This window comes from Furipterus horrens, unplaced genomic scaffold (assembly GCF_987537825.1).
Source record: "Furipterus horrens unplaced genomic scaffold, mFurHor1.1.pri manual_scaffold_3, whole genome shotgun sequence".
Lineage (NCBI taxonomy): Eukaryota > Metazoa > Chordata > Mammalia > Chiroptera > Furipteridae > Furipterus > Furipterus horrens.
The window spans coordinates 13,468,546-13,534,137 of NW_028327173.1; the positions used below are offsets into that span (position 1 = coordinate 13,468,546).

At 40.0% G+C, this 65,592-nt stretch overlaps 1 protein-coding gene across 3 annotated transcripts; it reads left to right on the top strand.

The window, feature by feature from the left end:
• The first annotated feature begins 2,616 nt into the window (after positions 1 to 2,616).
• On the top strand, positions 2,617 to 42,077 carry CDC42 (cell division cycle 42). Of its 3 annotated transcripts, none has more exons than XM_090268746.1 (6): positions 2,617 to 2,700; positions 26,156 to 26,310; positions 28,625 to 28,697; positions 36,477 to 36,586; positions 36,711 to 36,908; positions 40,256 to 40,443. In XM_090268746.1, the coding sequence occupies exons 2-6, from the start codon at positions 26,206 to 26,208 to the stop codon at positions 40,343 to 40,345; spliced, it is 576 nt and encodes a 191-aa protein (XP_090124872.1). In that variant the 5' UTR covers positions 2,617 to 2,700; positions 26,156 to 26,205; the 3' UTR covers positions 40,346 to 40,443. The 3 variants fall into 3 exon arrangements, with proteins under 3 accessions (XP_090124872.1, XP_090124870.1, XP_090124871.1); XM_090268744.1 differs by lacking the exon at positions 40,256 to 40,443 and adding an exon at positions 41,765 to 42,077 and having other exon boundaries at positions 2,618 to 2,700; XM_090268745.1 differs by lacking the exons at positions 2,617 to 2,700; positions 40,256 to 40,443 and adding exons at positions 25,837 to 25,854; positions 41,765 to 42,077.
• The last annotated feature ends 23,515 nt before the right edge of the window (positions 42,078 to 65,592 follow it).

Genomic DNA, 65,592 nt, shown 5'->3' on the forward strand with positions numbered 1-65,592 from the left:
TTGCTGAAATGCCACAGCAAGAGTGCTCTCTAAAATGCTCTGATTGGCTAAGCCTGGGTCACCAGCAGAAATATCTGCAACTGGGGGCAGAGTCATCTTCTCTAGAGTCACTTGGAGTGAGAATAGGGGGAGGGGTGGCTCCAGGAGAAATGGAAATGCTGTTACCAGAAGAAGGAGGAATGGACACAGGGCTTGTAACCACTGGGGAAGGGGAGCCGGAGACCCATGGGCTACTTCTCCCCTTAATATGAGGCAGCTGTAGCCAGTGGGGCAGTGGGGGGAGGGCACTAGGAGGCTGGTGTATGGATGGGTTAGCAGCAAGGGAAGGGCTAGACTGGGGTCAAGTAGTAATGCTATTGCTTTTTGGGGCTGTCAAAAGTTGGGGGAGGGTCCTTCTGAAAAAAAAAACAACAACACTAAAAACCAACAACACAATGGACAAAGTGCAAAGGGAGTCCTTGTCCTCAGAATAAAGGCAGGAAAAGCTAAGTAGTTGGGTGACACCCCATCAAGATATTGCTGCTGATGGAAAGGGCAGACATTGTCTGGGGACATTCATGGGATTGTGAGAAGGGATGAAGAAAAGGTCACTGCCAACTGGTCCTGCAGAGGGAGAAACAACAACCAGTTGTCCCTCAGGGTTAAGAAACTAAGCTTATGCATTTTTACAATAGTAAAAACTTATAATAGCCAAAAACAACTTAGATTCCAACGGGAGATTGGATAAGTATCATAATGCCCATGCATTAGAATACAGCCTTTGCAAATAATGCTTTGACATGAAAAGATATTCACAATGTAGTTATTTTTTTTTAAAGATCTTATTTACTTACGTTTAGAGGGAGGGGAACGAAAGGAGAAAGAGGGAGAGAAACATCAATGCGTGATTGCCTCTTATGAGTCCCCAGTCAGGGACCTGCATGTGCCCTGACTTGGGAATCGAAACCGCGATCTTTAGGTTCACAGGCTGGCATTCAATCCACTGAGCCACATCAGCCGGGGCTAAAGTAATTTATTTATTTATTTTAAGAGAGGGGGAAGGGAGGAAGAAAGGGAGAGAAATATTGATGTGAGAGAAAGACATTGATTGGTTGCTTCTCACATCTGCTGACTGGGGACCGAACCTGCAACTCAGGTATGTCCCTTGACCAGGAATCAAACCAGTGACTTTCACCTTTGCGGGACAATGCCCAACCAACGAGCCATACCGGTCAGGGCTCAGAATGTAATTGTGAGAGAAAAGCAGATTACACTCTGTTTTTGTGCAACAGGTGTGTGTGTATACATATAGATATTTATTCATAAATACTGAGAAGGTATATACCAAAATATTAGTAGTTGTATATTATAAGAGTCAGGACCACAGCTGAGGCTTATCTTTCTTAATTTTTACTTAAAATTTTAGTTATTTATTGTTAGAGAGAGGGGAAAGGAGGGAGAAAGAGAGCGACAGAAACACCGAACACGCCCAACAGGGGGACCTGGCCTGCAACCCAGGGATCAAACTGGCAACATTTTGGTTTGAGGGACAATGCCCAACCCACTGAGCATTGTCAGGGCAAGCTTATCTTTTGTTTTTCTTTCTTTGCAAGCTTCTTTTGATTTCTCTATAATAAACCTGCTGGGTAGTATGATAGTGTAGTGGTCAACTAGAGCCAATCTCCTGGGTTCAAGTCTCAGCTCTGCCACTGCCTGCCTTGGTGACCTTGGGGAAGTCCCTTAACACCTCTGAGCCTCAGTTCATGTATCAATAAATGGGGGTACTAGCCTTAACTTATAAAATGTTTGTTGAGTATTAAATTAGCTACTATTACACGCAAAGTTGTTAGCACCGTGCCTATAGTAAGCACTCAAAAATGTAGTTATTCTTCTTATGTAGTTAAGAGTCCAAAAGAAAGGCCTATTAAATCAAATCTATTGAAAACAGGTGTCTTACTTGGCCGAATAGGCGTGGTAGTCATCACACCTATTATTAAGATAAACTACTTTTCTCAAACAGTGGGAAACATCTGAGAAAACGACAGAGAAGGTTCCTATTCCCCTGAAGCTTCCACACTAGCAGTGAAGACAGACGATAAAACAGGTGCTGTGAGGACAGGATGATCCGGAAGGGCTGAGAGCCAACCAAAGGGCTGGTGAAGTGGAGCAGGTAGGGGAAAACAGTGAGTGCAATGTGTTGCAATGGAGAGGAAGTCTCTAAACCAAAAGAAGACGCTGTGGCTGGAGCGAGGGAGACTGCGGTGCAGGTAGAGCTGAGAAGTGCGGCTCGCTCTCACGCCATGGCGGACCCACAGAATACTTGGGCTATCCACCTGCAGTGTGTTCTCGGGCAAGTCACTTCCCTCCGAGTAGTCTCCGTCTAATCTGATAATACTGTACTTCACAAGGTTGCAGGATCAAAAGAAATGTTAGTGGAAGCGCTTTGCAAATGACGTTGCCACATATGACCATAAACACAACCATCTAAGAAAGATGTGAAGAGACGAGGCCGCTTAGGCTGGCGCGTGCGCGATAGGCGTCTGAGCCAGGACTAAGGTTGAAGTCAGGCTTCGGATCCGCCTATGCTCGACTCTGGGTCCCTCCCACTTCCGCGGGTGCCCCACAGTGCGTGGCCTGCGTGCTGACGTCAGGCGCGTGCCCCTGTACGGCAGCTGAGGAGACCCCGCACAGTGCTGCCAACGCCCCGGCGGAGAAGCTGAGGTGAGTGCGGGGCCTGAGGCTCCCCGCGGGAGCGGCTTCTCAATGGTTCCGTTCCCAATGCCACCCCCGTCCTCCCCCGGTCCGCGGCGACACCCCGCTTCTGGGTTCCCGGGAAGCCTGGGAGCGCGGGTCTCCGAGTTGGGGGGGCGCCTGGCTACCGCGGCGCCGTCCGCGCTCGCGCGGGTTTTGGTTCTGTAGAGGAACGGAGGGGCGGGGGTCCCGGCGGGAAAGGTGAGGGGCTCCCGTCCCCTCAAGGGGAATGCTGCCGGGGCGCGGGGTCCCGGCCTAAGGGCGCGGGCGGGGCCGGGCTGTCACCGGGCAACGGCGGAAGGAAGGAGTCACACCCATCCCCGCAGTTCGGGCTCCCCTCCCCCTCGGCCGGCTCTGCTGGCCTCGAGGGCGGGCAGCAGGCTGGGGTGCTCTGGGTCTAGGTCTCTGAGCCGCTCGCGGGCGCCGAGGCTGAGCGAGAGTGTCTGTGGCTCGGGCGCCCGGGCTTCAACTTCCTGCTTCGCCGGGCGCCGCCGCGGACATTTTGCGGCGGGCGGGGGGGGAGGGGAGCGGAATTGCTAACCCGGCGGCGAAGTGGTAGTCCCGGAGGGGGCGGCTTGCTGGCTGCTCCGGGCTTTGCCTGCGACCTGCTTCCGTCCGTAGCCTCGCCTCCCGACGCTTGGTCCGGGCGGGGTGGGTCTGGTCGCGGTTTCTCCAGTCTTTATTCCTGCTTTAGGTTGAGTTTCTAACACCATTTCCGCTTGCTTCTCCAACTCTACCGCCCTGCCTGTTCAGCTGAAGCTTCCCTTTCTGGAAGTTACCTAACTCCCTCTCGAAACTGTCGTTATGACGCGTTCTTAATTCCTCATATTAGGGGGAAATTTTCTTTGTTCATTTGCTTTTTCCTCCCCTTTAAGTCCAAGAGAAATGCAGTGTGCAAGATTACGTCATCGCGATATAAGGAGTGAGAGTTTTAACTCCTGCAAGTCAGGGGCTCACCAAATTAAGACAGCGTCCTGCACCCTTAGTTGTATATCCTGCCTACCTCCCAGCGCATCGTATTCAGAGATAATTTTCAAACTCCAATCGTCTCAAATGCACCTAAAAGTCAGGAAGGTTTAAAATCTCAAGATTGGTTGGTGCCAGGAAATAAAGCATAACACAACATCTTCTACAGCCACTTAACGGAGGCAATACCTTTTAAAGATCCCTTTGTACTGGAATGAAGTGCATTTATTTGTAGAAGCATCTCTGGTCCAGAATGAGTTTCCCAGACTGTTTAATGTCTCCCATATGACCTAAGGATGCAGAGTGCATACCTGAGTTGACTCACGTGTGCTTTTTGTGACAAGGGAAAAGAGTCAGTTTATGTTTCCCCGTATCTTTGCTTGCTGGACACTTAGTTTTGTAATTAAAAACCAGTTTCGGATCTTTTTACTAAAAAACTTAACATTTTCAGACCTTTTGGGATCACGGTATTTGTTTCGCTGAATGTTAAGTACATCCTTCATGGACTACAGGGTACAGTAGCACAGAAAAATATTAGCGTTGTAAAGGAAATGAGATCCATCCTGACCCTTGTGACTCAGTTGGTTGGGCTTCTTCCTGCAAAACGATCTCCTGTTGGGGCACATGCCTGGGTGTCGGGAGGTGTAAGAGAAGCAACCCATCAATGCTTCTCTCCATCCATGTTTCTCTTCCTCTCTTTCTCCCTCCCTTCTCTAAAAATAAATAAAACCTTAAAGCAAATGAGATCCAATTGTGTGATACATTGTAAGAGTACTTGTTGGAACAAGTACTTTACTATTGTTTCTCATTTGTATAGAGAGAATAAATTGCTTGTTAAGAAGCACTTTAAAGAAGTGGTAGGTTTAAATTGGCTTTCTGTATTGTGTAGGTGTTGTAAATTAAATGGATAGGTGTGGAGTTTGGATCTTCTGAAATATGTTTGCCATAATTTATCTTGTCTTAATATGAAAATGGAACACTTCTGGGTCTTATTTCTTGAGTCTTGTATATTTAAGAAATTTAAATATACATAAATCAATTTGTATCTTTCCTCTTAAAATATAGCAGTATAGTTTGAGTTTACAGTGTTTAGACTGAGGCAGTGAGATAAAAGATTGGTAATTAACTGAGTAATAAAAATGAGCTCTTTTCCAGTAATTTCTTCAAGACCTAAAAGGTATCACATTCTCTTAAAATGTTTTCACATGATAATGAACAGTTGTACTCAGTTAAGTACAACTTAATATAAGACAGGTGTTATAGCCTAGGGTATTCTTGGGGCTTAAGTCAAGTATCAGTGAGATTCTTAAAGCCCACTGAGACCAAGTCTTGACTGTTTTGTGACTTCAAGATTTCTTTTCTTCGGATAATGTTTAGAAAAAAATTAGATGCTATTAGAAAAGGATTTCTAGTTATTTTTAAAAAAATATTTATTTATTTTTAGAGAGAGGGGAAAGGCGGGAGAAAGAGAGAGAAACACCAGTGTGTGAGAGAAACATCGATAGTCTGTCTCTCTCATGCCCCCAACAAGGGACCTGGCCTGCAACCCAGGCCTGTGCCCTGACTAGGAATTGAACCCGTGACCTTTTGGTCTGCGGGCCAGTGCTCAATCTGCTGAGCTACACCAACCAGGGCTCTAGTTATTTTTAAAATGGTTGCACCAATAAAATATATTAATCCAAGAGCTGTCACATTTAGAAAACTTTGAAGTACAATTTACTGTGCCTATCTGGGAGTAGTCTTTTATAGTTACTGGGAGTAAAGGTCATAATGTACTTCTATTCGTAGATACATTTTAAATGCCTTTCTTCATTGTTTAGGGTCTTTTTTAAAAGTAGAAGAAACATTTAATGAGAAGCATTTCAGCCTACAGGGCCTCTGCAGCAGGAGTAGGAGGGCTTAATATTTTGTTAACTTATTTCCCATAAGTAGATCTATATATTCCACTTTATCAAAGGGCTTCATTCTAGGCTTTCAATATTCAATATTTTCTTCCAAATTGATTAGTATCCCTCATTAGAATTAGGTTCTATGAAGGCAGGGCTTTGACTTTGCATGGTCACCCCTGTATCCCTAGAAATGTTTGTCAAATGAATGAATTTCATGATATTTGAGGGTTAACTTTCTTTCCCTGCATATTCTTTAGACCTGTGTACTACTGTGTTTCTTGAGACGTATTTCGTGCTTGCTGAGCCACATCCATATTTGGGCTCATTGAAATGATTATTACTAATCTATTTTTGTTTGTATCCATCTCTTTAGTCCAGTATCTTTGCAGCTTTATTATCTGGACAATTTACTATTGCTTAGAAAATCTTTTCTGATGATCCATTCTTTTATATTCCTACAAATTATTCAGACTTGAATGTTTGTTTCATTCTTCTATTTCTTTGTTAGCAGATAACAGCTTATTTTTGCCACTTCTCCTTTACTTAACAGTATCAAATTTCTGGTCATGTTATGCTTTGTCCCTTACCAGTTTCTACTTTTAGTTACTCATCCCTTCAGTCCAAAATATTTTTGCTAAAGCAGTTTTCATTACTTGCCATTTCAGCTATGTCTGCACAGCCGCTGTTATAAGTCCTGGATGTCCTAGTTGCCCCTGGGACATTGGTCTCAAACTGCTTAGCTCATGAAGTGAAACCAGGTGTTTTCCACCAAAATGGTGTACCATTAAACAATTTTTTAAGGAAAATACATTTTCTCAAATATTTGTCTATTATGCTGAAGTCCTGAATAGTTTCTAATATAGCAAAAAACTACATATTGTTAAGTCATAGTATTCACCAAGCATCAGTGGCCTGTCACCTGAAGGGAACCTTGTTGCTCCCTCTGCTTTAATACTGCACTTTGACACATACCGTTTTCTCCAAGAGTAAGCCTTTAGGATTTGCCATTTTTATTCTGCTGCTGTGTATTCTTGAGAAACATACTGCTAGTATAGTGATTAAAAGTGTAGACTCTGAAACTGGATTGCCTGGGTTCAAATCATGGCTTTGTCATTTATTAGCTGTGTAAAATAGGGCTAGCAATAGTCCCTACCTCACAGTGTTATGAGAATCAAATCAGGTAGTCTGTATGAAGTAGTTAAAACAATTCTGTAGGTGTTTGCTCTTGTTATTATTAAAACTTCTCTTAGGCCCCCACTTTAGAGATGCTGTACGCATTTTCCCCAAACATCAACATTTTAATAACCATCTCTCTCCCAGGTTAATCTCATGAAACCATTAAAATTATTAAATTAAGTGGAAATTGTTGCCTGCTTTATTTTTTTCTTTTTGTCCATTATTTTAACCAGTGTTATAGAAGCAAAGATGTAAGGTCCCAAGTATGCATTGTATGGACCAAGCAGCATAAGTATTGCTTTGGAGTTCATTAGAAATCTCAGGCTCCATCCCAGCCTGGCTGAATCTGAATCTGCATTTTAACAAGATCCCCATGTGATTTTTATGCACAGTAAAGTTCGGAGCACCTTTTTGAGACTGCTAAAGTGATGTCTTAAGGAATTTCAGGAACAATGTTGCATGTTTCATTCATTCTTTTCTCCCTACTTATATAGGAATAACCTGGTTCCTTTTAGGCAGTGTAGCAGAGTTTATTGCAAAGATCATATCTTAAAGTGAATGTGAAACCTATTTGGTTGTTAAAGGAATTATAGTTTCTTGTCTACTGTATTGTGAAGAATCACCTCATGCCTATACATTATCAGGAACAAGTGTGTTTAGTTATTAAAATGGAATTGCCTACTTAGTAATAATTAGATAATCTTAAACTAATATATCAATTACACATTTGACATTTTATTGGAAACTAATTTTTATGAAGATGGTAATTTATATTTCTATTGGTCATTAAAACGGGAAATACGAAACTGGCATTTGACTGGTAAAATGTAAAAAGTTTTCTGCTTTAAAATAAACCATAGGCCTGGCTGGGTAGTTCAGTTGATTAGAGCACTGTCCAGCTACATCAAGGATGTGGGTTCAATCTTCAGTCAGGGCACATACAAGAATCAGCCAATGAATGCATAAATAAGTGGAACAGCAAGTCAGTGTTTCTCTTTCCCCTTTTCTCTCCCTCTTTAAAATCAATAAATAAAAAATAAAATGAACTATATTCCAGTCTCAAGGGAAGATGTTAGTAGCAAAAATCTAGTCTGTCTGAGCTGCATATTGATAAATTATTTGTTTTTTAAGGACTAGATTAAATTTTTCTCTAATAACTTTTCCCTTTTTCATAAACTATTTGGAATAGGGGAAATTCAGTGCTATCTCTTTGCAATGTATGCTCTAGAGTAATGTTCCCTAACCCTTTTGAAATCAAGGCAGATATGTCTCAGGCACACCTTTGTCCATTCTGTGTCCCAAGTGGCAATATGAAGCCATCTACTGTTGGAAGTTAAACTGCAGCCATTCTTTTCAGCTAAATAGATTATCACTGTTTGCTATTCCTTGTGGAAACAGAAGAGAATGAGGACACATCAAATGAGGAGCAAATGAAACAAGAGGGAGAGATGGAGGTGGAATAAAAGAATACTGTTAATTAGTGTTAAGGAGTATGAGAAGAGGGTACATTTTGTAGAAGAAAGCATAAGCAAGATTTCAGATAAAATCCATTTGCTTTGTTGGTTGGCACTAAGAATGTTTTGTAAATATTCTGGTTTTCTTTTAAATCTGTTTAAAAGCAGATGAAGAAGGTAGGAAATAAAGAATAAAATGTCTTAAAGCATTACTATCTGTAGGTTCAGGGTTTTTCATTATAATACACCTTCACTAGAGCTACTAGTATTTGTTTCACCAAATGAGTGCTATTTGAGAGCTCAACTTTGGACTCTTCCAAAGTGGTGTTAAACTATATTACTTCTTACGTTCCTAGAAAATCATATTTTTATTGTGGAGCTTAAGATTAACAGTAAGGTTTTAAAACAAATGATTAGAATTTAAAATGTAAACTTTCAATTATCTGATTACTAGGAATAATGGATAGTTACTGTGACTATTTAAGTCACCATCTGATATCCTCATTTGTTTCAGAAAGTAGTAATAGTATAAATAGTACAGAATATAAGCTGTGGAAATATTTGAATTATTATTTATTTGTTTTGCTCATCATAGGGGCAAAGGGAATGTTAGATCATTCTAAGAGTTTGTAAACCATAGAGGTGGGGGTAGGGGACAAATTTTAATTTTAAGAATAATGCCTTTGCTATTTCTCTAGTGTTTCAGAATATCTGAAAGTTGTTTTCATGAGGGAGGATATCAGATGAATTAGGAACGATACTTATATCCCCATCTAGGAAATTCATAATTACTATATATGTTTATTAAGGGCTCAGAGGAATTAGATTGTCAGAATTTTTTAAATTTTATTTTTCAATTACAGTTGATATTCAATACTATGTTAGTTTCAGGTGTACAGCACAGTAGTTAGACAATCACAATTTATTGACACAAAGCCAGCCCCCCAATATTTCAACACTCACCTCACACCATATATAGTTATTACAATGTTACTGACTATATTCCCTATAATGTATTTTACATCCCTATGACTGTTTTGTAACTACTAATTTGTACTTCTTAATCCTCAGAGAATCTGTTTAATTCAGTGTTTCTTAGACTTGTTTGATGGAGCTTACCCGTCCTCCCATGGAAGACCCTTAAAGTTTTAAGAAAATGGACTGGGAGATACTGCTGTCAGGCAACTTCTTAATCTCTGTTAGGTTCAAAGGTTGTTGGTGTGGCCAAATAATGTTTGCTATGGGTAGAAAAATGGGAAACATTTTCTCAAGGTCCTGTGGTAGGTGAATGATAGAGACTTCAGCAAAGGCCATGGATCATCTATTCTTGCTGTGGCCTAAGCCCCGTTCAGGAGTTATACAGAAATTGCTAATTTGCAATTTCTTGGGATGAAACTGAGCATTTATATATGCATATTACATATTTGAGATATTTCAATTAAAATTAGGACAGTATTAGAAGGGAGAAGCAGATCGATATTAGGGACTGGGGAAGTGATTGTCCAGTGGCTGCAAGGGAAACTTCTGAAATGGAGGCACCATCTCCATCCAGTTTCCTCTGTTCTTGGGTTAGCGATTCTAGTTTGCATATTTTATTGTTTTCCAGTACTATATTCTGAAAAGCTTACAGTAATTTCAAAGCCAATATTTCAGTGCTCTGAAAGTCATAAAATTCTCAACTGTTTTATCTGTTGTCCAAAAGTTTTTGTTTTGTTTTTTTAAAGATTTTACTTGTTTATTTTTGGGAAGAGGGAAAGGGAGGGAGAAAGAGAGGAAGAGAAAGAGAAACATTGATTGGGGTTGCCTCTCTCAAATCTCCAACTGGGGACCTGGCCCACAACCTAGGCATGTGCCCTGACCCAACGGCTAGCTGGCACTCAAGCCACTGAGTCACACCAGCAGGGAAAAATTTTTTTAAAAATAATTGTTCACATACATAAGGAGGTAAGTTTTTTAGGAGGCTGTGGCAATAATTTATAAATTCTTTGTATTTTATAATTTAACATGCCACACCCCCCCCCACTACACATATTATCCAATTCTCCCCCTCCCTTTCTCTCAAAAACACGCACCGAATGTGCCATCTTTTAGAGTAATTTTTTCCCCCTGGTTGCATATATTACATAGAAATGAAGATATTCTTCTAAAATCTTGCCCTGGCTGGTGTGGCTCCGTAGATTGAGCGCCAGCCTGCAAACGAAGGCTTGCTGGTCTGATTCCCAGTCAGGGCACTTGCCTGGGTTGCGGGCCAGGTCCCAGGTTGGGGGGCATGTGAGAGGCAGCCAATCAATGTTTCTCTTGCACATGGATGTTTCTCCATCTCTCCTGCCCACCCTCTCCCCTCTCTGAAAATAAATAAAATTTTTAACAAGGGGGAAAAAAAGAAAATTAAGAGCAAGCCAGACATTAAAAAAAAAAAAAATCCCCCAGAAATCTAAGAAATCTAAGACAAGCAGCTTTTAAAATAGACCAAATTAATAGCAAAGATTTTTGTGGGGACTAGATTCTGGATATAATTCTTTGGCAATTATGCGATGCTTAAATTCGTTATACACTATTTTAATTGATTTAAATCTTAGTGAATTGTTTTAAAATTGGAGGCATTAAAAAAAAACCCTCACGCAGAGATGTACTTTCCGATTTTAGAAAGAGGGGAAGGAAAGGAGAGATAGGGAGAGAAACATCGATCGATCAATTACATTTCAGATGTGCCTGACCCGGGTACTGAACCTGCAACCCAGGCGTGTGCCCTGACCAGGAATCGAACCTTGAACCCTTAGGTTTACAGGATGATGCTCCGACCTACCGGGCCCCCCTGGCCAGGGCTGAAGGCATATTTTAGTTATAAAATGATTGAGTGTAAGATTGCTTATATTAACTGTTTTACTCTGGTACTGTTGTAAACACTGATACTGCATATACTTTTGGGGGATCCTCCTCTTTCTAGGAGAGTGTTTTATTATTTTTTTTCTAGTGTAAAAGTTGGTAGAATTGTGCAGTCCCAGAACAGAGGAATAGAGTTGTTCACAGTGATACAGAGTATTCCCAAAAGTGATGCTGAGTGGCTTCAAACACTTAGTGTTAACTACTTCAGCTAGTTCAGACTCTGGATTGTCTTAGAAATAGGGTTTTTTTCTTTCAGAAATATCCATATAGTTATAGGAGAGGGTTTAGGAGCCTAAAGGACCCATTTAAAGGTGTATTCTGAGTCCAAAGAACACATTTTTGACTTTCTGCATCTCTAATCCATACTATATTATTAATTTATGAATTCAGCAACCTTCTTGAGTGTGCGCTATATGACAGTCACTGTTCTAGGTATTGGGGATGTAGCAGTGAATAAAATAGACCAAAACAAATCTCTGTCCCCATGAAATTTACATACTAGTCTGTGAGTTGGAGAGAAGTGGAGAAAAATGAAGGGGAGGAGGATGAGAGAAAGGTGGGGTACAGCGGAGTTCTTCAGGATTTGGTAGAACTTGGGCTGTATTTTTTGAAAAATAAGGTAGTCAGCCCTGCCTGTTGCGACTCAGTGAGTTGCTGGTTCAATTCTTCTACAGGACACATGCCTAGGTTGCAGGCCAGGTCCCTGGTTGGGGTTTTGAGGGAGGCAACTGATTGATGTTTCTCTCTCATATCCATGCTTTTCCCTCTATTTCTCCATTCATTTCTCTCTAAAAATAAATAAAATCTTTTTTAAAAAAAGGTAGTCAGTTGTTTTAGTTCCAAAATGACATTTGAGCTAAGATCTATAGGGAATGTACCTGAGCCATTGAGGTGAGACAATTTTAGGTAGAAGGTACAGCTGTAATCACTTTTTATCAATGACAAGTAGTGTTATGCTTGCTTTTTCTTTTTAAAATCCTTACCTGAGGGTGTTCTATTGATTTTTAGAGAGTAAAGGAGGGAGGGAGGGACAGACAGGCAGACATTGATGTGAGAGAGACATCAGTTTGTTGCTTCCTTTATCTCCTTTATCTGCCCCAACTGGGGATCGAGCCTGCAACCTCAGTATGTACCCTGACTTGAGGGGGATTGAGCCCATAACCTCTTAGTGTATGGGACGATAGATAGTCCAACCAACTGACCCATCTGGCCAGGACTGTTATGCTTACTTTTATATAAAATCTTTAAAAATAGGCATTAAGTAAATATTTTATAATGCATCTGGAATACTGTTATAGGTGCTTAGTTTCCCAAAATGTGATGTGAGTAATTTCAATATCAAAACAGTTGATAAGGCAGAAGCTTGTGCTTTGCTGGTGTTGTGCTTTGTTTTAAAGTGTCCTTGGAAAGGCAGATTTGTTGCCCACACGTATTGGTTATTTTTCAGTCTTTGTAACTCTGTCTCTGTTGTTGTTTCTCTCAATCTCTTCCAGTGGATAGAACTATACAGTTACTCACTGCTCTGCAACCAAGCTGAAACATCTGCAGTCATGCCAGCTGTGCTCTATGGACGTAGACTTTGGTGCAACTGTTAAAGCATCTCCTATTATACTTTGTCCAATTACTTACTCAAGTACACAGTTTAATGCTCCTGTATATGTTTATCCCATTAGCAACAAATTCTACATCAAAATTGGTAGACTGCTTTGATTCAGAATTTTGGTAATCTTGTCTTGTTCAATAAAAAATGATCTGTGGTTTATAGAACAGATTGTATGAGAATCTGAATGTAGGGACCTCAGCCTCTTTAGATACAACAAAGAATTTCTGAATGATCATGGTTAATTTTGTGGTTGGCATTTCACCTGGCACGGTGTGTGTTGCCTAGGTAGTATAGTGACTTTTTGTTGTTGTTGCAAATGTATGCTTGTGTGTAGGATTTCTCATACAGGCTGGCACATGATTTCATCCTCGATTAACTTAGGACAGAATTTGTTTACTGATTCTGAAAAGGCTGTTTTCTTACAAGAATACCATAATAAAATAGATTTCTTATAACTTCTCCATTTATCTGTGGTACAAACTTATTCTCTAATATCCTAGACTAAAAAACTTCCTCATAATTTACCACTTCCTTAAACCCACTCTCTACCTCCTAATCAGTCAACTGTTTCTTTTCTTTTTTCATGCTGCTACTCTAATGCAGGTCTTTCAGTTAATTCCTGGATTGTTAAAGTAGTTTCATAGCCGAGTTTCTTTATTTGGTTACCTTTGACAGTGCACCTTGGAATACAGTTGCAAGATTGATACTCCTAAAAAACAAACAAACAAACAAAAATCCCCTGTTGATTATGGATAAGAAAGAAATGATAGCTTCCTGTTCACCACCCAGATTAAATTAAAACTTTTCTGCTTAGCTTTCAGAGTCCTTATTGACTTAGACGCATCCATTTTTTGTTTGTTTGTTTCTTCCTTTTTGCAGGTTGGCAATACTTATGTGTTTCTTATGACACCACATCTAACTAGAGACTAACTAGAGATTTATTTTCACATTCTTCTAGACCACTCTCACATTTATTACTCTTTTGAAAATCTGTGGCACTTGTAGTGTGATTTTTTTAAGAGATCAGACTACTACAATCATTAGCCTTTTCTGCTTTTAACCAGTAAATTATACAAAGTGATATATGTCAAACTTTCTGGCATAGTGTTCACAGAGTAGGCATTCAGTAAATTACTGAAATGTTTTCAAGCCCTTTGAAGGCGGGGTTTCTGTCTTATCCAATGTAGTGTTATAATAGGCATTGAATATCTTACTGACTTTATAGTTAATAGAGTTGTTTCTTAGAAGAACAGAAGCCTATTATAACATGCTTTAGGTCCTAACCAATGTCCTGCATCAGTGAAGCTGGGTAAGACCTGTTAGGCACTTGGCCTTGTTCTTTAACCCACACACATGTGTGCCAGGACAGCTGCTATTAAATTCTTTGCATTTGTTTTTTACACATTAGAACACAAGAGTTTAACAGTTAGTGGTAGTATTTTTGTAATAACACTGTGTTACTGTATTGGTAGTCTTCACAATTGTTTTTAATATGGACAGTATTTCATCCTGTGATATATTGTTACTGACTTACTGAATCATTTTTTTGGTTGTTGTGTTACTCTTTTAATGTTATAGCATTTCATTGTTTCTTGTAAAGTATTGGGTTGGCCAAAACGTCCATTTAGTTTTTCCCATAAAATGAAAAACATTTAAATTTTTCATCAATAACTATTGGTTTGAATATTTTGAGTATGTCGTCTGTCTCTCACTATTGGCTTCTAGTGGGTGGAGGTCGGGGGTGCTGCTAAGCACCTCCAATGCATAAGACAGCCGCACGACAAAGAATTAATTGGCCAAATGTCAGTAGTACCAAGAAACTTTGCAAACCATTTTTGATGCATTTGCTCAGTCACAGCACCTTCTCCATATATTGCACAAATCTTATTTTGCATTTCAGTTGCATTTTTACCTTTCTTGAGGAAATAAATCATAATATGCTGAAAATGTCACTTATTTTCTTCCATTTTCAATATTAAAATGGCTGCACAAAAATTCACCAATTTTGATATTTTTAAAAATGCTCACTGATGTGACAGCTGTCACAATACAGTCTAACAAAGTTTTCTAAATGAATTTAAAGATAACTAAGCACTACTAGAGCCATTGTATGGAAAAAACTAACTGAACTTTTTGGCCAGCCTAGTACCTTAATTACTTCTTAAGGGCCCTATCTCCCAACAACAGTCAAGTCATATTCTGGGGTACTAGGGGGTTAGAACTTCAACACATAAATTTTGGGGGATCACAGTTCAGTCTACAATAGGCACTATAGCACATTCTCTTTATTTTATTTTTAAGTTTTTATTTATTTATTTCCAGAGAGAGGGGAAGTGGGGGAGGAGGAAGAAGGAGACAAACATCCATGTGCAACCCAGGCATGTGCCTTGACTGGGAATCGAACCAGCAACCTTTTGGTTCGCAGGCTGATGCTCAATCCACTGAACCACACGAGCCAGGGCTAGCACATTCTTTTTAATAGTTGCACAATATTCCTTTGCATTATAACCTAGGTTACCAGTCCCCTGTTGGTACACATGTAGGTAGTCTCCTATCTTGCTCCTACAAACAGTGCTGCGGTAAATATCCTTGTGCCTACCTCTTTGCATACATGGAGAAAGTCTTAGAAATGGAATTCCCAGGTCAAGGAATGTACATGGTAAATTTTGGTGGGTATTGGCCTAGACATGGAGGTCTTGTTTATTATTGTTTCTGATATTTTTTTGAAAGTAAAAATTTACCTTGTGTTTAATGTCCTAATATAAGACCCCATTGTTTTCAGGGGTACATGAATGGCTTTCACTTAGCATTTTGATATAGTATAAACACAATCCCCTATATAAGATTGCCTAGATAATCAGATTCTAAATTGACTGCTTATCTGGGTGACTTCACAATGATAAAAAGAGCTCATATTTGAGTGTTAAGTGCTGTACAGAGGAGTAACTCAGGAATTCTTACAAGCTTTGATGTTAATTCTATTCTGTTTTACAGATTGGAGAAATAGTGTTTCTAAAAATTTTCATTTATGTAATTTTTAGAGAGGAAGTGAGGGAGAAGGAGTGGGAGGGAAACATTGGTGTGTGAGAGATATATCTATTGGTTGCCTCTCACATGCCCCCAACTGGGGACCTGGCCTGCAACCTAGGAATGTGCCCTGGCTTGGAATCGAACCGGTGACCTTTCAGTTCTCAAGTTGGTGCCCAGTCCACTGAGCTACACAAGCCAGGGTGAGAAATAGTCTTAAGGAGATTACATAGCTTGCCCAAAGTCACACAGGAAGGAGGATATGAGCTGAGGGCTGCTCTACTTGAAAGCTTCTGTGCTTGACTGTTACTCATATTGTCTTACTTGGGTGTATTAGAGACTTGATAAATATTTGTTGTATGATTAAGTAATGTTATTTTATGTCTTCTTAAAATAGAGGCAGTTTTACAACCCTTTTTATGACATTCCAAATACTCTGGTTACAGATAAGAAGTTTTGTTTATAAACTGTTCCGTGAGATCAGAGCAGGGATTTCAAAAAGGATTGATCAGGGTAGCAAATAACCCTGTCAAGTAGCACAGATTTTTCTGAGTTTCCTCTTAATTATGGTGTCCAAATGCTTTCATTTAACCATAGCAGTTCTTTCTCATAGGGCCATTTTGGTTTTTGCAAGTTTTAATTAGGATAAGAGTAAGGTGCCATATTACTTTGTCCCGGGTGATATAATAGTTGCTTTATATATGTTACCTCATTTCTCCTTACAGCATTTTTTTGAGTTAGATGTTATTGTATAGATGAGAAAATTAAGGTATAGAAGTGAAGTAACTTGCCAGGATCTGCACACTGAAGTGGAGCTACGATTGGAACCCATATATGCTTTACAAATTCAATGCTTTTTATCATGTTATTAGTTTAGTCAACAAAGTTTTTAAAAAATAAAAATTTTATGTTTTCTTGCCCTTAATATATGCTTAGTATTAGGTGCCTTGGGAGGGAGATAAAGAAGTATAAGCCTAGTTTTTCTCTCTGAGGGCCTATAATCTTATTAAATAAGCACAAGCACATGTGAATAAAAGGAGCATGATTAAGGAGTCACTTATGTGATTCATTTATTTGGTGAGTACTTGCTGTGTGTCCAGTATTAAGCTGTTTTCTGGGACTACAGCAGAGTCCCTGCCTTTATAGAGATTTTCTTATTTTTTTATCTGTCTCCTTTTGTGCAATATAAGAAATACACAAGATAATTATAGATTATGACCATACTATAGAGAAAATAAACAGGGTAATATGATAGAAGTAAGGAGGGAGGAAGGGGTTGGGTATTATTTTGAGTAGTATGCTTAGGGAGGATTTTTTTTTTTAACCATTTTTCTTCTTTTTAAAAAAATTGTACTCCTCCCCACCCCATTACCATTTAGTCCCGTTATAGGGAGGATTTTTTGAGGAGGTGATGATTTGAGCTGGAATCTGAAGGATGAAAAGGCAACAGCTTTAAGAGTAGGGGTAAAATCAGGAAGAGCCCAGCATGTTTGAAGAATACATATAAAGAGGTCTGTGTAGCCAGAGCGTGGAGAGTGAAGGGGAGAGGAGCATGAAGTATGAAATCAAAGAGATAAGGACCTTGTCAAGGGAGTTCAGAATTTGGGTGTGTTTTTGTTTTTTTAAGATTTTATTTATTTAATTTGAAAGGGAAGGAGAAAGAGGGAGAGAAAGGAGAGAGGGAGAGAAGCATTGGTATGTGAGAGAAGCATAGATTGCCTCTCACACACCCCCAACCTAGGCATGTGCCCTGACTGGGAATTGAACTGGTGGCCTTTGGCACCAGCAAGGGCGTAGGGCAGTTTTTGATAGCTGGAGTAGTTAGGGAAGGAATCTCAGATAAGGTGGGATTTGGGGATGGAAGGTAGGATACAGATAAGATGAGATGTAAGGCCAGAGATCTGTGGTTTAGAGAGATTATGTGAATAAAGTCATAGACTTTGACATAAGCGCCAAACCTTATTGGATAATTTGAATAGTATCAGACAATTGACAGTCAATTGACAATTGAATAGATGGGCAGAGTAAGACACAAAGAAACTGGTATCTGTATTACTTTGACTTTTTGAATGAATGCCAAAGTTTTTAAGATTATTTCCTGTTTATTGAGGACTCTGGAGACAAATGATAAAGTTTAAAAAGAACTGTCTTTATGTGGTTTGTTCTGTGTTTGCCTGAAGTCTAAAGAGTTGAAAAAGAATGTTTATATACATTAGCGTTAACATTCTTGCTTTGGGACAATTAAGGGATATTTCAAGTCCTAAAAAGATTCTTATTCTCTATTTTGGTTCTTTTAAGTAATATTGGGTAAGCTAATACCATTAGGTTCTTTTGAATTTTGTTAGAAGCTAAACCTGTATTTTAAGGTTTAAAAACGTTCCTTTACAATAATACATCACTTGTCATGGGGAAAAAGGTAACTGTGGTGGAGGTGTAATAGGATTTCTTATGTCTAGCTGGCAGCCAGGAAATAATGATGATAATAAAGAGTTTCATAGCTTCTTTAAATCTATACTCAAGGACCCTGGAAAAATAAAGGGACTTTAGTTCTGAGTTACTCAAAGGGTATTTGGACCCCCACAGCAGTTAAGAACTTAGGAAATAGGAGTTTTAGTGTTGCGGTCTGGTGGAGTGTTAGGTACTGGGAAGGAGTCTAGAAGGTACACCGTATTTGACAATTTATTTTCCTTATGATTGGCAGAATCATTTTTTACACTTTAAGTTGCTCAATCCCAATTCTGTGTTTTGGTACAAATGGATGTTATTAAAGAGGGATAGTGTTTAGTTATTGGTGCAGAATAACTTCTAGCCCCTTTGGTTAGCAAAATGGTGCTAATAGCCTCTTAGCTGCCATAGTGATTTGACACAGGATATAGAAACATGTCTGGCCTAGTTCCTTCCATGTTGTTGAAGCTGGCATTGTATATATTACAAAACCAAAGTCTCTTCCCTGGTTACCTGCTTCCGCTCCATCTGGTGACATTTCAATACATGAAGTTATTAATTAATAATATATGTCAAATGCTTTGCAGAATAGATAATTAATTTGGAACTTGACTCTTGTAACAGTTGCTCTGTGTTTGGCTGTTTTTAGTAAGAGCATTAAGTACTGTAATTATTTTGGAAATAAAAAATGTGCTCTAAGTGTATTGGAATTGTTGATGTTTTAAAACTTAATTGACAAAAGTGCCTTTAATCATTCAAGCAAGATTAATAGGTTTTACTAATCATTTATTATATATCAGGCACTGTTATGAATTCCTTTAAAAAAAAAAGATTTTATTTTTTGGGGGGGGAGGGAGGGAGAAAGAGAGGGAGAGAAGTATCTACGTGAGAGAGAAACATCAATCGGTGGCCTCTCATTCGCGCCCCAAGTGGGGACCAAACCTGCAAACCAAGCTGGTGCCCTGACCGAGCATCTAACTGGCTAGCTTTCGCTTTGTGAGATGACTCCCAATCAACTGAGCCACACCAGTCAGGGCTAAATTCTTTACATGTTTTATCCTAGTCAGCTTATCCTATGAGGAAGGTATTACGATGTTCAATTTTTAGATAAGGGAATACTGAGCCACAGAGAATGTTAAATAACTTGTCAAAGGTTACACAGCTCGAGAGGTAGAACCAGTCTGACTCCTGAACCAGTGCTCTGAACAGGAGACCCACAACCAGTTTCCAACAGATTGCTAAGCTGTCAAGTTAGAGAGCCTGAGAAATGGAAGATTTGTGGGTATATAGAAAGGGGAAGAGCAGACTCTTTCTTACTAGTTCTTCTGTCACCTTTCCCAAATAAAATTCAGTAGTTGTCTGCAGGATGAATAAACGGGAACCGAACTTCTATCTCTTGCTTCCTCTTCTGCCTTCCTCTTTCCAGTGCCGGCAGCTGTCCTGGGTATATATATACTTGCCACTCCATTTGCAGTGATGATGTTTGTTCTTATTAATGTCACTTCTCAGGTGAGGTAATATAGTTTAGTATTTTAGAGCAGGGCCTTGACAGACTGCTTGGGTTTAAATTTCAGTTCTGCCATTTACTGGCTCATTAATCTTGGCCTAGTTCTTCACTGAGCCTCACTTTTCTTACCTGTAAAATGGGGATAATATAGTACATATCTCATAGGGTTGTTGGGAGGATGAAATGTATGAATATGTGTAATATGTTTAGAACAGTGTGTGGCACGTAGTGCTACATAAGTGTTTGCTACTCTCACTATTATTTGAAGACACTTTCGGGTTGAAACACTTCTGAAATATACTAATTGAAATCTTTCAGTATTCCATGTGAGTTTTTTATTACTGAATATGTAAAATATTAGCTGGGTGATACAGCTAATTTATATTGATAATTTGAGTTCTACTTAGAGGAACTTTTAGATGACCTAAAATTCCAGTAATGTTTATCTTAGTTTAGATTCTTATGTTACTGCTATTTCTTATCTTGCTATAATGTAGGAAAGTGGTTCTCAAACTTCATTGTACATTAGAATTACATAGGGATTGTTGAATTCTGATTTATTATATTTGGGATGAAGCCCAGGAATCTGAATTGTTGAAAAACCCAGTTCAAGGTGATTCTGATTCTGGTGATCTGAGGCAATAATTTTGAAATTGCTGGCTAGAAAAGCATAACAGGAAAAAGATTATAAGGGGCAATAACTATCAGATTTTTGTTAGTTTGCAGGTAGGCAGTGATGACTTATAAACTAAAAAAGCATTTAATTTGGTGTTTAAAGATAGTGATAGGGTCTGTTCTCTTACCTAAATCATTATTAATACCTGTTAGATAGCTTGATTTTAGGGACTACTCTGTTGATATAGAAATGACATAGGAAATACAGAAAGAAATAATATAGGAGTCTTCAAGTAAAGAAGTAATATTTGGGGGGATTTCTTGGTTTTTGCATCATTAACTAATTAGCAGTAAATAGGTTTCTTTTAACCTATATTTTTGGTGTACTTGCTGTGTGCAAAGCATGAAAAGTTTGATTAGATAGTCCACCAGAGAGAGGAAGTACAGTAAGTTTTGACCTACTGTACAAAAATTGGATGTGGTAGGATTGATTTAATTGGCGTGGTAGGTAGAGGAATTCATGTATATTACGTGCTACAAGCCAGGTCTTCTTTTAATAGTATTATTTAATCTTCATAACAACTGTGTGAGGTTTTAATATAATTGGTTCTGTGTTACAAATGAGAAAATTGTGGCAAAAAGGGGATTAGGAAACCTGCCCAGGTCCCTATTAAGTGCTAAGCAGCGATTAAAACCAGTTTTCCTGACTTCAAAGTTAGGAGTTATTATTTTTATCTGTTACATTTATGTATTTTGGATCATCTTTCCAGCTTATTAGGCAGGAGGACACACAAGATGGGCCTGATTGTCTTGGCGGCAGTTTTTCCTGCTCTGAAAAGAAAAGATACAGACTTCTAAAAGTTTTCAAAGTAATAATGCTTATCTAATGATCTAGCCAAACCGTATGCAGAGCACATTTCTCTTACACATATTCCATTTACCCATTACCTTCCATGGGAAAGTCTTAAAGACCTCTCTCATAAAATTTGGTACTCAGTTATAATGAATTTGTGCTTAACAATGCAGAAGTATTTTTTCTTGGTTATCAGACTTATTTCAGTTGGTTGGTTATTTAGGTTGACTGTTCTATAATTTAGTTGTAATTCTAGTTTGGAACTGTGAGGAGGTGAGTGTAACTTCCACCTACTTTGCTGCCATCTTGGATCTCCCAAGAGTGTAGAAATATTTTGTAAAAATTATAGTCAAAGGATAAAACTGATGGATGAGCCATTTTGAAATATTGTTAACCATTGTGCCTAAACTCACACGATAGATTTCTTCTAATACAAATTGTGTTGTATCTGTATGCTTTACTCAGTAGTTGGAAGTTTCCTACTGGCCAGAATGATCTCATTTTTAACATTTTCTTTTTATTCCTATTAAAATTAGATTTTATTTTTTGTCTTGTTTTGCAATATGTTTTTTATTGTTCTTTTACAGTTGTCCCAATTTTTTTCCGTTGCTCTCCTGCCCCCGCCCCCAGTCAGTCCTCACGCTGTTGGCCATGTCCTCGAGTCATTTATATGTGTTCCTTGACTAGACTTCTCCTCTTACTTTCCCCCATATGCCCCCTCCCCTCTGGTAACTGTCAGTCTGTTCCTTGTTTCCATGCCTCTGGTTCTATTTTGCTCGTTTGTTTTGTTAATTAGGTTCCTCTTAGAATAGGTGAGATCATTTGGTATTTGTCTTTTGCCTCCTGGCTTATTTCACTTAGCATCATATTCTCCAGTTCCATCTATGCTGTTGGGAAAGGTAGGACTTCTCTTTCTGATAAGAAGTACTCCATTGTGTAAACGTACCACAGTTTTTTGATCCACTCACCCACTGATGGGCACTTTAGACTGTTTCCAGCACTTGGTTATTATAAATAGCGCTGCTATGAACATAGGGGTGCATAGGTGCTTTTGAATTGGTGTTTCAGGAGTCTTAGGATATAATCCCAGCAGTGGAATTGCTGGATCAAAAGGCAGTTCCATTTTTAGTTTTTTGAGGAAATTCCATACTGTTTTCCACAGTGGCTGCACCTGTCTGCATTCCCACCAACAGTGCACTAGGGTTCTCTTTTCTCTGCATCCTCGCCAGCAGTGGCTGTTTGTTGATTTGTTGATGGTGGCCATTCTGACTGGTGTGAGGTGGTATCTCATGATGCTTTTAATTTGCATCTCTCTGATGGCAAGTGATGCTGAGGGTTTTTTCATATGTCTGTGGACCATCTGTATGCCCTCCTTGGAGAAGTGTCTGTTCAGGTCCTTTGCCCACTTTTTAATTGGATTCTTTGTCTTCCTGGTGTTGAGTGGTATGAGTTCTTTATATATTTTGGAGATTAAGCCCTTGTCCGAGGTATCATTGGCAAATATGTTTCCCCATATGGTTGATTCCTTTTTCATTTTGATGATATTTTCTTTAGCTATGGAGAAGCTTTTTAACTTGATGCAGTCCCATTTGTTTATTCTTTCTTTTATTTCCTTGCCCTAGAGGGTGTATTGGCAAATATATTGCTGTGTGGAATATTCTTAGATTTTATTGCTTATGTGTTCTTCTAGGACTTTTATGGTGTCATGGCTTATGTTTAAGTCTTTTATTCATTTGACTTTATTGTGGTGTATGGTGTAAGTTGGTGGTTTAGTTTCATTTTTTTGTAGGTACCATTCCAGTTCTCCTAACACTTTGTTGAAGATGCCACATTTTCTTATTTACTGGTATCAGAGAGAGAGGTACTGCGTTTAAGGTTTTTACTACATAAAGAACCACTACATATTCTAAGACTTTTCTTTGTGATGGTCTGCCGAAGACAGTTTATTTTGATGGAATTTCCTTATTTATCTGTTTGTTATTTATTCTTTAATACAATTATTAATGATAGCTTTCTTTGGAATATTTTAGGAAAGCTTTCTCTCCATCATAGCTTGTAAAAGTTTGTGATGTAGCCATATGGCAGTCATAGTCATTGCTTTAAATAGGGAAACTCTTTGTCTCAATTACTTCTTATCTCCTAGGAAATTTTAATGAAAATTTCAAGAAACAGTAGCTTAACCAAAAAAAAAAAAGTTATAGTTCTTCCTTCACTAGAAGTTTCAAGTTTATAAGCAGCCTGTTGATTTTGTATTTGCTTGTTAGTATGGTTATAAGTTTTAAAAATGAATACCAGCTATAAAATGAAGATAAGGAGCTTTATATTTATGGATGACAATTAATTTGACTTCACCCACAATTAAAACTTAAAAAAAACATTTATCTTAGATAACTTAGGAGACCAAGTCTCAAAAGTAGTCAAGTTCACTACCAAATATTAATACAATTTTATGGATTCTAAGACATTTTCTCCCACATTTAATACCTCTGAATTTAGGATGAATTTTAAAATCATTGTCTTATTAGAGTCTATGAAATATAGTAGTTAGTATTTCAGTCTTGTTTCTGTAAGAGTTCAAAATACCAGGAACTTAATGAGAGAGGTTTCTCTCTTTCCTGTGTAGAAGTCCAAAAGGCAATCCAGAGCTGGCTTCTCCTATTCTATTATTCATTCTTCTTTTTTTTTAAAGTTTTGTTTATTTACTTTTTGGAGTGAGAGAAGGGAGAGAGGAAGAAGGAGAGAAACATCACTGTGTGAGATACACTGATGGGTTGCCTCTCACATGGCCCCAACTGGGGACCTGGCCTGCAGCCCAGGCGTGTGCCCTGACTGGGAACTGAACTGGCAACCTTTTGGTTCCCAGGCTGGCTCTCCCTCCACTGAGTCACACACAGCAGCCACGGCTCATTCTTAACATGTAATTTCTGTCTGTGGTTCAGTATGAATGTTCCAGCCCCCATCATACTGCTTGCTTTCAAGACAAGTGCTGAAAGTTACATCCATCACTCCCACTCCCATCCAGAACTTAGTCACTATGGTCACCTTTAGCTGCAAAAGAATTTAGGAAATACAGTTTTTACTAGGTGCCATATGCATAGGTTAAAAACTCTGTTACTAAAGAAGAGAGAAGGAATTGGTAAACAGCTAGCAATCTCTGCCACAGTGATCAAACATTACTTTCTGTCTAGTGTTTATGATTAAACTCTGTCTTAAAAAATTACCTCAATAATGGTCAGGACAACTAGAAGGTACAAGAAGTGAACCTGAAATAGGTTTGAGGACATCTGGGAAATTCTATGGAAGACTTTTTTTTTAAATGCAGAACATTATCTTGTTTTTCAGAGGTGGAGTGAGGAACCATGAGAAGACAGCTATTCATATTTTCTCATCTTGCCTTTATTATTAAGTAAAAGACATTCTAGAATAATTTTGTAGAATTAATTTATAATAGTATTCGGTGTGCTTGATTATTTAAAGATCAAGATCTTTAACCTTTAATGCTGTACTAGTCTGAGTGCTTCTTTAGTACATTACAGGGGAAAGAGAAGGCAAAGGATAAAAAGAGGTTAAATGAAGAAAATTGTAATCAAGATGGTTTTGATGAGGAACGGGGGAGTGTGCATTTACTGTACGTTATTCACTCCTACTGTATATATAAATGTTAATATTCATTTATAAATTATTATGATTAAGGGTTGTGAAGGGTACTGTAGAAGCATATAGGCATGACATCCAACCCAGAGTTAGATGGGTCTAGCACATTTTTATGTTTATTAAGGTGTCAGCTCTAGCCAATGGGAAATTATAACCCCTTCAGGAGTGAAATAGGACTTTATCTTAAAATATAGATATACAGAGGGTAGTGTTTCTTTTTTATTCTTCCAGAAAAACTGTTAAAAGTAACTCTTAAGATGTCATTTATCCCAATTTTGTAGATACCAAGATGTGGGGAAAAAATAGCTGGTAATGACTGTAAGGAACCTTGAGTAAAGAATAGACATATACTGATTTTAGAGTTGTTTAAAAGTGAAAATAAGCATCTCAGAATTGATGAAATATAATAAGTCTTTGGTGCATTTGTGATCAATAGCTTCATAGACTGGAGAACTACAGTAGGAGAAGCTAAAGTATTATATGTTTATAAGTCAGTATTTGACTTTTTCATTATAAGAATGTAGGTTTTGGCCTCTATGCCATGAATATTGAATTAGTAATGAGGCAACCTGGTGCTTACTGCTGAGAGGAGGGATACTCTGATCTTTGTCCAGTATTCTCATGTTGCTTAACTACTTCAGGGGTGGTGGGGGTGCTCTGCTGCTCGTTGCTTACAGTCCGGGTAACCGTAGCTCTGAAGTTGGATATGTGGACCATTCTTTAAAGCAGTGGCCTTTATATTGCAGTTCAGTGCACATAACATGTATGCACATAATGTGTGTACACATACAACTGAAAGAAAGGTTTCATCAAGTGCTTCACACACTAAATGGTACATCTGAACTAGAAATAGCCTCTTTCATTAAGAAATATGCTGCTATTTACACCACTTCGAACTTCTTAAAAAGATTTTATTTATTTTTAGAGAGAGGGGAAGGGAGAGAGAAAGAGAGGGAAGAGAAACATCGACCAGTTGCTTCTTGTACGCACCCTGACTGGGGACTGGAAATCCGCAGACCAGGCATGTGCCCTGACTGGGGATTGAACTGGCGACCTTTTGCTTTGCAGATGATGCCCAGCCAACTGAGCCACATCAGTCAGGGTGACCATTTTGAACTTAAAAAAAAAAACCAAACATTTAAGTCAAAACAACCAAACATCAGAAACCTGACTCTTACTTATTATTGTGACTTCGAGCAAGTCACTGTCTCTTTAGGTTCTTTCTTCAGTAATGGTAGTTGGGGTGCTTGTTCTGTTTTTGCTATGAATGAGTGAACCTATTGCTAGGTGAAGAAAAAAAATAGATATAACTGCAAAGAAATAAAACAAATATCTTTAATCTTTTTGTAGGTTGTCATCGGATTTGAAATATTTAAGGTGGATAGAAAACTGTTTCAGCGATGCAGACAATTAAGTGTGTTGTTGTGGGCGATGGTGCTGTTGGTAAAACATGTCTCCTGATATCCTACACAACAAACAAATTTCCATCTGAGTATGTACCGACTGTAAGTATTAAGGCTTTCAACTGTTAGTGAAACAATATAATTTGATATCCTTTTGAAAACTCTGTGTGTGTACTGAAATATTTCTGTTGTCTGCCTTTGTTTCCTGTTTTTAAAGATCTTGACTTCTCATGGGTAAATTATAGACACTTTAAAATTAAACAGCTGAAAAATCAGTGGAAAGTCAGAAGGGGTGACACAAGGGTTTGCAAGAAGTGCTGGGAGGCAAACTCCAGTAGATGGTCTCAGTTTGGAGAAGTATGCTCTACATCTTGGAATGAGGTGACTTTTTTTTTTTTTTTTGATATCTTGGCCAATGATTAATCAGTGCTTGGAGGTCTTCTGGGATGTTTTTTGGGGTCTTGAAACTTCAGAGAAAGTAGTATGCCTACACTTAACGCTTTTGAGGGGGAGTAGAAAGGACTCTTATGGAACTGCTATCTAACAGTAATGGAGCTCCAAACTGGTTTTTTTAGGGGTGGAGAAGACCTGCTTTTGTTAACGCCAACAGAAGCCTTTGGGGGTCCTCTTCTACAAATCTTCTTATTAGTTCTTGGAAGAGTAGAGTGAAAATGGAAATAACAAACAAAATAAAGTGAGAGAGAGAGAGAAAGAAAGAATGTGTTTGGGGATCCAGTGTTTGTCCCAGGTTGTGGGACCAGCCTGGGATATAATTATGTTAAACACAGATGTGTATTCAGTGGTGAGAGGGAAGTAGGGTTGGCTCGGCTTGGCCCCATCTGCCTATGTTAAGTGGGCTATTTTAGGGATTATGAAGCACCTATGCAGATTTATATGGGATACATAGTGTTTGTAAATAAAAAGGAAGAAAATATATGTGTATTTCAGGTTAATCTTCAGAAACATGAGCATTGTTAAGAGGGTAAATTGTTAAAAGTCTTGGTTATGTTTAATTGAAATTGATAGTCTACAATGTCCCAAGGCAGGTAAAGCGAATGAAGTAGGCCAAGGCTATAGGAAGAAGATTACATTTCCTGGAGGGGGGAGTTTGAAGGTATAATTAAATATAAAATCATTTTTCTGTTGGCCCATTTTGAGACATTGTAAGTGAAAGAAATTCTGAGGTTAGAAGTGACTTTTTAGAGGACTTTTAGAGCTCTATGGATCTTGTTTCAGAGTGAGGCAATTATCAGAATTTTTGTGTTTCTGTCTCCATTAACATTATTTTCTTGTAAACATTTCTGAGTCTGTTTTATGACTTTGGTTGGTGTTCTGTTCAAGGTGGCTTTGTGGGTGCTTTATATATGTGTTTGTATGTGTATCTCTGGAAAAGGGTTAGTTATGACTTAAGAAAATAACCTGTGTGGCTTGAGAGCTTAACTACGTTAGTTACATTTCCATGTTCTTGTTATCAAGAACTGACTTTTCTTTAACTACCAACTCTCTCATGCCCTTGCTTCTACTCTTATCTACAGTTAAACAAGCTCCTAACCTATTAAAACATCAATCAGAAAATTAGTGTTGGATAACTACAAGGTTAAACAGGGCTTATCTTAAAATGTAATGTCCTTCTTTTAGTTGGAAGGCTTTGCTTTTTAATTGTAAGTTAATTCAGAGGCATCCATTAATTAGTGTTGGGTCTTCTTCCCTGTAGCACCATCATCTCCCATTTTCACAAATAACTTATTACAACCGTATTAGTATAAATTGAGTTTGTCATGCGTCTTACAGTCTATTTACAAATAAAACATGTAGTCAAAGAAAGTATCTTAGGTCATGTGGTTTGTACCCAGTAACATCAGTTTTATTCATGAAATCCCAACAAATAATCTGCCAGCCTTTTATTGGATACTTTCCTTGAGTACGTTCAGGGAACCTTTATTCTCTCTAGTGGGCCTGTTGGCAACAAGGCTCTTCTTATTTTGAACCCTGAAGGGAAAAAGATTATCATGGATTTAGGATATTTTAATTCTAGATTAAAAGGAAATGGTCTATGAAGAAATAATATTTCAGAAATCAGATTGAACATTGAGGTAAATTTTAAACTATTAAAATTTTCAAACTTGAACAGGGTTATTTTGTATAGCTAGAGACTCTGCTCCTGTGACATCTCCAACCCTTCTGTGACTTTTTATCCACTCTGCTGGGGTAGAGCAGACGTTCCAGAACACATCCCGTATCACTTTTCCACAAACCGTTTAGCTCATTCAAGGTTGGTTGGCAAGTTGGTTATATAAGGAAGAGGGGCTAAGAGAGGAATATGTCTTAGGAAGGAAATATTGCCTTTGCTTAAGAATTATTCTGTCTCATTTTGACCATCCCCTTGCACACTAACAGTGTATTTTTGTGTTTTTAGGTTTTTGACAACTATGCAGTCACAGTTATGATTGGTGGAGAGCCATATACTCTTGGACTTTTTGATACTGCAGGTGAAAACTTGATGTCTTTCATTATGTTTTGGTCTATAACTATGACAGTTGCTGGTTTTTGTCTTTTTTCTTTTTCTTTTTGGACATTTTTGGGAAAGCATATTAGCAAACCACTTGCCTCTTTTTCTAAAAAATAATTTAGCAGGATTGAATATCATGATGGTTTTTGCTTGACCAACAGGCAGTCCCAGACCTGGAATAGCAAACAGGAGTTAGGAGTCCCCTGGATGGATGGTGTGGAAAGAGGTAGAGTGAGAGCAGAGTCCATAGACAAACTGTATTATCAGTCCCTGAAATTTGAAGGTTTATTTAGTATGTGTGTTTGTATAATATGTACAGGTAGCTTCTAATAACATACAGATAGGTTGTTATTTTACACTACATTTGAAAATATTTTGAGGGTGATCCAATATCTAGCTTATTAGTATTGATATTTGTGGTCAACTTTTCAAGTTAAAGGAACATATTTTTTTCTTTCATAAGTATACCCAATTCCTCAGTTATTTATTTCTCTTAATAGTGGCTACACATCTTAATTTCTGATTTATCTCAATTTTAAGTTCAGTTAGCCATAGGAAAGTTTCAGACAGTTGTCCTTTTAGTATTGACATGTAGGAATTCTAAATTTTTTTGCGTTACCTTCTCACTGTCTGCCAGCTGACATAATGCTTTTGTGGAGTGTATTACTCGGCCCACTTTAAGGAGCTGTACAGATTCAGTTGGGAGGGTGAAATGGAGAGAAGTAGTAAAGTTTAGAGATCAGTGGATTTCTAATGGTGTCTTAGACCTTAAAATTTTTTATGAATTAAAAATTATGAGTAATGGTATATTAGAGGAAACTTGGAAAATAGAGAAAATAAAATAATGACACACACACACACACACACACACACATACATATATATCTCTCTTATGATAGGTGAGGGATGTTGTTTTATGTGTGCCCTTGGAGGCTATGTATATATGCAGAAGAAAAGACAATGTAAATTAATTTTAAATTTTATTTTCAAATTTCAAAGCTTATTTTTATAAGCCTTTAGCTTTAATCAGTATTTTATATTTTAGCTTTGCTGAAGTATATTACAATAGATTTCACTTGTTTTAAGTGCTCAGTTTGATAATTTTGCTGACTATATAGTTGTATAACCTCCACTGTAATCAAGATATATTATCACCTTAAAAATTCCCTTGTGTGCCTTCCCTTGACATGGTGCCAGGCAACCACAGATCTGCTTTCTGTCACAGTAGTTTTGTTTTTCTAGAATTTTATATGAGTGGAATCATACAATATGTAGTCTTTTATGTTTGATTTCTTTTACTTGGCATAATGTTTTTGAGCTTTATCTGTGCTGTGTGTATCAGCTTGTTTTTATTGTTGAGTAGTATTTCATTCTATGGCTATAGCAAGATTTATCCATTTATGAGTTGATTGATATTTGGGTTTCACTTTTAAGTTGTTATGAATAATGGTGCTATGAACATTTGTATACAAGTCTTTATATAGATATATTTTATTTCTCTTCAGTAAATAGCTTGGAGTGGATAAGCATTTAAGTTTAGTTGCACAAATTATTAAACTTTTTATTACAGTAATCAACTTTAACAAATCATTCTCAGGTGGCCAAAGGTCCTTTGATTAACATTTGTTTATTTTATGTAGGTTCACAAGAGTTTAATCCCAATCAGTCTCATTTTACAACTGTTAAATTTCTTCCCACAATTTAAACTGCATTTATAAATTTAATGTACTATTCAGTTTCCTCCTTTAAGTAATTTAGAGTGCTTGACCTGACAAATGAAACATTCCCAAGTTTTTACATACATATCTAATAAACTTGGTAACTTGTGATTTTCTGTATTTTTAAATTAATCGTAAAAGGATTATTTACAACCTTTATAAAATTCTTAGCATTTTCAACCAAGATATCGCAAGTTTAAGATCAGTTACTCAATTATACATTTTAAATTGGAATCCGAATCATATTCTTTAATATGGCATTTATTTTAAATATTATATGCATGAGTGTTAAATAAGGATAGATTATTCCTAAATTTTCAGAGAAGGAAAACTCTGACTCCAAAAAACCTCCGCTGCCTTGCGGCATACCTCTTCAGGGGAAAGGCTAAGGGAGTAAACCCCGACAGAAAATCCGGAGCCGGAGTCCCTAAGGCGGTTTGACGTTGTAGTCAACACCGGCAACTCCTGCGGCGCACCTGAAGCCAAGCTGTATCGACTCCGTCTTTCCCTTGGACCCTTCAGCTGCGAAGAGAGGGGGGGTCTGCTGCATGGGCAACAGCAGACCCTCCATATCACCCTGCCCAGGCTCTGTAGCTTCAGCTTCACTGGAGAGGACACTCCAGCGTCATCACAAGATGTCGATTCAACACGGGAGGAGACAGATACCGTGTCACTCCCGAGTCGGACTGCACAGCCATTCTCGGCGGTGCAGATAGACTCTTAAGAAGCTACACCATCGTCTCTCGAGACGGACGGCTGCCAACAACATTCCTAAATTTTACTGAAATTAACAATAATAGTATTTGATTTATTTTATCCCTGTATTAGATTCTGAATCTTTCTGGGAGTTAAAAGATACTTGTTAAGTCCTGGCTGGTGTGATTCAGTGGAGTGAGCACTTGCTTGTGAACCAAGGGGTTGCCGGTTCGATTCCCAGTCAGGGCACATGCCTGGGTTGCAGGCCTGGTCCCCTGTTGGGTAAGGCAGCCAATCGATATGTCTCTCACACATTGATGTTTCTCTGCCTCTCTTTCTCCCTCCCTTCCCCTCTCTCTAAAAATAAATAAATAAAACCAAAAAAATAAAAAAGAACCAAGAAATAATTTTACCATCTAAAGCAAGCTGGGGGGTTTCCATCTAACTGGCTGAGGTCACTGTAAACCAGAGATCTTTTTTGACAGGCACTGGAGACCTGGGGCAGAGGTATCCAGCGGGAATCTCCTATCTTTCACACACTTGAAGAGACTCCATTTCCTTTTACAAAGGCCTTAATCTCAGGAGTCCCTGTTTCTTGTTCAAGTCATGTCATTAACTCAGTTTTCTTTCTGCTACAGCTTACCTCCCCACTTAGACGGCCTCTGACTTCCTTTAACTGGTTGCATTTAATCTATCGACTGTCATTTTGTTCAGAATTCTTTTAATAGCCTTCTTATCTTACCTCTAGCTGTAACTCTTACAGTTGTATTTAATATTATTTAAGATCAGAGATAGGCCTCTCCCTCTGTGTTTTGGCTTTATTTCTGCTTCTCTGGCCACAACAGTAAATTCTTGCCAGTGAGTTCCCCACAATTTTGTTATTTTTTTTCCTGAATGTGTTCTACTACTGGGTATATAGTTTTATGTTTAGCTTTTTATTTACTTATTTATTTTTAAGATTTTATCTTTATTTATTTTTAGAGAAAGGGGAAGGGAAGGAGAAAGAGAGAGAGAAATATCAATTGGTTGCCTCTCGTATATATCCCTAACTGGGGACCTGGCCCGGAGCCCAGGCATGTGCCCTGACTGGGAATCGAACTGGTGACCTTTCAGTTTGCAGGTCAGCGCTCAGTCCACTGAGCCACACCAGCCAGGGCTGTGTTTAGCTTTTTTTTATGTGACATGTTTCTCATAGGCTGTTTTCCATGTTGTAGAATCATCACACTACTGCCAGTTCTTCTTTATGTCAAAATTTAAGTGTTATTCTTTATTACAGAGATACAGGTATTACTTATAGGAAAAAAATAAAAGTATAGATAAGCAAAAGGAGAAAATGAAAAAGCATTTACAGTGTCTTTCTCTATATCATGGTTCACTTATCGCGGCCTCACTGTATTGTGGGATTTTAAAAAATATTATATTTATCTATCATGGATTTTTGGCTATATTGCGGGATTTTGTGGTACTGTATATGTATGTTAAAGTTACGTAGGTTTAAGAGTGTAGAATATGTTTAAGAACATAAGTAGTGTTTATAAAAGAGTGGAAAAGGTTAATAAGGGACTGGGAACGGTTTATAAGTGTGTGGGAAGGGTTTATAAAGCCTTAAAATATATATAAATAAAATAAATGTAAGGTTCCTACTTCGCAGATTTTCACCTGTCGTGGTGGGGTCTAGAATGTAGTACCCATGATAAGATACTGTATCCAGAGACAATCATGTCTTAGTGTCAACAGAACTCTTCCTATACATTTAGTGTTTTTATACATAGGAGAAAAAGGATTTTTTTTTCCTCCTCTCTGTACCTGCCTTTTTCTCTTGAAAAGTATGGTGATCTGTCAGTGTTGTACTTGTATGCCATAGTCTTCATGGTTACACGGTAGTCTGTTATGTGGCAGATCACACCACAATTTAAACTTGTTTTGTTAGCATTTGAGCTCCATTTGCAGTTTTCTTTTATATTATAACCTTTCCCTATACAAACATTTTTATATTTTGACACACATTCTTTTTTCAAGAAATATTTTTTCTTTTAGAGAGGGGGGAAGGGAGGGAGAAAGGGAGAGAAACTTTGTGCAAGAGAAAGATCGATTGGCTGCTCCTCGTGTGCCCCCAACTGGGGACCTGACCTGCAACCCAGGCATGTGCCCTGACAGGGAATCGAACTGGCAACCCTTTGGCTCACAGGCCAGTGCTCAGACCACTGAGCCACACTAGCCAGGGCAGAATCAAAATTTTTTTGATCATGTTAATGTACCTTAAAGATGTTAATTGATAGTGCTACCTCTATCTTGAGTGAATAATGGCCATTTTGACATACTTAGTGGATGAATTCTAGCTGGATAAATTATGCTTGGATATTGAAGAGTCTTGCTCATGGTAGGGACTGTATTCATTCTATTTCCTTAAATGTGTCACTTCTAGCAGTAGTAGAGGTAAGGCAGACTCCTTTTGTTTATTGAATGATTTTACTTCTGACTTTTTTTTTTTTTTTTTCTGTTTGAGAAAGGAAAAGAAAGACTTTTATAGCTTTGAGAGCTTATCACAAATAAATGGACTGACCAATACCGCTTTGGATTGAGTATTCCAAAAGAATGGCTTTATTGGTTTTTTTGTCACTAATCCTTCTGAATAGAAGGTTGGTTGCATGTAAAACACTGAACATTCATTTTGATGCGTTTAGTGGTGCTCAGGAATATAGACTTGGACCTGTATTTGATGCTAACTTGCCCTGCTTGTAGGGGCCGAATAACTAAAAATGAAGTCTTTAATAGACTGTCAGGTCTAATATTTTTGAAATGTATTCCATTTGATTAGGGAAAAGGCCAAGAAAAGGTATGTGAACATCATCATATCTTTTTACAAGGCTTTATTAACTGGTTTGTCTTCTTATTTTTGAAGAAAAATTTTTTTTGTTTTATTGGAGCTAGGCATGTGAGGTTTCAAAACTTCAGCTAGTGTTAGAGCTCAGGCAGTTTAGATCGAGAGAATTGTTATTGATTTTGGCTGATTTTATGTTCTCTAGGCCCATTTTTTTCCTTTTTTAATCCCTTCCATGTCTGTAATTCTTCATTATAACTTAAGAAGTGAAAGTTATATATTTAAGTGCACACCTTTGAATTCTTTTACTCTAACGCTAACATATTATAATAAGTATTCAATAAATATTAGAGGTTATTGTCGATTATTTAGTTTTATAACCTTTATTTTGACTTTTTTAACCGTTACTTAAAATTTCGGTATTGTCCTGAAGATACCTTTATTGTCTACTTTGATGTGTTACTTAAAGATTTAAGTGGCAGTAATAAATAGTAACACTTTTGATTATCATTGATAGCTACTCTAAATTCTTGTATTCTTTCTCAGTGGTGGCCAAAAACAAAATACAAAATATTGAATTTGTTTTTTCCCCCTTAAAATTATTTTATTTTGGTAAAATATATATAACATTTACCATTTTAACTTTTTAGGTGCAGAGTTCAGTGGCATTAAATACTTCTTTTTAATACGTAGGATTGCTTTAGCTTAGTTTTGAAATTGAAGTGTTAAGTCATTCCCCTGTGACTCCTCCCCTCCCCTCACAGTTTTGGAAATGTGCATGGCTGTTTTAAAAATCTTTTCATCTGAAAATATTTCAAGCCTACAGTTGCAAGAATAGTACCAGGAACCCCCATATACCTTTTAACCAAATTTACTAATTATTAACATTTTGCCCTATTTGCTTTATTATTGTCTTTAAACACATATGCACATTAATTTTTTAAAAAGTTTACTGATTTTTAGAGCGAGGAAGGTGGGGAGACAGGTAGACAGACATTGGTTTGTTGTTCCACTTATGCATTCATTGGTTGATTCTTGTATGTGTCCTGACTGGGGATCAAACCAACAACCTTGGTGTATCAGGATGATGCTCTAACCGACTGAGCTACCTGGCCAGGGCTTAATTTTTACCCTGAACTATTTGAGAATAAGTTGCATATACTGTAGCTTCTTAGCTTTGAATAAATATGTATTTCCTTAGAACAGAGACATTCTTAATAACTAGAGTCAGGAAATTTAACACTGATACATTACTTTAATGTCTGTATTCCAGTTTTGTCAGTTGATCCAATTCCATTTTTTTCTGCTTTCAATACAATACCATGTATTGCATTTAGTTGTCATTTCTCTTTAGTCTCTTTTATTTGGATCAGTTCTTCAGCCTTTGTCTTTCATGACATTTTTTTTTATGACAGTTTTATTATTTTTTAAAATGCTCACCCGAGGACATTTGTTTTTTCATTGTTTTTGGGGGGAGGGGGGAGACAGAGAGACATTGGTGTGAGAGAGAAACATTGATTGGTTGCCTCTTGTATGTACCCCAATTGGGGATTGAACCTGCAGCCTGGGTATGTGCCCTGACTGGGAATTGAACCTACAACCTTTTGGTCTGTGGGATGATGCTCCAGCCAACTGAGCCACACTGGCCAGGGCCAGGGCATTATTTTTACATAATATAGACCCATCCTCTCTTCCTCCTCCTCTTATAAAATGTTCCTCATTTTGAGTTTGGTCTGTGTTTCTTCCTGATTAGATTTAGGTTATGATATTTATTTGGAATACTACAGTAGTGATGTGTCTTTTTTAGGATATAAATCTGGAGGCACATGATATTCATCTCCCACTTCCTGGTTATGGTTATTTTTTATTCACTCAATCAAGGTGATGTCTGGTTTCTTCACAATGTAGTCATATTTTTTCCCCTGTGGTTTATAAAGATTCTTTTAGACCATACGAATATTCTCCTTTTCACAAGAATTTCTCCCCATGGATTTACCATACACTGAGGCTTGCAGTTATTTTTTTCTAGGCTTTCTTGGTTTCAGATACTGGTTTTATATGCGTATGTTAACTAAACATGTGAACCTGCTTTGGTATTCATGAATGGGCAGTGGATTTTGTTAGCTGGGTTTCACTGAGATTTTTGTTTCCTTAGATCATTTTGGTGTGATCATTTCTTAATTAGATTTGAGTAGGATTAATTTTTAACCATTTCTGTAGCAACAGTTTATAGCGTTTATTATATTATTGTTGGATTGCTAATGGATGCAAAAATGGAAAACTACAAACTGGTAATAAAGCATATAACATATAGCATTCATTGCTATTCTGATAGCTTGAAATATGAAATAGAATAAGGTCAGTGAGAATTTTCTCAAATATTATAAAGCCATACATTTTATTAGTTAAGTTGCTTTCTTGTTAATGATCACTGTGCTGTTAGTATATAATTTGACTTGCAATTTTAATACTGTGAGGACATGAAGACTGAGTTGATGATTTCTCCCCAATTTTTTCTCCCCAGGGCAAGAGGATTATGACAGATTACGACCGCTGAGTTATCCACAAACAGATGTATTTCTAGTCTGTTTTTCAGTGGTCTCTCCATCCTCATTTGAAAATGTGAAAGAAAAGGTCAGTTGGTCAGATAGTCTTGTCCTGAAAAAGGTTTTCACAGAACTTTTATTGACTTGTTATAAATAGCTTTAGAGGCTTGTGACTTAATGAAGATGTATTTTTTAAAATACCTTTTCTCTAGTGGGTGCCTGAGATAACTCACCACTGTCCAAAGACTCCTTTCTTGCTTGTTGGGACCCAAATTGATCTCAGAGATGACCCCTCAACTATTGAGAAACTTGCCAAGAACAAACAGAAGCCTATCACTCCAGAGACCGCTGAAAAGCTGGCCCGTGACCTGAAGGCTGTCAAGTATGTGGAGTGTTCTGCGCTCACACAGGTGAGGACTGTGTGGAACCCTATTTTTATTTACAGCCGAATAGTTTCTTAGAGAATTAGGATTCAGGGGTTATTTCTAACGGTGGTCCGTAGTGCTCAAGAAAGCTACTCAGGAAGACTGACCAGCTTTATAGTGTATATTCTTTTGCTGGAGATCTGTTTTTACAGAGAACATTATTAGTCTCAAGTAAAGCTTTTGTGTTGGTGAGCTTCCATGTTGTCCTGAGTCATTTGTAGTGGTCAGGAATTGTGTTAAAAAATTACAGGAAAGGTTCAGATGAGCACAAATTTACAAGGATATCCCCTCTACCACTTCCTCTCCTTAAATTTTCATCTAAATAGATCTGTTTTTTTTCTTGTCAGTTCTGATCATTGATGCTGTACTGTGTCTGGGCTAGGGAATTAGTCATAGTAGAGACTTTTATGTCAGGAAGAGCTGCTACAGCTGTTTCTTAAGCATGCTTCTGTAGTGTCTCTAAAGTTTTTGGAGGCATTGCTCCCTCATGTGGCCTTCTTTCCTCTGTCTCTTTCTGAATGATGTAATTGGAACTCTTCTCATAGCTTGATGGGAAGCATCAGATTCTTGAGGACAGGGAGCAGTGTGAGAGTATTTAGACTGCGAGTTGTAACTGACCTGTGTCATCCTTTCTTCTTGACCTTCATGGCTATTGCTGACCGATTTTCCCATTTGATTCTCTGCCTGGGGGCAGAGGAAAGAATTATGGAAATAATTAGTACAGAACTCTTTTATTTGCTAGTTATTGGTGCTTTGACTTTTGAACAATGAACAAACATGCCTAAATAAACTAGGGCAGGGTTGAAGCAAGAGGGTCTTTTTAGTTACATTAATCTTGATTATATGTATACTGAGGTAAATGGGATATATAGTTGCATATTATGCATGTATTAGGTATTTAGTATGTGGGGCCTATACATAATTTAATAATCTTCAGTTTAATGTTAGGTTGGCTATGTAAAGGAAATTTTCATGCTTAATCTGGATATGCCACAGAATAATTTCAAGGCTTAATATTCTCCCAAACCCAATTTTCCTTGACTGTTTAGTTCTATTGTAAAAGCAGATATTTAAAACTAAGATATAAAATTTTTTAAATTTTCATTTATTTTTAACTATTGATTTTGGAGAGGGAGGGAGATAGAAAAGAGAGAGAGGAAGAGAGAGAAAGAGAAAAAGAGAGGGAAACATTGATTTGTTGTTCTACTTGTTCATGCATTCATTGGTTGATTCTGTTATGTGTCCTGACCAGGGCTAGAACCTGCAACCATGGCATATCAGGATGATGCTGTACCTGGCTAGGGCTAAAAATAAGATTTTACATCTTCTCACACACAGCACTGATTGAGATTTTTAAAAAATGCCTGATGCTTGTGTTTTGATATCATCCTCAGAAAAGTGTTTGTGTGTCTTTTGGGGAAGGATATCTGTGGAACATGGGTGTCAGATTAGAACTAATATGTGCATCTTTTGTATACGCCTGTCTTCTAAATACGGGTTACTTTTGGGAGAAATGAAGGCAAGTAAGCCATGTGGACCCAATTTTAGGTTACTGGTGAAGCTTATTTTAGAAAATTGGATGGTTCCATATATGGTTTTTTTTATACTATGAACAGATTTATATAGTAAGTCACTTTGCAGTGAATACGAATTTGAAAAGGTCTTAGCAACTATATTATTCATACTAGATTTTGAAGCTGTAGAAGTCAAAAGAGAAGAAAAAAAAAGAAGTCAAAAGAGGAGAAGATAGAAAATGAGGTTTCTGGTTATGTTTGGGAATTAGAACTTTTAGGACTCCAATTCTGTTTGTTGGTTCCTCTAAAAGTGAACTCTGGGTAAAAGCAAAGATTAATTTTGTTTTGTAGGGGATTAGTTGATATTTGTCATTAAGTAAGAAAGGATTTGCTTCTTACTAAGGTATGGATGTCCTAGTTTCTAATAGCTGTCCTCTACTTTTTTTTCTTATAAAATATATTTCCCTTTCCATGCTTCTTTTATATTTGACTACCAAAATTTGCTCATATGTGTAGAAAGAATTTCAGAGGAACTTTTAACTTTTGTTAAGCCGTTTTTACTTTATAAAAGATATGGAAAGAAGGAAACTTTTTAACCTCTTTGCTTCTTTTTAAGTACTTATTGCTGTTCCTGATTTATTTGTACCTAATAGAATGTGTAGGTGCCAGTCTTCTGGGATGCCATGGTGGGGCCATTATGGGAATAGGGAGGGGGTGGGAACACCTGGGGTAGTTTGGGGCTGGCATTTGTTATCGAAGCCGAATTCTGGGACTTCTGTGAAATTTTAATTTGGGATCAAACTGACCTAAAGAAAATGTGAAACTTCTGTGGGTGGTAAACCCATGGCTTCAGATTTAGGTGAGTTTAGGGGAGTCTATAGACCTGGGTCCAAGGTACCAGTACTACTGAGTCTGAGTCACACTGTCACGTTGGAGTTCTGCCTGAGGTGTAAGTGTTTTTATGCATTTTAATTCCTGTAGATCTGAGAATATTCTTTGTTTTCACTCCATGCTTTTATGCTCTGATACCCATGCAGACACCTTAAAGCATTGAACTGCTTGCTAAAACTCATTCTAGGCCCCCATTCTTTGTTTTCCTATAACTTGGGTGGTAGTTACTTGCTCTGATAACATTACTGAATAACTGAAGTGTATGTTGTTTCTAGAGTCTGTTCTTTTAACTTTTCCCAGTTGGTACTGTTGAAAAATTAACACTCTTTCTAAATGTCTGAACCTTTTTGTTTTGGGAAACTGGTTAACTCTGAAATCCTGATTAATCCCATCCAGTTATATCATTGAATCTAGAAACATGTAGCATGCCTGTTAGTCTGCCTTTGTGTCCTTCAGTTATTCAGGGGCTGAATTCACAAAAGCCTGAAATTCAATAGATTTCAAAAGTACGCCATTCTTTTTACAAAAATTTTTTTCTATTGTTTATGCTATTACAGTTGTCCTAGTTTTTCCCATTGTGCCCCCCCCCCCCAGCTCAAATTATACAATATTCATTTTTCTCTCCTGGCATTTTTATTAAAATGTTATAATATTAAATTTCAAAGTGTGATTGTTGTAGAAGTCAGCATATGGCATTTTTATAAAGACTGCTTTCTTGCTCAGTTAACCTTTTTGAAATAATAAGTTTCTCTTCAGTTACATGCTCTCCCAGTAATGTGCTTAAGTTCTACATTCTGGCAGTTATTTTCCTGACGGCTCATTGCTTCTGTGAATTCAGCCCATTTAATCCAGACTGCTATTATATCTGCTCGTCTTTCTAATCCTCTAACCTGGCTGCTGTTCTCTCTCCTCCCCTCTGTCTTGTAGAGAGGTCTGAAGAATGTGTTTGATGAGGCTATCCTAGCTGCCCTCGAGCCTCCGGAAACTCAACCCAAAAGGAAGTGCTGTATATTCTAAATTGTTTTCTCCTTCCCCTCTTTGCTGCTGCTTCCTGTCCCACTACTGTAGAAAGATCACTTAAAAACAAAGGAATAAAACCATCCTGTTTGAAAGCCTCTGCGTCTTTTTACTCACCACCTTAGAGCACCTCTGTATTAGTTTTTGATCAAGAATGCAATATCTTATAGAATATTTTTTTGTGATCAGTAGTCAAGTTGGACTTGTTTACTTTCGGCTGCTTGAGTTGCCTGATGGTCAGAGCTTTTTGGTTTGGATTACTATTGCAAAAGGGAAGTTGATCTGGAATTCAGAATGTCCTCTTGGAGAAAATAAGAGTTTTACCACTTCTAGATATTAGTTCTAGATGGAGAAAATAACACAAACATCATTTTACTCTTATGATCAATTGTTAATTGTAATTGCATGACAAACTTAATGGAAAAAGGGTGACTTGCTAGTAGAGTGTAATGGGGAAGGGACAATTTTTTTCTGGTTCTCCTTTGTGCAGTGAAACATTGTGTTGCTATTGCTTTGGCTGTTTGTGCTGTAGTGGAGTATTTGTCAGTCTGGGGTGGGAAAGATATCCATGTACTATCTGCTATTGCTTTATGAGATTATTTGTTACATTATCTTTTAAGAATAGCATCCATTTTAACAGTTGACTTAAGGTTTGTTAATGTTGAGATGTAAAGCTGCCACCTTTATATTTTCCTGCTTCTGATTTTATTGTTGTGAGGGAAACATACAATTGTGGTTACCTTCAAATTTTGGAATTAAAAATATACAATTGTTTGTATAAATGCCTGATGAAGCTTTATTCCTGTTGCACTGACTGGGCTCTGGTTTTACATATGTATCAGGTACCAACATCTTTGCTTCCTTGAATCCCCTTGGCTCTGTCTAATTGGTGGGATAAAGGGAGTTCAGAGTGACTATCTTTGATGCGGCCGCTGTAACCGCGCTCTCCATCTTTGCCTGCGCCTTCACGTAACAGGGATGCCACTGCCTGGTGCCCATCCTCCCCATTCCGCTTCATATCCAGCTGTTTCACTTGAATGCAGAGTTGCTTCACTTGTTTTTCACTTGTTTGTGAAATATTTCAGCAGCATATTACAAAACTCATATTGAATGAGCAAATGACACATGTGCTTGTTTGCTTCTTGTGACATACATTGGTCTGCAAAAAGCTTTGTCAAAGAAAGGCCCACTGTCTCACTCATGAATATCTGCTCCTCTGCTCCTGAATTACTGGATCCTACCAGGGCCCTGCCTGGACAAAACTTGGTGAAGTGAGGTGATTGTGTTGAGATTCAGGATTGATTTTAATATTTTGTTCTTTACCAACTTTTGGGGGTTTGAATGTTTTTAATGTGAGATTCAACTTTTATTTTTCTGAAAATCAGTTGGCCCATTTTTTTTCTTTCTACCCCTTTTCAGAAAGGCCTAAAGAATGTATTTGATGAAGCAATATTGGCTGCCCTGGAGCCTCCAGAACCGAAGAAGAGCCGCAGGTGTGTGCTGCTATGAACATCTCTCCAGAGCCTTTTCTGCACAGCTGGTGTCGACGTCATACTAAAAGCAATGTTTAAATCAAACTAAGATTAAAAATTAAAATTCGTTTTTGCAATAATGACAAATGCCCTGCACCTACCCATATGCACTCGTGTGAAACAAGGCCCATAGGTATGGTCCCTTTCCCCCTCTCATTACTAGTTAATTTTGAGTAATTGTGTATTGTCAGAAAAGTGATCAGTACTAGTTTTTGTTTTGTTGTTTCAAAAAAAATTTTTTTTTTTTTTTGTTTAAAAGCAAGGCATGCTTGTGATGACTCTGTAACAGACTAATTCGGGTTGTTGAAGCTGCTCCCGGGTTCCACTCTGGAGAGTGGTCTGGGACATCTAGTTTTATTTTATTTTTTTTCTTTCTTTCTTTTTTTTTTTTTTTTTTTTGGTGGGGGAGTGTGTGCGGGGTTTGTTTTTATTTAGTCATTTTTAAAAAATTCATTAACCATTGGACAGCCCTTTATGGGAGGAGGATGGAGTGATTCCACATTCCACTTCCTAGATCTAGTTTAGAAAACATGTTCCCCACCTGGTGCTCTTAGGAAGGAGTATAGTAAATGCCTCATTTAATAACATACTCCTTTTTGAAAGTTGCCTTTTCTCTCCACCCTTTAGTAGGTTCAGTATTTGATGAAACTCATGAAAGTGGGTGGAACCTGTCTTGCCCCTCCTCTTTTCTAAGATGCACTGTATGTGTGACTGACTTTCAAGGAAATCTGTTAGCCATTTGCTGATTTTTTTTTTTTGAAGTTAATTTCTAACTTCTTTCACTGATAAATGAAGAAAAGTATTGCACCTTTTGAAATAATACCAAATGGGTTAAGTACATAATTAAAAAAAAATTTTTTTTTTCCTTGTCAGTCATTGTCTTATATGCTTAGCATAGACGTGCAGCTTAATAGTGTGTGATATGGTGTTCTAGAACACAGCCGAAGACCTGGTATATATGAGGGGTGGTGCTAGAAGACAGATGTCTGTGGAATGATTCACATCCTCTTTCAAGTTACGAGGATGGAGACCTGCTTCATTAAGAAGCTAGGGGTGGGGTGGGGTGGGGAGAACATTTAACAACATGGGGACCAGTCAGGGGAATCCCCTTATTTCTGTTTTGCATGAGGAACCCTAGAGCAGCCAGTTGAGGCTCTCTAGTTTAATAAAAATCATGGAATGAGTCTTATGAAGACTCTTCATAAGTGTTAATAGGGATTTTATCAGCTTATTTTGGTTGCAATTTCCAATTTTTAAAAATGTGTAGGTAATCTTCTCCACCTTCCCCAAATCCTGATTCTTGTAGATTCATTAGTGTTGAACCAGTGCTTTCTCATGTCTCAATTCTTTGTATATGCATTCTTTTCAGATGTATTAAACAAACAGAAAAACCCTTCACAAGCCAGCCTGGGGGTTGTTATTTTTCTTCCGTCTCTTTTTTAGGTATTTAGCAGTGGGAACTTGAGCCTTATTAACATAATTTCTAACAAATTTTAGGGTAAGATTTTTAAAGCTTTATTATTTTTATGTGCTTTTATTTCTTTATTCAGTTTGATATATTCAGGTTTGTGCCTTCTCCCTAAGTTTGGCAGGTAGCCTGCAAACCTCCTTTTTAAATACCAACTGAGTTCTTAATAGTTCTTAGTAAAGAGGTGTTCAGGAAGCTCACTGCTCGTGTTGTAAGGTGGAAGCACACCTCTAATTTCATCAGTTAGTTGGGAAGCAGCCAGTTCCTTTAAGTTTTTTGTATCTGTAGTTTTCAAACTTTGTTGCTTACTGGAGTGCAGCTTGAACAATGGGGTATTTAAAAGTTTTCCAGGTATTTCGAAAATGCAGCCTAGTTTGAGAACCACTGTTCCTGGGTAGTTAACCCAGACTGCTTCTATCAGGTTCTAGATTCTGTGCTATGAATCTGAATATGGGACACATTTTTGATTCATTTAACTTAAGGGCATTACACTGATCTGTCTTGAGAATCTTAGAAACCAAGAACTGTTAATCCAGTTAGTAAGGCCGATATAGTATAGCCTTATTTTGATACTGTTTTACAGAGACTCACGTTTGGCTTGATTCCATACAGTGCTAAAACTAAGCTGGGTTGGTTGGGAAAAGGTTAGGAAAGGGCAGATCTAAGCTTTACTATTTTATCAATGTGTCTTACTTTCTTGTTGATCATACCAGGGAGAGGTACCTAGATTGTGCTGTGAGACCCTATGGTGTAGGGACTTTGTATCCCTAGTTTTAGAACAGTGGCATATAGGTCCATCCTCATTATTGCTGTATCCCTGGCTTAGAACATGAGATGGCTCTAAAAATAGTCATTGGATGAGTACATGATTTTAAGAATGAATAAATGAAACAAGGCAGGTCACATGACTGTTAAATTATGCACACATCAGAAAAACTGGTGACAAGGAGATTGATTGAAACTAACATTGTTTTCTAATTAAATATTTTCAGTTTCACTTCCATATATCAGAAGAATACGGGGGGCAAATGAATGAAGCCAATATCATTTTCTACTTAAATATTGTTTTCTGTTTGACTTAAGAAAGTGTCTGTCATCTTGGATTAGTGAGTGATACTCCCCAGGTTGGAAAAGGGTTAATTTAAAACAGTCCTTAGCAGTCTTAGTGTGTGACAAAATTTACATTATTTAGGCTAATACATCACTGCTTTTCTACAATATCAATGTTTTACTGAAGGTCTTAGGAATAGGTTCTGTAGTTGGTTAAAACTGCATTTTTTAGAGCTGGATTTTGTGTCAGTAAGGGAGTAGATTCTAAAGGGAAGAAAGGATTGTGGTATGAAAGAAACAGTTGCAGTATTTCCTTTATTTTAAGGTATATATTTTTTTCAATTTTCATATTATAATCAATACCTCTTAAAATTGTGTGTACACTTAATGTAGTAGTACTTTTTTGGGTTCTGAAAAGCTGTCCTTTGATCAGTAGTGTCCTTATAATTGTTATCTTTATAAATGGATGAAGGTATTGCTTTTTCTTCGTTAGTTTTGGACTATTTTCTTCTCCTCCCATTTTGATGCTGTTAGTTGTTATTTGGGTGCTGAGTGCTAAGAAACTCGTATACAAGGATGCTGCTTCTGGAGAAGGGTCGGAACTTAGTCCCTGCTGGGTACAGCTAAATACGTTGGAAATTTAACTGTGGGAAAGGCACAGCATTTCACCGGGAAGTAGTCATTCCAGTCCTTTAAGGCCTTCCTTTCTTCAGTGGTTAGGGTATCTGTGATTGATATGTGAGGGAGGTAGCCTTAAATCACCTTTCAAATTTAGCTTTCCTCAACTCAGACATGGTGATTTAACTGCACAGAACAACAGAAGACCTCAGCTTACTATTTTCTTTCCAGCACTATTTAAATACTTTAATATATTACTTTGAGTTTTTTTCCCAAGTGCCCATCAGCTTACTATTTTCTTTCCAGCACTATTTAAATACTTTAATATATTACTTTGAGTTTTTTTCCCAAGTGCCCCTACCTTTTTAAGAAAAGTTAATTATTTATTGCCACAATAATGTTGCATTACAAACCACCCTATTAGTGGCTTACTACAAAAGCATTTATTTTTCTCATGTCTCCAGGCTTCATACTGAGCTCAGGGTGACTTTTTTTTTTTTTTTTTGGAGCCTGGCTCCAGAAAACAGTCAGCCTGAGAGTGGACTTTCTTCTCATGGAGAACCTGGTGAGTCAAAGGGGGTGCCAGGTCAAGCACATTCAAAATTTCTCATGTCCCATTGCCCAGGGGATTCCATATAGCCAAGTCCAAAGTCTGTGCCACTCATTTATTCAAAATTCTTATTTAGTAAATTCAAAAATAGTTTTTTTAAGCACTTATAAGGCTCTAAGAATATAACAATAAAATAGATGTGGGCTTCTGACTTCTAGTTTGAATTTTCTTTCCCTTATAGTTTTGATAGCTGCCTCCTTTTGAATTTCTAGCCCTGTGGTCTCATCCCACTTAATAAAGTGGTTCTCAAGAGACTAAAGATCAGAGAAAAAAAAAAAAGGAATAAAAATCTTAATCTGTGTGCGTGCACACCACACATTTATTGTCAGAGCACTTGTTCCATACTGGGCACTGCAGACCTAGGGAAGGTCAGCCCTAACTCATCGTGCCCTTTGGCAGGTGATTTTTACTCTCCTGGCCTCTCTATCTTTAAAATAATTCTGTACTTTGTCATTGTTGAGGTCTCAGATGCAATTTAGAAGCCTGATTGGTCAACAATTAATGGGAAGCTTAAAAAAATTTCTCTTCAAGAGTGGGACCTACAAATCAATCTAGGTCGTAAAAGCTCCCCAGGTAGAATTTAAAATCAGCTATGTTTGGGGATTAGTGCACACCTCAGTGATTCTTAACTTTGGTTGTGTGAATATCATCTTGGGAGCTCTTTTTAAAGAAGGAAGAAAATAATGCCTGGGGCCATTTCAGTTAATCTCTGGAGATAGAGCCTTGTTTTTCAAATTACTGTTTGAGGGACATCACTTCTTGAAAGCTCACCAAGTTATTTTATTATGCCAACCGTGTTTGAGAAACGTGGCACTAGATGACCTCTTAAGGTTTTATTTATATCTGACTATATGAGTTTTAGAGTAAATTTGGGCCACAAGGCTTTACAGCTTTATTTATTTTTTGAGGAAAGAGGTTTTCCACACTTGTGGTCTCAGACTAGCACTCAGGTTTTGACTCCTTAAATTGAAATGGGGTTTACAAAGTTCATAGTCATAATAACTTATTGGTAGACTGGTACTGAGGTAGTTTGGGCAGACTCCAATGTAATTAAATTACTTACGCAGTAATTTGAAAGAGGGCAGGTATTTGAGTTGTAGAGTTGGGCTAAGGTTTTCTATTCCTCTTTTTTTCTTTCTTTCTCTCTCTCTTCCTTTCTTTTCTTTCTTTCTTAAATTGTATTTATTTATTTTCAGAGGGGAAGGGAAGGCAGGGAGAGAAACATTGATCAGTTGCCTCTTGCATGCCTCCAACTGGGGACATGGCCAGCAACCCAGGTATGTGCGTTGACTGGGAATTGAACTGGTGGCCTTCCGGTTTGCAGGCTGGCACTCAATCCACTGAACCACACCAGCCAGGGCTGGGCTAAGGTTTTCTAAGTCAAAGCTGGAATGTAGAGGAAGGCTGTATTTCCCTGATAACTTCAGGACAAATGTGCTGTATAAGTTTCACTGGATTCTGGATGGAGATGATATCTTTTCCATTCTTCTCAGGACTATTCTAATTCATTGGCAGAGAGTACACAGGACTAAGTTCCAAATAGTGTTAAGTTACTGCTAGAAATGAGTATGAAATTGAAGTTATTCCAACAGACTAAATTAGACATGAAGGATGTAAAGTCTCTTGCTAACTTAAAAACACTCATTTTATTCCTTTGCTGGAGATGCCACCCCCCACCTCATTATTTGCCAGAACTTTGGGCACAGTGTGAGCTGGTATTATGTGGCTTTTATTTCCCACTCTTGTCAGTAAATACATAGTTCCAGGTAGATTGATTTTTTTTTTTTTTTTTTTTTTTAAGTTCTGAATGATTAAACAGGTAATAGCTTCCTATCTGTTAGCCTCATACTGATGAATTGATATTTGATTGGATGGGGTCTTAGTTTCTGTGTCTTAGTTTGTGATTTAGCTGTAATTTAATGCAAAGTCAAGTAGCCAGCCTCCTTAGAGGCAGGAACTGGAGAGGGGGTTTGCAAGTATTTGTTTTCAGCCATAAGCTTTGAACTGAAGTTCTTTCTTAACTTTCTGATTATGGGCTACTGGGATGAAGGTGGAAAAGCTTGTGCCAGTACCATGCTATCTATTTCGTGTTTCTTTTAAACAATATATTGAGCTGCTTTTAATTCTGGCCCCTCTGTGTTTTGTTCCCCATGAGCTCACCAGTTGACTTCTTGGATTGTTGAGATTAGCTCCACCTAGTGGTGAATTTGTTAAAATCCTGGTGGTTGAATGGAGGGTTCCTAATTTCTTATGGGGTCTTTTTTTTTTTTTAAGATTGTATTTATTTTTAGAGAGAGAGGAAAGGAAGGGAAAAAGGAAAAGAAACATCGATTGGTTGCCTTGTATCCACTCTACTGGGAACCAAACCTGCAACCCAGGCATGTGCCCTGACTGGGGATTGAACTGGTAACCTTTTGCTTTGTAGAATGACAACCAACCAACTAAGCCACAGTAGGCAGGACTTCTTATGAGGTCTTGATAGATGGCAGAAAGAAGGGGAGAAGATGATAATAAAGGAAAAGAATTGAGGCTGAGTAAATATATTGGTGGACTGGGCTGACTTATGGATTATTTAGGAGAGGTGAAGAGTCAGTCTGAGAAATCAGTCAGAATTAAAAATCCAAGATGGTGTCTGCTGTGGGGAAATAATTATCTTGAGTTTCTTTTCTGGCCTTACTAGCTGCGTGACCTTGGATAAACAGTGAATAACCCTAAGCTTTATTTGCTTCATCTGTAAATTAAAAACAATAATCTACATTTCAGGGTTGAATGTGAGGATTAAATAAGATCATATACGTGAATGTATTCTGTAAACAAAAGTACTATGCAAATATTAACAGCTATCAGATTTGCATTACAATGGGAAGAAGGTAGGGTTTATGTGAGGAATTACTACTATCACATGCTACTTGGTGTATATTGGAGATTTTGTATTTTAGTAATTACAGTATTTATACAACTAGGATGTTAGATCTCAGGGTAGTTTAGAGCTTTCTTTAAGAAGAACCTAAGACCTAGAGATGGGGTCCCGCTCCCAGCTTTTTAATTTTGTGGAAGTACTTCATGTACACAATAAGTTCTATCTACAGAGCTCTACATACTTTACCTCTGAAATTGCTTTGTTTTTAGGACCCCTGGGAGACAGGGGTAAAAAAAAACCCCTGCAGATCAGGTCAGTTTTGCAATTTCAATTTCTCCTGTGTCCCAGAGTTACCAAGACTGGTTGTCTAGGTTGGTCAAATCTCTGAGGCTAGCGTGAGGATCTTGCTGGTCCAAGCTAGTTTGTGAATTACAAACATTAAGGGATAAGAAATGTTCAGAAGACATTATTATATTAAGAACTACAAAGCTTAGTTTGTGTAAAATCAACTTAACTGACATTTATTTAGTATTGAGAGGCCCTCTGTTAGATAGCTTGGTGGATGAGGATGGTTCTAGTAAGAATGAAAGAAGGAAGGTTAACCGAATATACCAGGAGGAAGAGAAAACACAGTTGTGTGTGTATATTGTTGGGGGAGGACGGTGGGGAGGGATGAAAAGAAATAAGGAAAGACTTGAAAAAGTGACATTTTAGTTGTACTTTAAAAGGTGGGTTTGATTTGGAACTGCAGAGCTAAATGGGGTGGGAGCTGGGTAAAGTGGATGAGTATGGATCTCTGGGTGGGAGGAATATGAACAAAGATGGAGGACCCCTAGCGTATTTGGGGAGTAGTCAGGAGCCGTACTTAGGGATAGGTGTAGTGGGCAGAAAGCTAGCTCTCAGGGGCCCCCATAAACAAATGAGAATTGAAGAGGGAACATTAATCATACTGAGAGAGGGCTCTGTTCTGATTACCTAGGATCATAGAAGAATTAGAACACACTCTGGTGAGAGAATAGCTGTTCATTAAGCACTCTCTGTGCTTTGCCCTGTGTTAAACCCACAGTATTACCACATTTAGTTCACACAGCAGTTATATGACATTGCTACTACAAATGTCTTCATTTTATAAAAAAGGACTCTGAAACTCTATAATTGGTTGATACATCCAGCCGGAGTTGGAACTCAGGTCTGTCTGATTCCAGAGCTTGTGTTTAAGCACTATGTATCTTGTGAAAATAAAATACACATGACTAATTACAAAGCTGAAAATTGTAGTTGAAGCATCCTGTAATGCCAGGGCAAGAATAGAGCGTAAAAGGCTTCATCTACAATGGCATGCTAATTGGGCAGGAGTTTTTGGGGGAAGGGGACCTAATTGGAGCATGTGAGAATGATACTCTTTGTCTTTGTGAATGAAGTACCTTTGAATTTGGGTAGTCTGCCCTGAGAGTCTCTGCCCAGCTGCTCCGTATTTCATTATAGCAGTCTTGTAAGTTGGCAGAACAAAATTTGTTGATGAGAAAGCTGGACCTTAGTGAGTTTAGTACTCAAGGCCTAGGGGATGATGGGAGTGCCAGTTCTGAGACCTGGCACCCTGTCTCTTTTCTTTTTCATCCCACGCAAAGGCCTTTAGAATAGCAGCATGGTTTTCTGTATATCTAATATGGGCCTGATCAGGAGAAAGGAACCCTGTTATTAGGGAACAAAATCTCATTAGCCAGACCCAAATCAAAGGAGATCATTGGGATTCTGGAGCTACATCTTCTCTACAAAGCTCAAGAGTCCTCACGCTGTTTTGAGTTTAGTTAGTAAACTTATAAACTTCATGTTTGTATTGGTGATTTCACTTATCTTCAATACAGCCCTGTAAGGGAGGTAGGATAGATGGTATCATTGTCAGGTGGCAAGACTGAGATTAAACAGCTTGGCATTGTGGTGGAAAGGCTTTGGGTTTGAGTTTGGGCCCTGTCACTTGATCTTTGACCTTCAGCAAGTAACTTAAACCTGAGGCTTGCGTTCTTCCCTTTGAAATGGAAATAGCTGTACAGTAGTCCCTCTCTGTATCGCAGTTCACTTATCGCGGCCTCACTGTATCGCGGGATTTTTAAAAATATTATATTTAATTATTTATCGTGGATTTTTCGCTATATCATGGGATTTTATGGTACTGTGTGTGTATGTTGTTAAAGTTACGTAGGTTTTAGAGTGTAAGAATGTGTTTAAGAACATTAGTGTTTATAAAAAGTGTGGACAAGGTTAATAAGGGAGTGGGAAAGGTTAATAAGGGACTGGGAACGGTTTATAAGTGTGGGAAGGGTTTATAAAGCCTCAATATATATATAAATAATAAAATAAATGTAAGGTTCCTACTTTGCGGATTTTCACCTATTGCGGGGGTGTCTAGAACATAATACCCGCGATAAGTGAGGGAATACTGTATTTACGTCGCTTGAGAGTTGTGAGGGTTAAATGCAATGCTTCGCGTAAAACACTTAGCACAGGCTTGGCAAGTAGTAGGTACATACTTGGCAATAAATGGGATGGACTGAAACTACCGTCACTGTGACTTGGCTTACTTTACACCAGGCCCAGACAGCCCTGTCGGCTTCTGGTTCATAGGTGGCTGTGTGAATGGAGAGGCCCTTAGTCCCGTTGCCATGAACAGGATAAGATTTTCAGGGAGCTGTGAGTGTATCATACCCTTCTTATGTCTCATCTCTTGACAACTCTGTGACAGGAATGGTCATTTCTGTCCAGACCCACAGCTTTCTGGACCTCCTTTGTAAAGCTTTATAGAATCTGCACTGGTCTGGTGGAGAGGAATTTGGGGCTTGATTCTGAGTCTGATACTCCCTAAAGAAATACCCCCTCTTCTCCATAACTTGAGGACTTCACAGCTGTATTGGTGTTAGGGAGTTTGCTCCATCCCTTGGCAGCTCTGAAGGGTGGGCAGGCACCTGTGAATACTTGCCTCATGTGAATGACTTGACCCCAGGATGCTGAGTTTTCAGTCACCTCATCCACTACTGCAGTAGTACCCCTTATCTATGGGGGGGTACGTTCTGAGACCCCGCAGTGGACTCCTGAAACCGTGGATCATACTCAAGCCTAATCAGCTTCTTTCAATTCTACCAGGAATGTGGCAGCAGCTTCTTCATTGGCAGATGCAGCCTCTCCAGTAATTTTTATATTTTTCAATCCAAAGCAGTAAATGGCTTAATTTCAGGAGATCCCTTGCTGAAGTCTTTGTACAAGCTCAGTGCTTTCTGGTGCAACACATTACTGTCGATTAGAACATGTTTTCTGTTCATGTCTTTGACCGACAAATTTAATGTCTTTTCCATCATAATTAAGCATATATTATGCACTGTGGCTGTAACTTTTGCAGTTTGAGGTGTGACAGCAAAAATCTAGCACAAGTTTCTTTTTCCTTCACAATTTCACAGAGATTTTTTACTGTAGGTCTGAAAAACCTCACCATACAGTCTTTTTCCCTCCTTTTTTTCCTTTTCACTTAAAGGAAGCACTTTACACCTTCTCTTTGACATGTCTAAATTGCCAGCAACACTACGCTTCTGCTTTGGGACAATTAAGTAAAATAAGGGTGACTTGAACAGAAGCACTGCAGTACCGCTACAGTTGATCTGATAACTGAGGTGGCTACTGAGTGACAAACTGACTGGTAGTAGATGCAGCGCGGATATGCTGGACAAAGGGGTAATTTATGTCAGGGTGGGACAGTGTGAGATTTCATCACACTACTCAGAATGACAGCAATTTAATACTTATGAATTGTTTATTTCTGGAATTTTCCATTTAATATTTTTGAACCACAGTTGACTACAGGTAACTGAAACTGCAGACAGAGAAACCACAGATAGAGGAAGGACTACTGTAAAAAATTCCCCTGTCTTCGATGCCACTTTATTCTAAGACTAGCTTTTCCTTAGCCCATAGGGATCTTGAAACCTGGTAAATGTAGTGTGACTAAATGAGTTCTATTTTTTTTTTTTTTGCATTATGATGTTTGATGTTACCACGTCATTTCTTCCAGAGTGGTAATGTCATTATTGGAAAAAGCTCTGGATTGGGAGTTGGAGACTCAGGTTCTAGTTGGGGCACCAGAATTTCCTTGGAAAAGTTTTTATACCTCTTTGGGCCTTAGTTTCCCTATGTGTAGATAAAATAGTTTTCTATTTTTTTTTGGTTTGTGTATTTTTAGCAGACTTCTTCTTTCCCCCAAATAAAATCTTAGTAGAACCTCGTTATAGAAACAAAAGGTATCATGAAACAACTGCTGTGATTGAAACACGCCCAGCAGTTGCTCCCCTGACTGCTTCCTTGTCCTCTAGGACTTCGCTGGTGCTGGATCATCTCTCCAACTATAGGAATTTTTTGCTATTGACAGGTAGTTAATAAAAATCTGTAAAACCAGTGTATTAATATTAAGTATACAGGTTGATTATTGAGTCTTCAAGAGGAATTAGGTTTTCATCGATAGATTTGAGAAGTTCTAAAGTTTGGTTCAATCTATAGTGTTTTGTATATTGCAGTGTCCAGTAAAAACTGACTTGGTTTTTGCTTGTAGGATAAATATGGTTTCTTAAGAGTGGCAGACACTGTGTTTCCCTATTTAATGGACCACTTTGTTTCTGGGAATACTAGTAGGATCCAGGCATTAATAGAATTTAGTAGTGAAACTATGTCCCCTTACAGATTACTCCTTGTAAATATCCTGACATTATCTATTTCAATTTATATCAGATAGAACATTTACTCTGGTTATTTGTGTTTTGGGAATCTAGTACCAGTTCCATGTAGAACTTTTTAATTTTAGAGAGAAATAATATTGAATAATAGGAGAAGCACACGTATTTTGGAATAGAGGAACCTACACATTTAAATTAGACTCAGTAACTAGCTGTGTTTGAGCAAACTACTTCAGTTTTCAACCGTGATTTACACATCTGTAAAGTGAGCCAATAAAACCTGCTAACCTTTAGTAGAATTGTCATAAGGATTAGGGATAATGGATCTTTAATCCCCAATGAACTTGCAGACAAAAGGACAAAGATCAGTCTGTTACGGAATTCTTATAGAAGGGCATCCAATTTTATGTTAAGGGTCAAAATGGTGCATTACCCAGTGTGGTTTACTCTTACTCAGGTGTTTATTTCAGGGAGCACTTGTTTATATCTCCGTTTTGCAAGAGGCAGTATAGAGTAATAATTAGGACCATGGAGCCAGACTGCCGGGGTTTGGCTCTTGGCTCCACTCTTTACCTGCTGAATGATCTTGGACAGGTTATTTAACTTTAATGTTTTTCTTTGGGTAATAATACCTTCTCAGTTGTTACTTTAAAGCTTAGGGACAAATTCGTGTTCACTCCTGCAGAAACAGAAAAAATGCACACACTTGGAGAGAGCGTCTGGTATGGTACCAGGGATGCAGATCAAAATTCAGCCAGTGGCTTAGTCTGACCCCAACAACATATTTCTCCTGGTTGTAGACATCTTTTCTGCCTCAGTTCAAGAATGGTGTTTGTTTGATTGTTTAACAATTCAGAATTAGTGACCACAGGTTTCCAGGGAGTTTCTGATACACCTGGAAGAGATCTAAGGTCATTGTTAGTCCCTCAGTTTACACATGGAGGAGGGATGGTATCTGCTCAAAGTCACATACAGCACATTTAGTGGCAGAACCCACTTGGTCCTATATACAGCCTGGGAACTTTTGCTTGTTACACAGCACAGGATACTTTTTTAAAAGGCTGGATGAGCAATTCTTGCTAGTGAAGAGTAGCAAAACTTAGTATTTAATAAAGTATAGGAAAAAAGGAATCTGCAGACACGAGGAGCTTGTTTTTCAGAGGTGTGGGCCATCACACTCAAGTGCTTGGAAGACTGAAAGTGAGGAGAAGAATCAGTGTGGTGGGGCTCTCAGGTAGGACTTCTCAGAGAACAGAGTGCCTGAGCCAGGGCTCTTAGGAGAGGCTATGTTCCAGAAGGCTTGTATAGTGGGCCTGTCTTGGAATGCCATTTTCAAATGATACACGGTCTATTTCCATAATAGTGGAACCTTCTTTCATGACCATTTTACAGGAAATTTATGATGAGTAGCTAAGTAACTTGCTCTCAAGACAGAGCTTCAAAATGATGAAATCAGATCTATTTGATTCCAAAGCCAGTGTATTTCCCACAATACAGACTGCCCCCCAAAGTGTGAATGAACAGTCTTAGAAGAGTTAAGCTCAGGCTGGAAGTCACACATTAGGAGGGTCTTTGAAAAAAGTGGATCAGAGATGGAGACAGGCTGTTTCTGCCCTGATTTTCTTTCCTAGAGTCAGTTGGTGTATAGGTGTCTGCAGTTTGCATTCCTTACGGTAGGGAGGGTGTCTGCCTCTTGGAGACAGAGGCTGCTCAGGTCTTGGGGAGAGAGAGGCCATCGAACGAAGTACTTGGGTAGCTTTTGATGGGATTGGTCTTAATACTACCAGTCTGAGCTAGTTAGGGCCAAGTTATTAGTGCTGGCACTAACAACAATAGATTACTTAGATGGCTTCATCTGCTAAAAACAATGAGAATGAAGGGTCTTTAGAGGTTATTTGGATCAATCCTTCTTTCACTTTTTTGGGAGGGGTGTGTGTGCAGTAGTTTCATTGAGTTAATTCACGAACAATAGAATTCACTTAAAGTACTCAGTTTAATGATTTTTATATATTCAATGATTTGTTTAATTAAGACCATGATCTTTTAGAACATTTTCTTTACCTCAGAAAGCAACCCTGTATACTTTAATGATCACTTCCTAAACCCTAATTCTCCTGCTCCCAACCCCTCCATCCCTAAGCAACCACTAATCTTCCTGTTGTGGTAGATTTGCCTGTTCTGGACATTGCATGTAAATATAACCATACAATGTGTGGTCTTTTTAAAAAGTTACTTTTTTTAGAGAGCGACAGGGAGGGAGGGGTAGAAAAAGAGAAACGTTGATTTGTTCCACTTAAATTATTTTATTTATTTATTTATTTATTTATTTATTTATTTATTTATTTATTTATAGAAGGAGGGGAAGGGAGGGAGAAAGAGAGGGAGAGATACATCAGTTGGTTGCCTCTCCACACCTCAGCCAGGGATCAAACCCACAACCCAAGCATATGCCCCGACAGGGAATCAAACTGGCAACCATTTGCTTTGTGGGATGATGCCCAATCAACCGAGCCATACTGGTTAGGGGTGTTGTTCCACTTATTGATGCATTAATTGGTTGCTTCTTGTATATGCCCTGAGTGGACCGAACCTGCAACCTTGGCATATTGGGATGAAGCTCTCAGCAACACTCGACCAGGGCACGTGTGGTCTTTTGTGATTGAATTCTTTCACTTAATGTTTTCAAGGTTCATACATATTTTAGCATATATCAGGACTTCATTCCTTCTTATGGCTAAATATTTTATGGATATGCCACATTTTATCCATCAGTTGATGGACTCTTGAGTTGTTTCTACCTTTTGACTATTATGCATAATGTTCCTATGAACAATTTATGTACACATTTTATGTGGCCTCTCAGTTTTTAGCTGGGGAAGTTGAGTGGGGTGACTTGCCCAGTTCCCAGTGCTGTGCCTGGTGTATCCTGGGGCAAGTAATGGTACCATATACTTGACCAGGATGCTAACTAACTGTGAGGAGCTTGGAACATGTCGGGATTTATGGGAGAATTGAGATCAACCTTTAGTTTTGTGTTTTTTGTTTTGTTTTTAATTTATTTTTAGAGAGGGGAGGGAAGAGAGGGAGAGAAACATCAATGTGTGGCTGCCTCTCGTGTGCCCCCAACTGGGGACTTGGCCCACAACCCAGGCATGTGCCCTGACTAGGAATCAAACCCGCAAACCGGTGACCCTTTGCTTCGCAGGTGGGTGCTTAATCCACTGAGCCACACCAGCCAGGGCAGCCTTTAGTTTTGGGGTTTTCTTTTTCTCTAGGAGGAGTGAAATAATAGCATGAGGATAGACTTAGGTATTATATTTCCTACTGACCTTGATTGCAATCCTGATCAAGTTGATGTTACTCTAAGCCTTGGTTTTCCTATTTGAAAAAATGAAATTAATTCCCACCTTGCGATGTTATGAATGCTAGCAATAACATGGGTAAAGCACCCAAAGTAATGCTTGACTGTCTTAAATGGTGTCTTTATTTAGGAAGATGATGGAGGGACCAAGGAAAATGACCATTAGGTGGACCTGTAATGCTCCTGAGAAGCCACTAGATGGCAGAGAAACAGCAAGAAAAGTCTGGTTGGTTGTGGGACTGAGCAGGGTTTCTTGAGTTTCTGCCTTTCTCATTGCCGGTGGGAAGAGTGCAAACTCTCAAATGTATGGGAAAAGATCCCACTGTCCACCGTGTCTTGTTTCCCATCCTTGCAGCCTGTACTTCCTATTCTGAGAACCATTGGTACCCTCCAGAGCAAATGATCTTGCTTGCCATTTCCCAAATAACTGAATGTCTGAGTTAACCTTCAGGCTCTGGCTGGGTGGCTCAGTTTGTTGGAGTGTCATCCCATACACCAAAAGGTTGTGGGCTCGATTCCTGGTCAGGGCACATACCTCGGTTGCGTGTTCAATACCCGGTTGGGGCACATACGGGAGGAAACAGATGGCTGTTTCTCCCTTTCTCTAAAATCAACAAACATCCTTGGGTGAGGATTTTTTTTTTTTTTTAATTGGATTATGAACCAAGCCTCGGTGTAGACTTTGTCTTTGGGGAGCTTGCAGACCAAGACATCCTGTTATAGACAGATGCATTCTGTCTCTATAAGCAGCATCATCAAATTTGGGCTGCCAGGGAATAGTGAAATGTCCGTGTGGGATAGGGGTTGGAGGGAACTGGTTTATTTCAGGGCTGTAGAGAAGGTTTGGGTTGTTTGGAATCTGTGCAAGCAGAGAACGTCTCTTACATACACTGGGACTGTTAGACGAAGTAACTTCCACATTCTGTTACAGTTCTGAGCCTAGATGTCCAGAATGGGTAAGTAAGGGGCAATCTTCAGCTTTTCCTTGGGTCATACAGAAAGATTTCCTACTGCTTGGTTTCCCCCAGCCTCTGCTTGCTCCCGAGGAGGAAGCTCTATGTCTGATAAGAGTTGAAGCTTCTTAATTTGCCAAGGCCCATGAGGAGAGCATGGAAAGAGCAAGGGGTTAGGGACAGAACGGTAGACTCCTGGCCAGGCTGAGAGGGCCTTGGGCAGGCCTGGCCCCTCAGTTCATTTGTAGCCAGTTGGCTCTGGTCTCACACTGTCTAATGTTCTTAGGTCTCTGCCATCTCTTCTTAACCTGTATGTGAGCACCTCTCTTGTATCCAGCATGGTGTTGAGCACATAGTTCAATATTTGAACGCAAAAGACAGGGAGAAAAGGAGGAGTCAGAATGCAGAGGAAACCAACAGGGGAAAAATGTATGGAGCTGCTGATAAATGCTTTCGTGTTCATCCTCAGGTAAGCCCGTGAGGCAAGTAGAACAGGAATTGTTTTACAGATGAGAAAACTCCCTTAGAAATGCACTTCTATAAGATTTCACAGATGGAACCAGAGTCTTTTGGTTCTGAGTTCAGTGCTTCTCGTCCTCAAGCACCTTACTTTCATGTGGATGGTGACTTTTTTCCCAGCCAGTGGTTCTGTAGTTAGGAAAGCTAGAACTGGCATTCCACTTATTCACAAAGTGGATAGGTTTCATCCTTAGGTTTCATCTCTCATGTCCATTTTCCCTCCATGAAGCCACACACCCTTGGGACAGATCATCGCTAACACTTGGTCAGTTGAGATAGGCATAACTCATGGGAGACCAGGCTGACTTCCAGGAGTTTGGGTTTTGTTTCCCTCGTGAATTTTCCCCTTTAGGTATTAAAAGGTAAACCACCCACTTTAGGGTTAAGTAACTGGACTTTAAGGAAGAAGCAGCGTTAAAAGGGGGTGGTGGTGGGGTTTGTTAGAGTTAGTGTGGAAGTTGCAGGCTTTGGGGTTACACAGATCTAGGTTTCAAACCATCCCTGCCATTGAGTAACTGTGACTTTGGACTAGTTTGTTAATCTCCTTCAGCTTCAGTTTCTTCATCCCTAAAATTGGATTGTTCCTATGTCGGAGCGTTGGTGAGAATTAGAAATGCGTGTCCAGAGAAGGGCACTCTCCCTGAGTGTTCCACATCCTGGTCACTTGCAGTCTCTCCTGTATGCTACTATGGAGTGGACCCCGATTGCCTTCTGCTTAGGTGAGCCAAGAGTGGGAATCCCAGGCCTGTTTCTTGGGAAGCTCACCCCAGGGGCTATAGAATCTGATGCATTTGTACTTTCCCAGGAGAAGGGGGAGGATGTCTTTAAACTTCTTGCTGGCTGCTGGGCCCTGGGACAAAGGGGAGACAAGCCCCAGGGCTGAGACAATCATGTCTTTATTATCTCATATGTCACAGGCCTGTCCCTCGCCTGGAGATATATGGCCGGGAAGGCTAGCTCCATGGCCTCGGCGGGATTCCAGGTCCTAGGAATGTCTGGCTGTTTTATAGCAAATAGGATCACGCACAAGAGCCCAGCATCCAGGCATCTCCACCCCAGTAAGCTCTTTCTCTCCGCCAACTTATGAAACAGTGGGACCTACAGCAGTGTGACACAGGCCCCGTGCCTCTTGGGGGTCCCAGCACTTGGCATAGGGCAGCAGTCCTGGGCAATGGCAAACCTATCCAAGGCTCCAGGCACAGGGCCAGCAGCGCAGGACTGGCTACACCCAGGGACCATCTTTCAGACCCGGCCTTGCCTGGCTCAGTTCTCCCTTGTAAGCCATGGGCTGCCCTGATTCTAGCCTGTTTCTCTCCCTTTTGATCCCTTGGGAGTAGCTGCAGGGAACCACTGAGAAGGCTTGTTTACAGATGCACTTGGCACGGGATGGGGAGACCAGCAGCGATGAGTCCTTGACTTCCAACTTCCAGCTGCTCCCAGGTGCTGGCGAGCCTTCCACTCTAGGCCCTGAAGAAATGAGTCCACACTGTTGTCTTTGGCTGAACCTCCAGGAATTTGGAGATGAGACCAGGAGACCGTGGGTCAGATGGCTGTCCAGGGCACCATTTTTAACAAAGTCACGTGGGCTGGCTCTCCAGGGAGGCCTTGCACAGAGAGCAGGGGTTGTGGTCCCAGGTTGAGGCTTTTCTCTGGGGCCTTGAAAGGGGAGTGGGGTCCTGCAATCCAGGGATGGTAGTACATGGAGGTGATTTAATCTGGTCCCTGGAGTCCTTGATTCTGAGGGAGTCCAGCCCTAGAGCTGGAGTGTTTTAGAGCTTTCAAGGATTTGAGCCCACTCCTGCGCTGCCCCCATCAGGCTGGCAGTTCACCTGTGCCTCTAGTGCTCAGCAGATGGGCGCATTGCATTTCCTTCCAGAGTATGTGCTTTAGTTCATTTGACCTGAGTCACTGCTTCCTGACCCCCTCCTCTCCTTATAAAATAGTAGATCCAGATCCCACACTGAAAGAGCTTGCATTTTGAGGGGGAGGGTAGGAATGTGTAAGCAGCAGTGTGTATGGCACCATGTGGTATAGACTTCAGAGGAAGCACAGGTCTCTAAAAGGCCCCCCCAGCTGAAGTCTGGGGAGCCCGCCCTGACACATCTGGCTCAGTGAGTCTCAGGATCAGAAGTGAGGGGTGGTGGCAGGCGCCTTCTCCGGTGCTAACGGCGGTAGGAATAATAGCTGATGGCTGAGCAGCACCTGTGTGACAGGCTGTGTGCTAAGTGCTTTACGTACTCTATCTTCACAGCAGCTCAGTCTATAACGGAACAGGTTAAACGACTTACCCAAGGTACACAGCTAGGACGCGGTGGAGCTGGGCTTATTGGATTCCGGAGTGTTTAACTACCAGAGTTCCCTTGGGGGAAGCTGTTAGACGAGCCAGTGGACAAACGGTGTATGTAATTTGAAATGCTTATTTTTAGTCACAAGATTTATTTTGAAATGTCAGAACTAACAAAGCCAGGGTTTTTGTCTCAGGCAGGGGGCATAGGTCAAAGGTTGAGAACGTCTTTTTTTGCTAATGGGTTGGTGCCTCTGCTGGGTGAGCTGGACAGAGCTCTGACCCTTGAGGCAAGTTGGAGGGGTGTAACTTGCTTTTCCCTCACCATACTGGGGTCCCCCTGTCAAACTGAAGCTTGCTGAGGTTGTAACGGGGTGTCTGAGCAGCTTGGAGATTAGGAATCATGCCATTTTTTGCATGTACCCTAGGCGCCGAGAAGGGATGGTTGGGGTAGTGTGTACGGGGTGCCATCACCAAACATAGGGCAGTGGTAACTGGCCAGGTGAGAAGAGGAGAATGCATGTATATCCCAGGCCACAAGTGAAGCGAATGGGACAGAACTATTTACTGGACACCTGTCTACATTGTGATTCAGTCCCCACAGTAGCCTTTGAATGGAGCAGATGGGGAAGCTGAGACTCAAAGGGGTTAACTTACCTGAGGTCACCCAGCTAGTGAAAAGCCTAGAAGAGGTTCAATCCCAGATCTGTGCAACTTTAGCTCTCAGGTTCTCCCACCACGCCATGCCAGTTCTTTTGAGGGGTGAGTCTTAAGTCCCCTCTCCTCATCCCTTTCTGATTTGAACGATTGAGCTGCCCTCTCTCAGCCTCTTTCCCGACTGAAACAGAATTCATAGCAGCAGCCTTGCATCCTCTTGGTCACTTCTCTGGATCCATTCCAGCTCCGTGATGAATCAGAGGGGCAGCAACTCGCCCTGTCCTGGCTGCGATAACCATCAGCCATTCCTGAAGCTTCCCAGGTGGCTCCAGCCGTTGTCCAAGAAGGGGTTGAAGAGGAAGCCCAGGCTGCAGGAGGTGCTGGAAGGAGGGAGAAGGCGGGATGGGAAGACTCCCAGGAGAAGGGAAACCCAGCAAATCCTAGTGTCATATAAATCTGATGGGATCAGGAGCCCACAGTGCCACCCTGCTCCTCCACACACACTTAACCTCACGCTTAAAGCACCGGGGTGCTGGCTGGTGGCGACCATCAGCGTCCCTTGCAGCGTTTTCCAGTCAGCAGAGCACTTTCACATTCAGTGTTTCACTTGGTCCTCCAGCTGAAACGTCAGGGTAGGGTGGCCGTGTAAAGGGTTTCAAATTGGAACCGGGTCTGGTCTTGGCTCTCTGATTATCTATAATACATCTCTTTCACAGATGAGATGTAGAGGTTACTGATTTGCTTCACATTTCACAGGCTGACAGCAGTGGAGCTAGAAAGACCCCAGCCCTGATTGGTGTGGCTGGTTGGGCATTTTCTTGCAAAGGGAAAGGTCACTGGTTTGATTCCTGGCCAGAGCACAGGCCTGGGTTGCAGGTTCAGTCTCAGGTCAGGGTGTGTACAAGAGGCAACCAATCGATGTTTCTTTTTCATATGGATGTTTCTCTCCCTCTCTTTCTCCCCCCTGCCCTCTCTCTCTCAAAATAAATACATAAAATATTAGAATGAGATCCCAGGTCTCCTGATGTCTAGAAGGAGGTAAGGAAGAAGCAGCATCTGCAGGGTTCTGGTTAGGTGCTGGTTAAAGTCCTGCTTAGGAATCTGCTTGTTTCTGTGTACTTACGATCTGTTTGTTTTTCTTCAGTTTCCTAGTAAAAGACTTTTTTGAAAGATGCCTCCCTTTTTGGGGAAAAGGACTCATCTTCTCATCTCTACCTTGGTTCAGACTAGATATTCTAGAGCCAGGTGTGGGAGCAGCCCAAAGAGAGTTCAGACCGTGGATTGTCAGCTGCTTCCTGCTGTGGGCAGGACCCTGACAGCCTACCTGGCAGTCTTGGAACTGGCCTAAAGTCTTCTGCCGCACCAGCCAGGGCAGGGGGTGGTAGGCAGGGCTGCTCTTCCCAGCTGTGGCTTTGTCAGCCCTAGCAGTGTGATTCTAGTCTTCCTGCCCCTCTGCCCTAGCAAAAGCTGTCTACAGAGTAATGTATAGGCCCCCAGCAGAGTGACAGAGTTGATCTTAGCCCAGCCAGAGACAGATACTACTGTTTTGTGGAGAGGGAGGGGGTGGGCTCAAGGCACTAAGGTCCGTTGGCCCAGGAAGAATCAAAGCTAAGTCTAGTCCAGCAGTGGGGTGAAGGAAAATGGAGAGGTGTATGGGACTGGAGGAGGGGCCCAGTGACATACACACACTTGCCACTTTAGGCCAATCTCTTCTCCGTTGAGATCCTTGGTCTCCTTATCTGCAAAGCGGGGCTGAATCATTCACCTGCCTCTCAGCTGGTTTATCCAATAGGAAATATTTATGTTCCATTTGTTTGTGACCATGACATAGGAGATTGCTGGTGATGGTATTTAGTGTGGGCCTTTTCCTACTGTTGATAGGTGCTCAGTACATGGTGGTAGTATATCAACGATCAGCAGTTTCCTGAGGGGCTTCCCAAGTAGAAGCTCCAAGGAGGCTGCAGTTACTGATACTGCTGCTAGGTCCACAGGTACCTAGGTAGGTGAGGAACCACACTGAAGACAGAGGGCTTGGCTCAGAAAGGAGTTGCTCCCTGCTCAAGGGCTGAGGAAGGTAGAATTGGGCTAGAATCAAGAAATTAGGGCCTTGCCTGGGGCCTGGGGTCTCCCAGTGGTTGCTGGGTTGTGCAGAGGAGTTACTTCCTGGTCCAGGACCAGTCTGTGCCAGTGTTTGTTCCGATTCCTTCCTGCCTCTTTTGACGCCATCTCCCCGGTTTATCAATTCCTGGGCCTCTATTTCTTCTCTTGGGCCCCTCTTCGCCTTCTCAGCTATTGGGGGGGTGTTCTACCATAGCCTCTCCACCTCGGGGTGCAGGTGGTTGCTGATGGGACTAGAGTTGTGCCCTGCTCCAAGGTCATACATGGTCTGTTCCCTTGCTGGACTGTGAACCCCTTGAGGGCAGGGTCCAGGTCTGAGTTGCCTTTGGGCTCCTGTGTCCAGTATGGAGCCTATAATCTTTGGGTCCTGACCAGAGTGCTCAGCGCCTTCTAGCCTTGATGGTTGGGCTGGTCAAGACAATACAAGTCTGAGCTGGCCCTTCTCCCTCACAGGTGGCATGGGTGGGGGTGGGGGTGGGTGCTGAATCAGAGTATATGGCTCCTTGTGTCCAGCTTCCTCTTCCTGGCTGGCCCAAGGTTTAGGAACAGTGGCTGCCTTTCTGGGGCAGTCAGGGCGCCTAGCCAGAGTATGCCTGTCAGGCATGGTCAGCTCTTCAGCAAGCCTTGGTCCTCCTCTTAACCTTGAGAAGGCCCCGGGTTATTGGTGTTGTTCTTGGCGGACCACCGGGCCCCTTAGCAAACAGGCAGGCGAGTGTGCACCCGGCCTGGGCCTGTTTGTGTTGGCCTCGCCAGGCGGGGGATTAGCTCAGCTGGGCTGCTAATTGCCTCCGAAGTGCCGGCCGGGATGCTGACAAGGGCTGGGCCTCTAGGCCCCTCCTTCCCAGCAGGCACCATGCCAGGCTAGGGGGCCTGGCCCAGAAGGGCCCCTTCTCTCCCCTGTCAGCGCCTGCTTGGCCTAGACCCTTCAGATGCGGGCAGGGGGTCACTAGGGCTGGCGGCTCAGGAAAGAATTGGGGGGGAGATGCCTATGAAGTCATCGCCTGGGCCAGGCCAGGCCACACTTCGCCCCCTCCCCCACATCCCTTAGACATCCCCTCACACCCCTTTCTTGAGTCAGACGCCTTCCCCTGAAGCTCAGCACTTTCTCCTCTTACTAGGAAGCTGCTGGGCAACTCTGCCCAGATGCCCTCTGGTTCCTCAGCACCTTCCTTTCTCTTCTCTGTTCCTGTGAGTGTCCTCCCATGCTCTGCTTCTTCCTCACTAGATTTCTCAGCCTGTATTAGCTCCCCTGAGTTATGCGGATCCTATACTTCCTTTTCTCTGGCTCTTCCTTGGCCCAAGATCCACCTTAAACCCTGCCTCTGGTTTCCCCAGACTTCCCTTGGACCACTGGCTGGCAAGAAGGGGCTGAGGTCTACTTTATCACGTGGTTGCACAGCCCACCCAGAGACCTCAGGCCTGAGCTCTGAGGGCAGCTGTCAAGGATGGACCTGGACACACAGCCTCTCTCTGAGCTGACCACGCCCGCCCCAGCCTGGACGCTTTCCATCTTTACTGGCAGAGCCTCTGGGCCCCACTACATACATTCGCTTCCTACAGCTTTGACTTGCTCATCTCTACTTCTGACTGTGCCCTCCTTGGCCCTCGCTCCCTGTCCTAACCCTGCTTCTTGCCCACACCGGGACCTTGTTTCAACTTCTGCTGGTGCCTAGGGGCAGCTTTGCCATTGCCTTGCTTGGTGCTACCTGGGTATCCCAACCCCTGGGATTCTCTGTCTCTGTCTCCAGCCTGGGGATCTCTGCCCTGTGATGTCTGTCTGCTTCTGCTCTCTGGAATGAGGACAAAGGAGGACCACAGTCTTTGGATACCTGTCTTAAGCTCTCAACCAATCTCCCACTGTCTCTGCTTCCCTCCTTGTTCTATTCCCCTTTCTGGCCCCTCAGTCTTAGAGCTGCTTTAACTGCTTCCTACACTCCTGAAAAGGGAAAAATACTAATATTTATAATAAAAGCTGCCATTTATTGAGCTTTACACGTGTTATTTCATTTAACATCCCCAATAAATAGGTTCTGTTATGATTTAGTCCCATTTGAAATTGGGGCAAGGGGAGCAGCACCATATTATGAATGAAGAAAATGAGTCCCAGAGAGGGACAGGGAGTTGTCCCAAGGATTCCAGCCCACGTCTGTCTGAGTGCAAAGCGTGGGTCATTTTCACAGGTCTGAGAAATGGTTGGGAATGGACATCATCTCTTCGCCCTGTCATCTTGGACCCCATTATTACCAGTCCCTCATCTCTCTGCCTTGATCCTGCTTTGAGGACGAGGTATCTTTTTCTCTCCACCCGTAGTCTAGACCTCATGCCCTCCCTCCTTCTGTTATTCCTTCCCCCTAGTTCTTCACTAATGTGTGTGTACTCCCGCTATCCTGAAAGCACTTTGCATCAGCCCTTTTATTTCCTACTAAAAACTTTTGGAAAGCCAAGCAGTTGCCAGCCTGTTTCCAGGATCGTGTGAATTTGCTGCAGTGGGGGTGGTGAGTGGGG

Bases quoted from the DNA above. Each gene is read 5' to 3' on its own strand.
- CDC42 (XM_090268746.1), top strand. From the start codon at position 26,206: ATGCAGACAATTAAGTGTGTTGTTGTGGGCGATGGTGCTGTTGGTAAA. The intron at 28,698-36,476 runs GTGAAAACTTGA...TTTTCTCCCCAG, and splicing joins TGGACTTTTTGATACTGCAG to GGCAAGAGGATTATGACAGA. The intron at 36,587-36,710 runs GTCAGTTGGTCA...CCTTTTCTCTAG, and splicing joins TTGAAAATGTGAAAGAAAAG to TGGGTGCCTGAGATAACTCA.